Below are 70,861 nucleotides of genomic sequence, written 5' to 3'. Positions count from 1 at the left end.
CCGCCGGGTGGCGTTTGGCAAGAGAACGGCAACGGGCACATGGCCAGCGACCCGATTCTCCTCACGACAAACGCTAGGAGGTACAAGGCCTTCTTCTACTGCAACTCGGTTGCGTTCGTGGTCTCCTTGGTGGCCATCGTACTGGTCCAGACAGAGAAGCTGGTTGAGCACCACGTGCTGGAGGCAGCCATGATACTCGACCTGTTTGGCCTCATTGGCGCTTATGCTGCCGGGAGCTGCCGGGACGTGAGCACCTCCATTTATGCCATGGCCTTGGCAGGTGCTGTCCTGGTCTATGTGGTGATCCATGTCGTTTTCTTCACACTGGACCACAAGGACAAGGGAAACAACGACCAAGAAGATCGGTCGCTGGAGAAGAGGCGCAAACGGTTGCTCCTCTTCGCAATCTTGGCCGCGACCATAATCTATCAAGCTGGCCTCACCCCTCCTGGCGGCTTCTTGCTCCAGGACGACGAGCTCGGACACCACGCTGGCGACCCTGTCCTCTTGTACAACTACCCAGCCCGCTACAACGCCTTCTTCTACTGCAATTCGGTGAGCTTCATGCTGTCCATCGCCCTCATCATCCTCCTGGTGAACCCCAATCTGTACAGGCCAGCCATACGAAGCAATGCGCTATCTGTTTGTACGGCGGTGGGTTTGTTTTGTTTGATGGGAGCCTACGCCGCCGGAAGCACGCAACACCTCAAGACATCCATTTACATCTTCGTGTTGGTGGCTGTGGTCCTCGTCGTTGCAGTCGTACTGCTGCTAGTATTTTTTCTGCTGAAGAGAAATGACAGTGATTCAGAAAAAGGGCAACTCACCGATCAGAACAAAGAAGAAAGGAAGGATGTAGAAGAAAATAACGGAGATAAAGAAGAAAGGAAGGGGGAGATAGAAGAAAATAATGAGGATAAAGAAGAAAGGAAGAAGGAGGTAGAAGAAAAGAAGAAGGAAAGGAAGAAGCACGCGAGGCGCAAATACCTGATGCTACTAGGCATCCTGGTGGCGAGTGTAGCCTACCAGGCTGGTCTGAAACCGCCGGGCGGAGCGTGGCAAAGCAACAATGACGGGTACGAGGCAGGCAACCCGGTGATGCATGACAACAGGAGGCCCCGGTACCTTGCCTTCTTCTATAGCAACTCCATTTCCTTTATGTCTTCTATCGTTGTCATCATCATGTTGCTACCGCAATGGCTGCCAAAGGAGAAAGGAGAATGGGAGAAATGGTCGCTGAGGGTGATGAACTGGACGATCCGGCTTGATTTGTTTGCTGTCCTAGTGGCCTATGCAGCTGGCTCAAGCAGGGGGTGGAAAACGTCTGTTTATGTCGGCACGCTCATCATTGCTGTGCTGGGCTACTTTGCAATCCATATGATGCTGTCATGTATTGTTCGCGGCCGTGAGAAGACCCCAGGCACGTCTGCAGCGTAGCTCTACTATGTGAGGGCAATTGCTCATCTTAGCTGTGATTTATCTATTTCTTCCTGCCTCTAGATCTCTAATCAGCTTACCCTGCTCTAGCTAGCTCTGCTTCCCTCTTTTTAGATTCCCACTCTAGTTTTTTTTTTGCGGAAAGATTCCCACTCTAGTTGATGTAATCGGATGATTAACCTGCATCCAGTTGGAGCATGCTTACATTGTTTGTCGACTTCCTGACCCTATCTGCATTCTCTGTCTCATAAGAAGTTGAATGGACGCACATGAATTGCAACAACATTTGTATTCCGGAAACTGAAGCAGTTGTTACTACTAATGTCACTTGGTATGGTCTAAAGCATTGTGCAATCCTGATAATTAGTAATCACTGATCGAGAGGAAACACACCTTGAATCCAGGGGGGGTATCGGACGCCAGCGGCGCAATCTCCCTGGTGGGGCATTTCACCGAACACCCGCAGGGCGCCCGACCCCGAATGCAGGAGCGGGCAAGTGAGATGAGCAGGCCGCCGTCGTGAGTAGCGTGGTTACCATGGAGCATCAGAGCCTGGCGCCATTTTGGCTGGAGAGGATTCCTCGAGCGTGGCGTGGGTCGCCCCGCTCGGAAGCAGCTGCTCGAGGGGCGAATGCAGGTGCGGCTCGAATCCAGCTGGTTTAGCATCAGTCGCTCCTTGCGATCTTCTGCGCCATGGGCAGAAGAAGGCCGGGCGCAGTGCTGCGCTGCCCAGGTGCAGGTCGGGGCGGGCGGTCGCCGGCGATCCCCTGAGAGACGGAGCGGCGCCTTGGCTCCTGGCTCGCCTCCCGCGCTGCTGCGTCTCGTGCGGACAGTGGCATTCAGAAACAAACCGGTAGTAGTTCATCTTCTTTCACCATTAGTATAAATTATCCAAACTGGAGCAACAAACTGTTTTTTTTTTAAGATAAGAACGTAGTACAAGTACATAGTGTAGCAGATTTTGTGACATGGCTATGCATGCGGCTGTCGGGCAGATAGCATTGCTCTCCTATGATTTAGTATTATTAAACATGTCAAGCAAAAGCAAGCATGGATGTAGACTAAACTTCTTACTTTCTTGGTATTTTGAGATTTATGTTGACCATCAATGTAATGAAAATGAATATGTGAGCTGTGTGCTATAAGCCTAAAAGGTTATTCACAAAAAAAAAACCTAAAAAGGTTTCTCACTAGAAACATCTCTAAAATACGATTTATATGACTAATATTGTGTTGCTTAAATTGATAGTCAAAGTTAACCTCAAAACACGTGTGGTTCTTAGAAGCGAACTACAAGTACATTTTTTTTGCGGGAGAGAAACTTTCATTGATCAAGCAAAGTGATTGCAATCCGGGTCAACTATGCTAGCTATCTCCATAGGGCAGTTACGAAGCCGGCACGCAGTACGTTGTTGCGAGCGACCTTAGATTCAAGGGAATGACTCGCCACGTTCGCGACTAACGCTTCTTTCGTAAGCCAGAAGACGACTAATCTCACTAACACGATACATTTGGCAACTATTGGAAAGAGAAATATGTATTTAAAAAATGGAGTTATTGATAGAACAGATATTAGATGTGTCATTTCAGTCCCAGTATACAGTATGGTCTCGAATGAGTACTAGTAGTAGAATCTGAGAGATACTTATTCTCTCTTTTAGGTAAAATTTATAACAAATTAGCCAAGGAAGGACGACATAAGCTACAACAGATGGTGTGACTTAGGCTCTAAACTCCTGCATTCAATCCCCCCACAGATTATCATTTCCTCCGTTCTCCTGGAATGATGGTCCCTAACTTTGCGGGCTTGTAACAAAACATTCTTATCCTTCTTAATTAATATGTGCGGCAAATCTTTTGCCCGTTTCAAAAAAAAATCATTTCCTTCGTTCTCATAGCCGTTCTCGTTCCCTCTCTATAGTCAGGGAGTAGCTCGCCCGAAAGTGTCATTCTACACCTGAGCTTAAATACTTTCTTTGTCAAAGGAAATTTTAAAAACACAGAAGAAAGAAGAAAAATGATATTTTAATAACAATTGTTGCTTAGTTTTGTACCTATTCCGTGATTGAATGCCATTCATGGAGGTCTGGAAAAAAACCAATGCTTTAAAAAATAGTCGTTTGAAGCATCATTTTTTTTTGGCCTACAACATTACAAATGTGTTTTTTTTCACGAAAAGTTGCACACGGGTGAAACATTCATCAATGTTTGTCAAAAAAATAATTTTATTTTGAATTTTATTGCTACTCTTTAATAATTTACTGATCATCTCCGTATATGTACACCCAGGAGCCAAAAACACGGTATATGTTGCTCGCCGACAACCTCAACACTATAGGTTGGCCCAAACAAGCCGATTTGAGCAAGACACCGAGAGTGAATTTTCTGCCATCTCGTGCATGGATCCACCGTCTATAATTGCTTTGAGATCTGCCGTTCATATTTACTGATCATCTATGGAGTATGATACGGGCTTGGACATCAGGCGCCGCCGCCGTAGGATAGGTTTAGGGTCGGGTCTTTTTATTCCCTAAATGTTTGAAATGTAATGAAAATTAGCCGTGTTTGTATGAAATCCGTCATGTTTAGATAAAACCCGGCCTTGTTTGCATGAATTTCATCCGGTTTGTTTAAAAAGAGTTTGAAATATATGCGGCTATGGTTGGATCCGTGTCCGTGAATTGCCCCTCTGTCCGGTAACGGATGCAAGAGAAAATTTACAAGTTGCCTTTTAAGATGCGCCTAGTGCCGCATGAAAGTATGACAACATGGCCAAACCGTTTCTTTTTTAGATTGATCGACCGGTCGACGAAGATTGTTTGCATAGGATGCTCACCCGACGCAACCTCATGACGAATTGCACCGACGTACTCAACATGACCACACATCACGTCACAGCCGGCTCTGTCGGATGCAAATGGATTTTTGTTAGATATAAAACCTGCATTCAGCTGCGGCAGACTTGCTCGTTGACCGGAGGAAGACCTGCTCGTAGGGATGGTAATGGGGACAATCCCTTATGGGGATATCTACAACATCCTCATCCCCATCTATTCCCTATCATCTCATCTCCATTCCCGTTTACATGACTGGGGATAAAATTTCCCCATACCCATGCCCCATTGGGGAACGGGGCCTCATTAAGGTCTCCATCCCCATAAACATATACTCATATACATAATATGACACCTTATAATCAACATACATACATGGTGTTGTCCTTGTCCTACTAATGCCTATCTAGGCCGTATTAACTTCTTGGTCATGGTGGCAGCTGAGGTGAGGATGTGAGATAGGTTTAAGGTTTTTTTTGAGCTTTTTTTTTGTTTTCGCAAGTTTGTTTGTGAATATTTTAAGGTTGACTGCAGTGTCACAGTTACTAACCGGGTCCCCGATAGGTATTGGGTCTGGGGAATAGGATGTCCTCCCCACCCCCGTTGTACCCTATAGGGAATAAATTAGTTTGGTAAATATTCTCATGGGGATGTTTTTCGCCCATCACCACCCCCTAATAGATGAAATCCCCACGGGTTTGGCGGGTATGGGACCCTGTTGCCATCCTTACCTGCTCGTTGGCTTGTTGCTTCTTCCCTTCCTCGACGGCTCTGTCATACAGTACTTTTTATGATAGAGGCTCAGCAGCTTCTCCCGACGACTCGTGACGACCAAGTCTTTTTCATTTACTGTACTTCGCAGTATACAATCGCACCACTCTAGATTTTTCACCCGTCGCTGCCATGGCATCCGCCATTCTGCATCACAATGATTAAGAAGGGATCCAAAGAACACACGTACGGATCTATTGGGGCGTCGCATCACAGCTGCATGATGGTGGAGAGGTGATGAAAATTCTGAATTCACCGTGGTGAATCGATAACTTATGTCATTCATGTTAACGAAAAAGGCTTTTCCCGTTTTACATTATAAAGAAACCATCACTTATATTCAAGCCATCAATACAAACACACACTACATACACCCAAGACGAAATACAAGAATGCCGGACATCAAAACACAACCTCAACGACCACCAAGTACCTACAAGATGTGCAGAAAAGAACCCGCTTACAGCCGACGGAGACCACCACCAAGAGCAATCGTCCGGGAAGGTGTGTGACGAACCACGCCGGGCCGAGGACTCCAAGACGATGCCTCCAAAAGAGGTACAACAACGGATGTCGCCACCGTCCGATCCGAAGATCAAGTTTTCACCCAGAGCTAGACACAAGGAGAGGGAGCATCACGAGAGAGACTATAGGGAGGAATGCGACGTCCGCGGAAGCCGCCACCGTCGGCCAGTGTACGGACTGGGCAATTGATGTCCCCTGATGCTTCAACCCCTCTATCGCATCCCCGTTCCGCCAACCACCCGCAACCATGCCTGACTGCTCGCCCGTAACCGAGATGCGCAGTCCGCCCACGACTAACGCGCCTCCCACCGCCAGGAGCGCTGACTTGCCACCAGACCACTGCGAGAGCCACCAAAGAACACGACTTTGACCAGATCCACGCCCCCAACCGTCTTCGGAAACTGTCGTGGAATTGTCACGGCAGATGTCCTTAGTGTCAGGACTTAGTCGCGAGGCAAACACATCTATGTAGTAGCTTGAGAGGGGTTGAGCGGGACGAGAGACGCGATGTTTTACCCAGGTTCGGCCCCTCACGGTGGAGGTAAAAGCCTACATCCTGCTTCATTGATATTGATGATGAGGATCACTGTTACAAAAGTGCTCTATCTCGAGAGCTATTGTCTAAACCTAACTTGTCCAACTTGTGGAACTTGTCAATCTTGTCCCTTTTGGGGAGCCCTGCCCCTCCTTATATATCTTGGAGGGGCGGGTTACATGTAGAGTCCTATTAGGATTAGGACTAGTCTATCTCTAATACAAATCGGATACAAGTCTAGGTCTTAGCTCCTTTGTAAGATAAATGTTCCTCATGCCTTTCCTCTTAAACCGGCCCACCATTAACCTAAACCGGCCTGCTGGTCCTTGGGCCTTGTCATGCATCTGGAATACGCGCCGGGTCACCAATGAATCTTCAGGCTCGTGAATCGTCATACCAGTGAACCGCCAGACACGTAAACCGCCAGACACGTAAACCGCCAATCCTCTGGCGGTTTACCAATGAAACGCCTAGTCCGGCCGGGTTATACTCTCGTCCGGTTTACGCCGCGGGGTATATCCCCGACAGAAACGCCGGCGGACACCTTTCCTCAAGAAGGACCGCGAGCATACGACAACCGGGGGAAGGGGGAGGTGAAGGAGCAACACGTCACCAAGACCGGCACCCCTGTGTAGCGCGTAGTTGTCTCTTGTCTCATTCGTGTTCTTCATCCCTGCATGTACCTAGGATGATGGTAAACAAGTCACGAACAAGCCCGGTGTTGCCTCGTGTGCCAAGGGTGATGTTGAAGCACAGAGTCACATGGCGTTGCCGTGCTGGTTGAAGTGGAACTCGAGGCTTTCGAAGTGCATGGTTGAAAGCACAAATGCTCCCTAGGTGGTTTTGGTAATTAATGTCAACATATCTCTTATTGGACTAACATTTTTATCTAGTATGTTTCAGATAAGTTCAACAGTGAAGTGGCATAGACTAGAGGATGTGAAACCCCTTCAAGATACTAAGGACAAAGGATTGGCTCAAGCTCAAAGCTTAAGACTCTACATTTTCCATTTTAGTGATCCAAGATCACATTGACTCTATTAGAAAAGCCAATACTATCAAGGAGGGATGAGGTGTTGCTTAATGAGGTTTTTGCTCAAAATGCTTAGTGATATGCTCCAAAACCCTCAACTACTTTCTCACATCCACATATGACCTAAACCAAAAGTCAAACTCGACCCCCCCCCCCCGATTCTTTCTATCCGGTGCCACCGAGTTTCAAATGTCATAGCCACTGCCATAAACCCTAGGCAAATCGGTCTCACTAATAGGGATATCGGTCTCACCGAGATGGGATTGCAAACTCTCTGTTGCCTATTGCAATACTTTCGGTCTCACCGAAATGAGCGATCGGTCCCACCGAAACTGCAATGTAAACTCTCTGGTTCCCTTTTATAACATTTTGGTCTCACCGAAATGAGCAATCGGTCCCACCGAGTTTACCTGGCCAACTCTCTGGTTAGCTTATTACCAAAATCGGTCTCACCGAGTTTGTGTAATCGGTCTCACCGAGATTACGTTATGCCTTGACCCTAATCATATCGGTCCTACCAAATTGCATGTCGGTCCCACCGAAAACCCTAACGGTCACTAGCTTTGCTAAATCGGTCAAACCGAGTTTAACCATTCGGTCCCACCGAGTTTGGGAAGTTATGTGTAACGGTTAGATTTTGTGTGGAGGCTATATATACCCCTCCACCTCCTCTTCATTCGGGAGAGAGCCATCAGAACAAACCTACACTTCCAACTTACTTTTGCTGAGAGAGAACCACCTACACTTGTGTTGAGACCAAGATATTCCATTCCTACCATATGAATCTTGATCTCTAGCCTTCCCAAGTTGCTTTCCACTCAAATCTTCTTTCTACCAAATCCAAATCCTGTGAGAGAGAGTTGAGTGTTGGGGAGACTATCATTTGAAGCACAAGAGCAAGGACTTCATCATCAACACACCATTTGTTACTTCTTGGAGAGTGGTGTCTCCTAGATTGTCTAGGTGTCACTTGGGAGCCTCCGACAAGATTGTGGAGTTGAACCAAGGAGTTTGTAAGGGAAAGGAGATCGCCTGCTTCGTGAAGATCTACCGCTAGTGAGGCAAGTCCTTCATGGGCGATGGCCATGGTGGGATAGACAAGGTTGCTTCTTCGTGGATCCTTCGTGGGTGGATCCCTCCGTGGACTCGCGCAACCGTTACCCTTCGTGGGTTGAAGTCTCCATCAACGTGGATGTACGATAGCACCACCTATCAGAACCACGACAAAAACATCCGTGTCTCCAATTGCGTTTGAATCTCCAAACCCTTCTCTTTACATTCTCGCAAGGTGCATGCTTTACTTTCCGCTGCTCATACACTCTTTGCATGCTTGCTTGATATGTATTGTGTTTGTTAAAATTGTGCCAAAAATCCACTTCAACCTAAAGAATTCAAAAACTGCAAATTTTAGCACCTAGTGTCTAATCACCCCCCTCTAGACACCTCTTCTCGATCCTTTCAATTGGTATCAGAGCCTTGGTCTCCATTGCCTTGGTTTAAACACCATTGGAGGAAGATGGATGAGTCTACTTTGGGGAGTCTTAGACGTAGAGTGCCTATTCTTGATGGAGAATATTTTCATGAGTGGAAAAATGAAATGCTTGAGATTTTCAATGAATATCATTTGAACAAGTACATTGCTCGCCCTTGTGCACCTCATGTTTATCCTTTGCATCCTACCCTTGATGAGTCTATTGACATGATCCGCAACCTTAGAACTGTTAATCTTATTACTAGAGGCTTGCCTAGAAATTAACTTGATTGGATGTTTGCCTACTCTTAAGTGTGCCTACACCATATGGAAATTTCTTGAGGAACTCTTTCCAAATTATTCCTTGAAAGATCTAGATGAAATTCTCCATAAATCCATTGCCTTGATTAAGATGAATTCCAATGATCCCAATTTTGGTGACTGCTTATTTGAGCTCACTAATCTTACGAGTGCCAAAGGAGATGTTGGAATCATTAGCAATATCATTTCCAGACCTATTAGAATTCATAAAGATAACTATAGAAATGATCATTTATCTAATTAATTACCCTCTCTAGGAATTGATCAATCACAAGATGATGTTGAACATGGATACTCTGATGATGATGACAGTGACTATGATCTTAATGATGGAATGAGACACTTTAGTCTTATGGAAAATCTTCACGGCTACATGGTTGGAGGAAAGGAATGGGTTCTTGATAGTGGATGTACTGATCATATGACCGGAGGTAAAGATATGTTCCATGAGCTTGCTGAAAACAACGGCCCTCGAAAATATGTCACCTTTGGTGATAACTCAAAGGGTAAGGTAGTTGGCCTAGGTAAGGTGGCCATCTCACATGATAGCTCCATACAAAATGTCATGCTCGTTGAATCTCTTGGGTACAATTTACTTTCAGTATCTAGACTTGCTGATTTCGGTTTCAATATCCTATTCACTGAAGTAGATTGCCAAGTGTTTCGTAGAGACAATCGTAAAATGGTCTTTACCGGAATACGTAGAGGTGATCTTTATATTGTTGATTTCACTAAAAAGGCTCAACCTAGAACTTGCTTAATTGCTAAATCTTCTAAAGGTTGGTTATGGCATAGACGATTAGGTCATGTTGGTATGCGAAATCTTGACAAGCTTATTAAAGGTGATCATATCCTTGGAGTAAAAGATGTTATATTTGACAAGGATAGACTTTGTAGTGCTTGTCAGGCGGGGAAACAAGTTGGAGGAAGTCATCGCGCAAAGAACATCATGACCACGAGAAGACCACTAGAGCTACTTCACATGGATCTCTTTGGTCCAAATGCCTACAAGAGTCTCGGTGGTAACTCATTTGGACTAGTCATAGTTGATGATTTTTCAAGATTTACATGGGTGTTCTTTCTTGATGACAAATCGCAGGTCCAAAAGATCTCCAAAAACTTCGCTAGGAAGGCCCAAAATCAATTTGACGTGAAGATCAAGAAGGTTCAAAGCGACAACGGAACGAAGTTCAAGAACGCAAATGTGGATACCTTTCTTGACGAAGAAGGGATTTCACATGAGCTCTCGGCTACGTACACACCTCAACAAAATGGAGTCGTTGAGAGGAAGAATCGGACACTCATCGAAATGGCGAGAACGATGCTTGATGAGTACAAGACGCCAAAGCACTTTTGGGCGGAAGTGGTTGAGACAGCTTGTCATGCAACAAATCGCTTGTATCTTCGCAAGCTACTTGGCAAGACGGCATACGAGCTTCTCACCGGTAACAAACCACAAGTTGGATACTTTTGAGTATTCGGCTCAAAGTGCTACATTCTTGATAAACATCGTCGTTCTAAATTTGCTCCTAAGTCTCATGAAGGTTTCCTACTTGGTTATGGCTCAAATCTCACACATACCGTGTCTATAATAATTTCACCCGAAAGGTTGAAGAGACGGTGGATGTGAAGTTTGATGAATCTAACGGCTCGCAAGTAGAGAAATTGCCAATTGATGTAGGAGACAAAGACCCTTCGGAAGCAATCCAAGACTTGTCTATTGGGAAGATTCGTCCAACGGAGGTGAAGGAGAGTACCTCGTCCATCCAAGTGGAAGCTTCTACCTCACAACAAGGTGAACCAAGAGTTGATACGGAAGCATCCACAAGTGGAACACACCAAGATGAAGAAAACGAGGAAGTGCACCAAGATGAACGCCAACAACCTCCTTCTCCACCATGACAAGAGAACGACAATGAAGAAGGCCAAGAAGAAGAATAAGATGAAGAAGATGTTGAACCAAGATCCAAGCAAAAGCTTTCACGAGTTTGAGCAAGAATCGCCAAAGATCATCCCGTCGAGCAAATCTACAATGATATCCAAACCGGGAGAATCACTCGCTCTAAAACTCGTTTAGCTAACTTTTGTGAACATTATTCATTCATCTCTCGCATTGAACCTATGAAGGTTGAAGAAGCATTGGAAGATCCGGATTGGATAAACGCTATGCATGAAGGGCTACACAATTTTGAGAGAAATCAAGTGTGGACATTGGTTGAAAAGCCCGACAACAACCACAACATCATTGGTACCAAATGGGTGTTTCGCAACAAGCAAGATGAAGATGGTCAAGTCGTCCGCAACAAAGCACGACTAGTCGCCCAAGGCTACACTCAAGTCGAAGGTATGGACTATGGTGAGACATATGCCCCCATTGCTAGACTTGAGTCCATTCGCATCTTACTTGCCTATGCTAATCATCATGATATCACCTTGTACCAAATGGACATTAAAAGAGCTTTTCTAAATGGTGACATTGAGGAGGAAGTCTATGTTAAGCAACCTCCCGTATTTGTCAATCCTAAGAAACCTAATCATGCTTACAAACTTCACAAAGCTCTTTATGGTCTTAAACAAGATCCTAGAGCATGGTATAAATGCTTGACCAAGTTTCTTATTGAAAAAGGCTTTGAAATTGGAAAAATAGATCCCACTCTTTTTACTAAAAGAGTTAATGGAGAACTATTTGTGTGCCAAATTTATGTCGGTGATATTATATTTGGATCAACTAACCCTCATTTTAGTGAAAAGTTTGGAAAGCTAATGTCGGAGAAGTTTGAGATGTCGATGATGAGTGAACTCAAATTCTTTCTCGGTTTGCAAATCAAGTAAACTAAGGAAGGCACCTTTGTATCTCAAACAAAGTACACCAAGGACTTATTCAAGAAGTTCAATATGCAAGAATGCGAAGGTATGACTACACCCATGCCTACTAGTGGACATCTTGATTTAACCAAAGATGGTGAACCGGTTGATCAAAAGGTGTATCGCTCTATGATTGGTTCATTGTTATATCTATGTGCTTCACGTCCCGATATTATGCTAAGTGTGTGCATGTGTGCACGATATCAAGCTGCTCCTAAAGAATGTCATCTTAAGGCCGTGAAAAGGATAGTGAGATACTTCATCCATACACCAAATTTTGCCATTTGGTATCCAAAGAGGGCTTCCTTTGATCTTGTTGGCTACTCCGATTTGGATTATGCCGGTGACAAGGTTGATAGAAAGTCAACTTCGGGTACTTGTCAATTTCTTGGTAGATCTCTTGTCTCTTGGTCCTCCAAGAAACAAAACTCGGTATCCTTATCCACCGCCGAAGCGGAATACATTGCCGCTGGATCATGTTGTGCTCAATTACTTTGGATGACCCAAACTCTTAAAGATTATGGGATCAATGTGAAACATGTTCCATTGCTTTGTGACAATGAAAGTGCTATTAAGATTGCTCACAATCCTGTGCAACATTCTCGAACTAAGCATATTGAAGTTTGTCATCATTTCATTCGAGATCATGTTGCCAAAGGGGACATTAATCTTAAGCATGTTCGCACCGATAAGCAATTGGCGGATATATTTACCAAACCACTTGATGAGAAAGCGTTTTGCAGGTTAAGAGGTGAATTGAACATCATTGATGCTTCAAACTTGGAGTAGGAACTCCATTTAATACATGCAAGGCAGGAGCTTATGACTAATCCTTGATATTTCTCTTATGTTGACTATCTTATGTCTTGGATATATTTGCATCTTGCATGCTATCTAACCCGTGTAGGTACTTGGATGAACCGAAATCTATGAGATTGCAACTCACTCACATCTTGAGCAATTTCTATATCACCAAGTCGCTACACAATGGTGGATGAAGACAAGGAATCACGCAACCATTCAAACATATCCTTTGACAAATTCTATCATGATTGTCATTTTGGATACACAAGTGATCTTCCTTGCAAAAACTAACCCATGTAGGTAGATGAACTCAAATTTCAAGTGATGCTCCCAACTCTTGATGAGCTACATCAACCTTGAGCAACCCACACAAGTTCAACTACATGATGATGATCAACACCACCACCCAAGGTATGTTATTCCATCTTAGAGAAGCTTTACTCCAAGTCATGGGATAAAGCAACTCAACAAGATGTGAATACATCAAGATGCTTTGACGAAAAATGGTAACCCCGTTTTGAGCTTAAACGATGAGTATGACCAAAGGTCAAGTGATCTCACTTGACTCCTAAGTCAATATACTCTAACATAGGTGACTTTGTCACTGCCTGATTCTAGATGAAGTTCTCTTGTGTTCTTTTCTGTGCTCTTACATTTATCTCATGCATATTTGTTTCCCTCTTCAACTTCATCTAGATTCTTTTTAGTCTCTTCTCTTTTCTTTTCTTTTCTGCATCTTCTGCATTAAATTCCTTGCAAATTCTTGTGAGATCTTACTTGTCTAGTGAGCTGAGGTGACAAGTGTTTTCTCTGCGATGAACTCGGTCACACCGAGCTGTTTACTTCGGCCCAACCGAACCCTTTCGGTGCCACCGAAGCACCAAACTCGGTGCTACCGATTTCACTGCAAGAAAAACATCTTGCCACTTGTTTCTGAATTCCTTTTGATCCAGCTTCACTCAATGAATCTTGTCCTCGACCAGCATCCTACTCAAATTGCTACTTTGTTCTATGACTCAAGGACCAAACCCATCATGACAAAAAGCCAGAAGAACCCTTCTTGAAAATTGATGTCAAAGGGGGAGAGAGAGATCATCACATCAAAGCTTAATCATATCTATAGGGGGAGAGAGAATACTCTAGGAAAGAAAGAGACCCCAGATGCCCGGTGTTCAAGAGGAGAGAAGTCACATGTCTTCAAGAGGTGAAAGACATGTTCATATTTGCTCAATTGCATTAGCTCTGTTTATTTCCTTTGAGCTCTGTTTTTGCTCTGATTTTCTGTTCCCTATCTCCTCCCAATATCCCATGTTAGATTCAGGGGGAGTAAGACATCTAAGGGAAGGAAATCCTTGAATTTATTGCACATCTTTACCTTTGGGGACATGTCTATATCCAATGTGGTACTTAGTACTCATTCTACATGTCATCCCAGTCGTGGTACTCTTGTGGTTTCCCTTGGTTGCTCTGGCCAGTAGGTGTATCTGTGTTACCTAACCTTGTTTACGCAGGTTCATCCCATTCTAAGCCAACTCAAGACCACAAGGTAAGTATATGCATCACAGTCATGCGAATGAGAATTTCTTGCTGATGTACATACTGTTTGCAAGAAGGACTCATGAGCATGAAGGTACATTTCTCATATTTTCATCATTTGCTCTGATGCATATAGCCAAGATACAAGTAACACATTGCTTACTCTGTCATGTGTATGCATTCACATGCTCCTATATTCCATAATCACATGATTGCATACATGTAGGGGGAGCCTATGCAAGTTACATGTCTTTCCAAAGCTTTACTTACTACTCTTAATATCTTGATCTAAAGCTTTGATGTATGTTGTCATCAATTACCAAAAAGGGGGAGATTGAAAGCACAAATGCTCCCTAGGTGGTTTTGGTAATTAATGTCGACATATCTCTTGTTGGACTAACATTTTTATCTAGTACTCCCTCCGTTTTTATTTAGTTCGCATATTAGCTTTGGTGAAAGTCAAGCTTTACAAACTTTGACCAAGTTTATATACAAAAATATTAAGATATACAATAACAAATCAACAACATTAGATTTATTATTAAATGTACTTTCACATCGTATAGATTTATTATGATAAATGTCTATATTGTTTTCTATAAACTTGGTCAAACTTTACTAAGTTTGACTTCAGTCAACTCTAATATGCAGAGTAAATAAAAACGGAGGGAGTATGTTTCAGATAAGTTCAACAGTGAAGTGGCATGGACTAGAGGATGTGAAACCCCTTCAAGATGCTAAGGACAAAGGATTGGCTCAAGCTCAAAGCTTAAGACTCTACATTTTCCATTTTAGTGATCCAAGATCACATTGAGTCTATAGGAAAAGCTAATACTATCAAGGAGGGATGAGGTGTTGCTTAATGAGGTTCTTGCTCAAAATGCTTAGTGATATGCTCCAAACCCTCAACTACTTTCTCACATCCACATATGACCTAAACCAAAAGTCAAACTCGGCCCCACCGATTCTTTCTATCCGGCGCCACCGAGTTTCAAATGTCATAGCCACTGCCACAAACTCTAGGCAAATCGGTCTCACTGATAGGGATATCGGTCTCATCGAGATGGGATTGCAAACTCTCTGTTGCCTATTGCAATACTTTCGGTCTCACCGAAATGAGCGATCGGTCCCACCGAAACTGCAATGTAAACTCTCGGGTTCCCTTTTGTAACATTTCGGTCTCACCGAAATGAGCGATCGGTCCCACCGAGTTTACCTGACCAACTCTCTGGTTAGCTTATTACCAAAATCGGTCTCACCGAGTTTGTGTAATCGGTCTCACCAAGATTACGTTATGCCCTAACCCTAATCATATCGGTCCTACCGAGTTGCATGTCGGTCCCACCGAAAACCCTAACGGTCACTAGCTTTGCTAAATCGGTCAGACCGAGTTTAACCATTCGGTCCCACCGAGTTTGGGAAGTTATGTGTAATGGTTAGATTTTGTGTGGAGGCTATATATACCCCTCCACCTCCTCTTCATTCGGGAGAGAGCCATCAGAACAAACCTACACTTCCAACTTACTTTTGCTGAGAGAGAACCACCTACACTTGTGTTGAGACCAAGATATTCCATTCCTACCATATGAATCTTGATCTCTAGCCTTCCCAAGTTGCTTTCCACTCAAATCTTCTTTCTACCAAATCCAAATCCTGTGAGAGAGAGTTGAGTGTTGGGAAGACTATCATTTGAAGCACAAGAGCAAGGACTTCATCATCAACACACCATGTGTTACTTCTTGGAGAGTGGTGTCTCCTAGATTGGCTAGGTGTCACTTGGGAGTCCCCGACAAGATTGTGGAGTTGAACCAAGGAGTTTGTAAGGGCAAGGAGATCGCCTACTTCGTGAAGATCTATCGCTAGTGAGGCAAGTCCTTCGTGGGCGATGGCCATGGTGGGATAGACAAGGTTGCTTCTTCGTGGACCCTTCGTGGGTGGAGCCCTCCGTGGACTCGCGCAACCGTTACCCTTCGTGGGTTGAAGTCTTCATCAACGTGGATGTACGATAGCACCACCTATCGGAACCACGACAAAAACATCCGTGTCTCCAATTACGTTTGAATCTTCCAAACCCTTCTCTTTACATTCTTGCAAGTTGCATGCTTTACTTTCCACTGCTCATACACTCTTTGCATGCTTGCTTGATATGTATTGTGTTTGTTAAACTTGTGCCAAAAATCCACTTCAGCCTAAAGAATTCAAAAACTGCAATTTTTAGCACCTAGTGTCTAATCACCCCCCTCTAGACACCTCTTCTCGATCCTTTCAATGGTCCTAGAGTCGAGTTGCCGCCAAGCCCCCTAGGCTCGGAGGTCAGTGCAATACCGGGCTTCTCAGCTAATGGGCCACACCCGGTGTATTGTCTAGTCACCCTTCGCCTTCATCCTCCACAATTATTTTGTGCAAGATTACACGACATGTCATGAGCTGCCAAAGTGTCTCTAGTTCTCACATCAATGCAGCTCCACAAACAGTACCACAACGAACTTGGAGCACTCCGAACACCCTCTCCACATCCTTCCTAGCACATTCTTGACATTGTGCAAAGAGACATTGTGTTCCTACCATGAGGATTAGATATAGTCTTCACAAACACCACCCATTGAGGATAGATACCATTTGCAAGGTACTACCCCCATGTTGTGGTTGTGCCTGTTGATGATGTAGTTGCATGCCGGAGCCTCCCCGTCACAAAGTCTCTTGAACAAAGGAGATCGGTGGAGCACATTGATGTCATTGTTAGAACCAGACATGTCAAAGAAAACATGCAAAATCCACAAGTCCTTAGATGTCACTTCTAAGTATGATGTGGCCTCTTTGGTGTGACCTTGATACCGCCCACGCAAACCTTTGAGGTAATTTCTGGCAGTACATGCAATCAACTGAATGGAGCATACATGGGAAACCACTTGATACCCCGGCTGCCCATAAATTTTTGGTGTCCTCGGCAGTTGGTTCTCATAGGTACTTTGGTCCAAACACCTTCACCACGGCGTGTGCAAATTACACAGTAGTGTCCAGACAGGTGGTCTCCCATACGGATTTTAGTATCAATGGCACATGCGGCCTTACTATAAGCAAGCACCCTCAGAGCAGACATGCATTTTTGCAGAGAAGAGAAGGAAAGTTGCCCACAACAATCCGTCCTAAGCTTGAATTAGTCATTAGCCTCCTCGACGACATTAACTAAGCACAAGAACAAGTCTTTGCCCATCTGAAAGCAGCGTGAAAAGAAACCTTCATGGTATGTTAGGTCCGATGTAAAGTAGTCCGTGTATAGAAGTAGCGATCCTATCCCATGGAACAACTCTCGTGCCCATATTAAGCCCATGAAGTTCAGCACATTCTCCTCTTGCTTCTCGAATTCTTCCTGGATGCTCATCGTCATCATTTCAACATCTTCGTTGTCTGAATCTGACGAATTGATGAACTCTCTTTATATGAATTCATCAAGGTCCATGATTTCATAATCAACGACAAACCCATCCGTGGCCTACAAATGACCAAAAGAATAAAAAACTACTCGTACACTTCATCAAACATGTAAGTATGATGTGTGTGTCCAGAAAAGTTGCACGAAGCAGGGCGGCGTTCGGTGGCAGCACCGTAGGTGGCGTTGTGGGTTGGGGCCTCCGAAGATGGCCATGTGGGTTGGGGACCACAATGGAATAACAATGATGGTAGAGCTATGGTGGCGGTGCGGACGAGGCAGAAAATAGGAGATGAAGAGGGAAGATAGGGCGTGTCTTCAAGAGATTTGGCACAGACCCTTGCCGTCAGTCCAATGAGAAGGCCGCGTCCCGGGAGTCCTCATATATGACCCGCATATAGATCGAGTATGGGGGTGCCGGTTAGCCCGGCGGCTAAGTTTTCCCAGTCCGCTTGGGTGGAAAAAAAGTGCCCGGGCCGTGCAAGGGGTGAGTGGGGTTATAAGGGCTCCGGCTATAAATGCTCTTAGAAATCCGGCTAAAGGAATTTAGAAAAAGACGCTGCTAACTGGACTGTGAAAGTCCAGTGAAAATTATGTGATCCAAGTAACAAAAAAACCTCTACCAATACCCCTTCTGTAAATAAATATAAAATGTTTTACATATTTCAATATGGACAATATACCGCACTAAAATGTGTCTATATATATTCAAATTAAAAAAAGTTAGAACATTTTATAGTACTCCTCTGTAAACAAATATAAAAGCGTTTAGATCACTAAAGTAGTGACCTAAACGCTTTTATATTTCTTTATGGAAGGAGTATTTATTTACATACAGTACATGCCAAGTGACCACCCTCCCCCCTCCCCAAACAAACAAAAAGAAAAACACTGACACCAAGCTGTAGTACTAAAAACAAAGGGAATCTGACCAGGCCGAAAAAACGCATGTCCAACGATAATCTACACGAAGATATCCAAAAACGCAAACGCGTGCTCATCACGATGTTTCCAATCGACTTCATCCTAAAAAGCTAGGCTTTATTTGACCGGAGAAGACTTGGTTGTTCTGCTTCACTTTCTCGGAGGAGCCTGACGCCCGTCCGCCCGCATGTGGGAATTGCTATGCAGGGCGCAGAGACTGGGCACCTTCGTCCCGCCGAGTCAATCGTTCTATAATCACGACGAAACCATCTCCCTCTTCTATAATTCACACAAGAGGAAGGGAATCACAGCCGTGGAGAGCAGGTGCAGCCGTCAGTCAGTGCCAATGGATCAGCCCGTGCAGCCATGGGAGTACAGCCTGCGGAAGTACCTCCTGCTGCTGGCCACCCTGGTGGTCACCGTCACGTACGGCGCCGGCTTCAACACGCCGGGGGGCGTCTGGCAGGTCACCCACGACGGCCAACTCGCCGGCGACCCCATCATCCGCCAAACCAACTACCACCGCTACCTCGCCTTCTTCTACTGCAACGCCACAGCCTTCGCCGCGTCGCTCGTGGTCATCGTCCTCATCCTCGTCCTCGCCATCCGCCACGACAGGAAGGGGAAGGACAGCCGCTGGGTCGTCGTGCCCCTGCGGCTGGTCATGGTGCTGGACCTGCTCAGCCTCATGGGCGCCTACGGCGCCGGCACCTGCCGGGACAAGATTTCAACCGTCTACTCAGTGGTGCTGGTGGCCATCGTCTTCCTCTACATCCTCGTTCTCAAGTCGATGGACTGCTGGGACAAGAACTCCGACCCCGGCGCCGGCTCCGGCCGCGGGATGCCCGTCACCAATGGCAACACCGGCTCCGGCTCTGGCAGCGCAACGCCCATTCCCAATCCTGACTTTGGCACCGGCACGATTTCCACCTCCATCGCCGGCTCCGACGGCGGGATGCCAATCTCCAACGGCAACACCAGCTCTGGCGGCGTGATGTGCACTCCTGATCCCGACCACGACGCCGGCACGATTCCAGCCCCCATCCTCGGCTCTGACCCCACGGTCGGAGAAGACAAGGAGCGGCCCCGCCACCACAAGGCCCACAAAAAGCTGAAAGCCGAAGAACGGCTCCGCAGGGTCCTGATGCTCCTGGCTACGTTTGCGGTGAGCATCACGTATGTCGCCGGGCTGAGCACGCCGGGCGGCTTCTGGGACAGCACCAAGGGCAGCCACCACCCGGGCGATGCGGTTCTCAAGGACAACCATGGCCCGCGCCTGACGGTGTTCCTGCTCTGCAACACCACGGCGTTCGTGGCGTCCCTGCTCATCACCATGCTGCTCATCATCGACGTCAAGAAGCTCCGCAAGAAGAAGACGGCTCGGTCTCGCATGCTCTACGGGTGCATCGTCGTTGCCCTGGTCGGTCTCGTTGCGGCATACATCGCCGGCAGCTGCAGGGAGATAGATACCACCGCCTACGTGTTCAGCCTAGTTGGCGCCGTTCTGGCAATGGCACACATCATCCTACTCTATGGTATCTACACTTCTTCTCGTTCCAGTCCAGTGCAACAAACTGGAAAAGTTCAGCAGACTGTTGATAATGTCAGGTAAGGATCACATACGTATCCTCTTCTTCCTTTCCTGTGTTTGTAGCTGAACTCTCTGTTTCTTTCTCTGCTACGCCGCAATTGAAGTCTGTTTTCTCTGTTTACAGTTTCACTGTTTTCTCGGCAAAGTAAACTAAACTCTGTTTCTTCTTCTCAGCAGTGGTAGGAAGGCTCTGGACAAGGCTCGCTCTCTTGTTCTACTGCTCGCTACTCTTGCCGCCGCCATCACCTACACAGCGGGGTTGGACCCGCCGGGTGGCCTTTGGCAGGACAATGGCAACGGGCACATGGCCGGTGACCCAATCCTTCTCACGACCAATGCCAGGCGATACAAGGCCTTCTTCTACTGCAACTCGGTTGCCTTTGTGACCTCCTTGGTAGCCATTGTCCTAGTCCAGACGGATATTCTGGTCAGGCACCACGTGCTGGAGGCAGCCATGATACTCGATCTGTTTGGCCTCATCGGCGCCTATGCCGCCGGGAGCTGCCGGGACGTGAACACCTCCATTTATGCCATAGCTTTGGCAGGCGCCGTCCTGGTCTATGTGGTGATCCATATTGTCTTCTTCACGCTGGACCACGAGGACAAAAAGGACGACCACCAGGCAAATCAGTTGTTGGAGAGGAGGCGCAAACGGTTGCTCCTCTTTGCGATCTTGGCCGCGACCATTACCTACCAAGCCGGCCTCACCCCTCCTGGCGGCTTCCTGCTCCAGGATGACAAGCTCGGACACCACGCTGGCGACCCAGTCCTCTTGTTCAACTACCCACTCCGTTACAAGGTCTTCTTCTACTGCAACTCGGTGAGCTTCATGTTGTCCATCTCCCTCACCATCCTCCTTGTGAACCACAATCTGTACAGGCCAGCCATACGAAGCAATGCGCTATTTGTTTGTACGGTCGTGGGCTTGTTGTGTTTGATGGTGGCCTACGCCGCTGGAAGCACCCAACACCTCAAGACATCCATCTACATCTTTCTGTTGGTCGGTGCGGCCCTTCTCGTTGCAGCCGGACTCCTGCTGGTATTTTTGCTGAAGAAAAATGACAGCGGTTCAGCAGCGCAACACACTAAACAGAACCAACAAATGAAGGAGGTAGAAGTGAGGAATGGGGATAAAGAGGAAAGAGATGAGGCAGAAGAAAAGAATGGGGATAAAGAACTAAGGAAGAAGGAGGTAGAAGAAAATAAAGAAGAAAGGAAGAAGCACGAGAGGCGCAAGTACCTGATGCTGCTAGGCATCCTGGTGGCAAGCGTAGCCTACCAGGCTGGCCTGAAACCGCCCGGCGGAGCGTGGCAGAGCAGTGAGAATGGGTACGAGGCGGGCGTCCCGGTGATGCATGATAACAGGAGACCCCGGTACCTCATTTTCTTCTACAGCAACTCCTTTTCCTTCATGGCTTCCATTGTTGTCATCATGATGTTGCTAACGCACTGGCTGCCAAACAAGAAGAAAGAAGAATGGGAAAAATGGTCGCTGAGGGTGATGAACTGGACGATCCTACTGGATTTGTTCACTCTCCTGCTGTCCTATGCAGCCGGCTCCAACAGGCAGTGGAAGACGTCGGTTTATGTCGTCGCACTCATCTTTGTTGTGCTGGTCTACTTTGCAATCCATATGACGCTGTCATGTACTGTTTGTCGCCCTAAGAGCCCCCAAAGCAGCTCTGAAGTGTAGCTCTACTATGTGAGGGCGTCTGAGATGCCATCTATCTATTTCTCCGTCTCTAGATTTCTAGTCATCTTAATTAACTCTGTTCAATCTCTCTGCTCCAGCTAGTTCTCTCTGTTTTTAGATTCCTGGTCTAGTTGATGTAATCTGATAAACCTGTATCCCGATTGGAGGTTGGAGCAAGCTGAACATTGTTTGTCGATTCACGGGGAAAGTGTGTGTACCTTAACGTACCCAATGATTACGCATTAATCATTATAAGTGAAATTTCCTGATCCTATATGCAATCTCGATCTCACAAAAACTTGAATGAGAAGTGCATGAATTGCAGTTCCATTGTATTCAGGAAGCTGAAGCATTTGTTGCTACTCAAACATGCCAGTATGTCACTGCGTGCGGTCTGAAGTAATGATTGTGTAATTCTAATAGGATCCACTGGTCTTGTCGAGAGGAAACATACCTTGAATCCGTGACCCGACCACAGCGGCGCAGTCTCCCCTGTGGGGCAATTCGCCGAACAGCTGCAGGCCGCCCGGTCTCCTCATGCAGATGCGGGCAACCGGACTGAGCTGGCCGCCGTCGTGCGTTGCGTGGTCGCCATGGATCAATGCGTACGCTAGCATCAGAGGCTGGCGCCATTCTGGATGGAGAGGGATTCCTCGAGCATGGGTCGCCTCGATCAGGAGCAGTTGCTGGGGCCGACGAGTGGATGGTGCACGAGTGCAGGCGCTGAGTTCAGAAAAGCGCGCGAATCCAGCTCTGAACCAGCCCCGCTCGGCCGCTCTGTCCCTGCGATCTTCCACGCCAAGGAGACACAGCCGCGCTGCCCGGGTCAGGTCGGGACGGGCCGTCGCCGGCGATCGCCGGGGAAAAGGAACAGCGCCAAGGCCCTGGCTCCTGCGCGGCTGTGTGTCTCGTGTGGACGAGCGGTCGGATGGGTCAAGCGAGCAGACTCGGTCGGCCGAAATCACTATTCTGACCCTTTCATCGACCCTTTCAACAAACTTTGTCACAAAGTAAACTCGACATAAAAGTGTTTCACGATCTGACATTTTTAACAACATCATAGCTCACGGTGTTTCTGGCCAAAATGGAAACGCCGAGCTAGCTAGCGTTTTTGTCCAAAGAAAAAACGCCAAAGTGGTTCGCATTGCGGATCAGGTAAGAAATGCCATAGAACTTGCGTTTCTTCGCTGGCACCCAGCCCACTCGCTGCCCCATCGGGGTCTTTCTCCTCTTTCTCCTCAGCCGCCATAGATGCCAGGCTAGAAACGCCAAGGTTGGCGATGTTTGCGGCCTTCTTAGAAACGTCAAGGTAAAAAACTGCTCCGTAACCAGGGCTTGACCGCCAAGCCATATGACGTTTCTTACCTGGTCAAAAACGTCACAAACTTCGGCGTTTGTTACCTGGTGAGAAACGCTAATTACCTCGGCGTTTCTTCTTTGGTCAGAAACACCGGCTAGCTCGGCGTTTTTATGTTGGGCAGAAACACCACGGGCTATGGCGTTGCTAAAAGGATCAGATCGTGAAATACTTTCATGTCGAGTTTATTTTGTGACAAAGTTCGTTCAAAGGGTCAGAATAGTGAAAAAGGCCGACTCGGTCTAGCTTCACCGGATCGATACGATGCGGGTGATAACATGCGGATGCGGCCCGAACTGTTAGGTTTTCTATAAATAGTAAAGAAGAATGCCTGCAAAAAACAAAAAAAATTGGCATGGAAAAAAACGTTGTTTTGCTCATGGAGAATCGCTAAGGGCGAAGATATGGATAGATGTGAAAGAGCCACTCATGAGGTGGGTGCAACTGGAGAAAGCACGGTCGAGGGAGAATTTTTTTTATGATATACAGTATGAGAACCTGCCGTATTTTTGCTTTTCATGTGGGAGGTTGGGTCATGCGGATCTGTTCTGCCGGATCCGGCAGAGAGAGATTGCCACGGGAGGCTGCCGTTTAATGAGATGTTGAGATGGCCAGGGAGTAGGAAGAGCTGGGGGAGTGCACCCCAGTGGAGCAAGGAGGCGGACTATGCATGGAAGAAGTACTGCTGCAGGTGTTGAGCAAGAAGTTGAGGCTGGTACTGAGGTTACATCTCCAGCAAAACCGAGCCAAGGGGTGGTGAAGAATGCTGTCTATCAGTTTAATGCTCGTGGAGCTTTGAATGGGAGAGGCAATAGATACAATCGGGGGCGAGGTACACTGAATCATCAAGTATACAGAAGGGTTAATATGGATGGTGATGGGACTGGGAAAAGTGCTAGTAATCAGCTGATGTTACTGGACCAGGAAACTCTGAATAAAAAAAGGATTATGGAAGAGGAGCAGTCAGAGAACTCATCTGAGAGTAGAGATTCGAAGAAGAAGAAGGCTTTAGAGGAGCTGAATCTGGCGGAGACTGCGGAGCAGTCCCGCCCGAAGCAATGAATTGCCTAATTTGGAACTGTCGCGGGCTTGGGAACCCGGAGACAGTTCGAGAACTTCACAATATTGTGAGGCTGGAAGCGCCCGCCTTGGTCTTTGTGTGTGAGACGAAGATTGAGGGAGAGAGATTGTTAGCCCTAAAGTCCCGGTTGGGATTTAGTGGATGTGTGCCCGTAAGCAGCAATGGCTTAAGTGGAGGACTAGCCTTGTTCTGGTCCAAGGAAGTTGATGTTACTTTGAATAATGTGTCCGACCAACACATTGATGTGAAAGTGCAAAACGTGGGGAGTGATATGAAGATGTGGAGATTTACAGGCTTTTATGCCAAAGCAAAGAGAAGCGAGACATCGCAAAGTTGGGATATTTTGAGAATGTTGAGAGCCCAGTGTGATTTGCCATGGTTATGCGGAGGTGATTTTAATGAGGTGTTGCATGGTTCCGAGTATTTTGGTGCAAACGAACGGGCAGAGTGGCAGATGGAGGGCTTCCGTGAAGTGGTGGATCAGTGTGAGTTCCAAGACTTGGGTTATCATGGAGTCCTGTTCACATGGGATAATAGGCAGGATGGAGCTTCCAATGTAAAGGTGAGGTTGGATAGATTCCTAGCTAATCCAGCTTACACCCAGATGTACCTGGCGAATGTAGGTAAACACATTCCTTCGCCGCGATCAGACCATTGTTTTATCTCTCTAAGATCGCGGCGTGTGGATCAGGTGGAAGGAAGAGGGCCTAGACGTTTTACGTATGAAGAGGCATGGCAGCGGGAGGAGTCGTATGAGGCGGTGGTGTTGGATGGCTGGAAGAAAGGAGCGGGTGCAGATGGCTTCATGGCTCTGAATGATGCGTTGAATCACATGCAGCACCAACTTACTGATTGGAAAAACAAAAAGTTTGGAGATGTTCAGCGCAAGATTAAAAAGGTCCGTAAAGAATTTGAGAAGGAGAAGGCTAACTCGTTGTACAGAGGGTCATCTCCCAGGGAACGAGATTTGGCTAGGCAGCTCAATGAATTGTTACACCGTGAAGAGGTAATGGCGAGACAAAGGTCGAGAGCGGACTGGTTACGTGCGGGGGACAGGAATACCGGATATTTTCAGGTGCGTGCGTCTGCTCGGAGGACTCAGAATAGAATATCAGCTTTGGAGAATGCTGATGGTATCCTATGTGAGAGTAAAGAGGATGTGGTAGCCGAAGTGCAAGGGTTCTACACCAGATTGTACACGGCGCAAGAACATGTTGATGTGGATGCGGTCTTGCATCACGTACCAGTAAAAATTACAGGCCCCATGAATGAACAGCTGGCAAGACCCTTCCAGGAAGCCGAGATTGAGGCGGCCTTGTTTGTGATGAAGCCGTCAAAAGCTCCTGGAGTGGACGGTTTTAATGCAGGTTTTTATCAGCGGCACTGGCCTCTAATCAAGGATGATGTTACAGATGCTGTGCTCAACTTTCTAAATGGTGGCCATCTTCCTGATGTCATCAACAAGACGGTAATTGTGTTGATTCCGAAAATTAAAAATCCCAGGAACATTACCCAATATAGGCCCATTTCACTTTGTAATGTGATTTATAAGATTTGTTCAAAGGTGTTGGCTAACCGTTTGCGTGAAGTGTAGGATGAAATTATAGCTGAGGAGCAGAGTGCATTTGTGCCGAGGAGATTGATTACAGATAACGTGTTCACAGCGTATGAATGCATTCACTCTATGCGAAGGAAAAAAGGAAAGCAAGGATGGTGTGCAGTGAAATTAGACATGATGAAAGCGTACGATAGAGTCGACTGGACATATCTTCAAGGGATCATGTTGCAGTTGGGCTTTGCAGAGGAGTGGGTATCTTTGGTCATGAGATGTGTGACATCGGTAAGCTTTCAGGTTAAAGTTAATGGAGAGCTGTTACCTTCTTTTAGTCCCAGTTGTGGTATTCGGCAGGGGGACCCAATATCCCCGTATTTATTTCTTCTTTGTGGAGAAGGTCTATCTTGCATGTTGAAAAATTATGATGGTGGATGGGTTGATAGAGGAATCAGGGTGGGCTTCACAGCCCCGTGGATTTCTCGTCTATTGTTTGCTGATGATTGTTTAGTGTTCATGAAAGCAGATACTAGGAGTGCCATGAGATTAAATGAGATATTGCGGGCATATAGTGTGGGCTCAGGTCAGTGCGCAAACAAGCAAAAGAGTTCAGTTTTCTTTAGCCCAAACACAGGGGCATCAGTAAGAAGAGGAGTCCGGAATATAATGCAAATTTATCGGGAAGCTCTTTCAGAAAAATACTTGGGCCTCCCGACCGCGGTGGGTAGAATTACAGAACAGTTGTTTGAACATATTGTGGAGCGGGCGAGGTCGCATGTACAAGGGTGGTGCGAAAGATTACTATCCATAGCAGCAAAGGAGGTACTTCTTAAATCCGCGATTCAGGCTTTACCGGCCTATTTTATGAGCTGTTTCAAGCTCACTAAAGGTCTGTGCAAGAAATTGATGACAATAATGTCCAAGTATTGGTGGGCGGGATCACTGGATAAGAGAGGTTTTCATTGGCAATCTTGGGAAGGCTTGTCGATCTCCAAGTTTAGGGGAGGCATGGGTTTTCGAGATCTACAAGTCTTTAATGACGCCATGTTGGGTAAGCAGGCATGGAGATTGCTTGACAAGCCTGAGAGCTTGTGGGCGAGGGTCCTGAGAGGAAGGTACTATCCCGATGGCAACTTTCTGCAAGCAAGCTGTCCTAAAGGTGCATCTGCTACTTGGCGTGCTATTATTCAAGGTAGAAAGGTGCTGCAGGAGGGCTTAATTCGGAGAATTGGAGACGGGTGCACGACTGAAATATGGCATGATAGATGGATATCAGGCACTACTTCGATGAAGCCTATATGTAAGGTCAGTGATGAACCTGTGCAGTTAGTTGCTGATCTAATTGAGGATGGCTCAGTCGGTTGGGATGAGGAGCTTATTAGGAAATTGTTCATCGCCCATGACGCTGAAGCTATAATCAAAATGCCTAGGCCACGAGTGCAAATTGATGACTATTGGGCATGGGAATGGGAGCAGTCTGGTGTGTACTCAGTCCGGTCGGCCTACAGGGCTTTGATGGAACAGAAAATCTCAAATCAACCTGTCCCTGGGAGTCCTGACCATGGTGAAAAACTTGGAAGGAGTTGTGGAAACTGAGAGTTCAACCAAAAATCCGTGTGTTTTGGTGGCGAGTACTGAAAAACTTCTTACCAGCTCATGGTGAGTTGCAGCGGCGTCACATACGTGAGGATGCATACTGTCTGATGTGTGGATGTGATGAGGAGTCGTTATTCCATGCTTTGACTAAGTGTGATCATGCAAGTCGGTTTTGGGCGGCAGCGGAGGAATTTTTTGGTATAAAACTTCCAAGGCTGCACCCTGCGACCTGGGCGCGTGACATTATTGATCCATGTTTCATACAACGGGATCAAGCTGTAATCGTGGTGTCCGTGATGTGGGCTATTTGGTCTAGCCGCAACAAATACACGCACGAGGAAATTAAATTTCAGCCAATGCGGTCTATGGAGTTGATTAAGGAGCTCATAATGGCAATTAACATCCCTGAGCAGAGGAGATCTAGAATGATGGCGAAACACACATAGAAGCCGCCGGAGGAGGGATGGATAAAGCTAAACACTGATGGAGCGACTGATGCTGTTAATGGCTGTACGGGCACAGGAGCAGTGGTTAGAGACCACCGGGGACAGTTCCAGATGGGACAGTGCCACAAATATCAGGTGATGTACGAGCCGTATGTATTGGAGATGACAGCCTGCCGAGACACACTGTTGTTTGCGCTGGAGAAGGGATGGTCTCATGTGGTTATCGAGACCGACTGCCAGGCTGTGTTGATGGCATGGAAGCAACAAGATGACCGATCAATTGTAGGGAATCTGGGAAAGGAGATGCGGACCTATCTCCAAAACTTTCAGGGATTCGACTTGAGATGGACGGGTAGAGAAGCAAATGTAGCAGCTCATCTTTGTGCTAAGAAGGCTCTAGCTCTAGAGTCAGATTACCTATCTCTTGATGTAGCCCCTGATTTTCTGATTGATGCTTTGCAATCAGATGTAACCCGCCTTAATGATGAATAAATGCCTGTATGTCGGTTCTAAAAAAAACCCTTAAACAAACTTTGTCACAAAGTGAACTCGACATGAAAGTATTTTACGATCTGACTTTTTTAGCAACGTCATAGCCCGCGGCGTTTCTACCCAAAATGGAAACGCCGAGCTAGCTAGCGTTCCTATCCAAAAAATAAATGTCGAGGTAGCTCGCGTTGCGGACCAGGTAAGAAACGCCATAAGGCTTGGTGTTTCTTCGCTGACACCCAACCTACTCGCTGCCCCATCAGGGTCTTTCTCCTCAGCCGCCAGAGATGCCAGGCTAGAAACGCCAAGGTCAGCAACGTTTCCGGCCTTCTTAGAAACGCCAAGGTAAAAAACTGCTCCGTAATCAGGGCCTGAACGCCAAGCCATATGGCGTTCCTTACCTGGTCAAAAATGTCACAAACTTCGGCGTTTGTTACCTGGTGAGAAACGCTAGTTATCTCGGCGTTTCTTCTTTGGTCAGAAACATCGGCTAGCTCGGCGTTTTTATGTTGGGCAGAAACGCCACGGGCTATGGCGTTGCTAAAAGGATCAGATCGTGAAATACTTTCACGTCGAGTTTATTTTGTGACAAAGTTCGTTCAAAGGGTCAGAATAGTGAAAAAGGCCGACTCGGTCTAGCTTCACCGGATCGATACGATGCGGGTGATAACATGCGGATGCGGCCCGAACTGTTAGGTTTTCTATAAATAGTAAAGAAGAATGCCCGCAAAAAACAAAAAAATTGGCATGGAAAAAAACGTTGTTTTTGTCGTCAAGTAATCATATATGTATATTATACTGAAATACTCCCTTAGTCCCATAATATAAGAACGTTTTTGACACTACACTAGTATTTTGGGGCGGAGGGAGTAGTTGATCCCACTACTTATATTTTTTTTAACACGGTACAAATGAAGACGCACTTTCACCTTTTTTTTGCAGGTAAGCTTATATTACTCAAGTAACAACCCTACAATCCTGCTTACATAAATCGATGACCTCTGGGGTTCTGATCCCAACCAGACAACAATTATCTTCTCAGTTCTAGCAAAACTAGCTAAATGATCACTAACTAAATTTTTGACAATGGTTAATATGGGAATTATGAGTCATACTAAGAGACTTCAAGTACTTTATTTTCACCACCAATGACGCATAGATTGACATGTCAATGTCCTTTTCCCGCAACATGTTCACCTATGAGCACCTTCGATAGCAACCGCCTCGGCCCCGGCGTGCTATGACTCTCGGTATTCATCTTCATGCCCACTAGGTGTTCGACAAAAGCCTCCAAGGTAAAAGAAACGTCTTTCTCCATTTTTTGCGATAGGTGTTGTGTGGATGAGTTCGTACCCATCATCCTCTCTATGGGATGACTCCTCTCTTGAAGAGGAATGTGAGTGAGAGGAGGGAGGACATTGCCATCATCATTACCGTGCACATGGAGAAGAGCAAGTGGCCAAAGCATGGCAGTCCCGTTGTCGACCGTTAGGTCATTCGTAGGAGAAGGCAAGATGGCCACCACAAGTTGATGCTAGACTATTTTTGTCCAAATCCGGTGTATCCAGAGTGATACTTTTGACGTCAATTTCAGGATGTCCATAGATTTGTTCCTCTGCATTGCCAACTATGTGAAGGAGCATGATTGATTCTTCATGCAAAGAAGGATTTGTACTAGAGATCTTAGTCACAACACCAATCAGAAGGTGACTTCAGCGTTGCACATGATGGCATCTTGTATTCCTGCCGATTTGATTGATGATCTCTTGGCAATGGGACAGAGCACTTCCATCAAGTGTGTGCAGAAAATTGCAACGATAGTTGTTGAAGTGTTTGAGCCAGAGCATTTGATAGCACCCAATGCTTAGGAGACTCAGCGGCATCAATGTGCTAATGGATGGCCACTTGGCAGTGGGAGAGAGCACTTACATAAAGTGTTTGGAGAAATTTGCAAAGATCTTTTGGCATGCCTGTTTTGGGATGCATGCCTGAATCTTGCAACGGCATCAATGTGCTCCACCGATCACCATTCTTTGCATGGTTAGCCAATGGGGAAGGACCAGCGGTGGAGTTTCATGCAAACGGCGGCACATACAACATGTGCTACTACCTAGCAGATGGGATTTACCTGAAGTGGGCAATATTTTGTGAAGCCAATTTCAAGCTCCCAAGGTAAGAAAGCACTTCACTCTCATAATGCTCAAGCAGCTGCTAGAAAGGACGTGGGGAATGCATTTGGGATTTTGAAAGCCCAATTTACCATTGTGCGAGGATCAAATAGGTTTTGGGATCAAGAAATCCTTTGGCACATCATGATTGTCGTCGTGATCTTGCATAACATGATCATTGAGAGTAAGTGTGGTCAAGATTTGGATTACTCCTTCCACGAATTCATGGCAAAGGTGACGCGTCCAGTTAGAAGAGAAGGCCGCATCTGACGCTTTCTTCAAGTTCACTATTCGAGAGGCGGATACTCAGAAAGGTATTCAAAGAGATCTCACAGAGTAGTGGTGGAAGTGAAATGGGCAACAAGACCACTAGTTTACCTCTATGTTTCATATCATTTGTGATGAACTTTGTGTTACGCGTGATGAACAAGTCTATTGAATTTGAGCTTATGGATTCATGAAGTATGTAATGATTTAGTATTGTTTGTGTTTTATTTGCTTCCAACTTATTTGACATGAGTTTGAATTAGTGTATCATGTCTTGTTCTAATATGTATGCAATTATGGAAGAAAAAGAGAAGGAGGGGGAAAAATTAGGCCCCGCTTTTACCTCATCTATGAAAGCAACAACAATCATGGTGCCCAGAGGTGGAGCCAGGATTTCTTGAAGGCTAGGGCTAAACCTAAGCGGTTATAAATATCAAAAATACCACTAGCTTGAAAAAAAAGCCAAATAGCACACATACCAATAAGAACACATTATACCATTATCCCAAAGTGCGCGGCGTAATAGCCCTTTGCATTTCCCCCATTTTCTTTCATACGGGATCTAGGCTGGTTGGACGTTGCTTGAACAAAAAAGAATTAATTGTCCGGGTCCTCTTCCTCCCTGTTAACAAATAACAATGACTTGATTAAATTAATACAATTTAACATCATCAATTTATTGATTTCAGATGATGAGAAGGAATTAATGGGCAAAAATAGATGATACGAAAAACTTATACCATCAGCTGATGGAGCAGCCGTTTGTGGTGATAAACTGATGGAGCAGAATAGGAGGCCTTGACGAGCTACTCCAGCGAGACTACAGATTGAGATTCGGAGTACCAGCCGTCTAGGAGCGCGTCTGGTGGAGTCGAGCAATCGAGGAGAGTTGGCGGTGGCGGTGGCGGTGGCGGTGGCGTGAGATTTTTTTAATCCGATCTAGCGAGACGAGGGAAAGTGGCAGAGGCTCAAAGCAAATCGTGCGTGATGGCGATCTGGTCGAAGGCGCTAGCAATTCCTTTGAGCCATCATGCTAAGAGCATCTTCAGCCGCGCCCCTAACAAGGCCTCCCAGGCGACTTTTCGGTCGCCGGCGTCAAAAAATCGGCCCAGTCGTGCCCTCAAGGGTCCAATTTTCGCCGGCTCGGGCCGAAATTGGCGCCGGCGGACCCATCCCGACCCCAACATGCTGGGGGGGGGGGGGGGGGGGGCGCTCGGGGGCGCCGGGCGAATCTTTTTTGCGCGAAAGAGCCGCGGGCCCTCCTTGCCAGCGACTCGTCTCGCTTCGTTGTCCTCGTCACTTCGTTTCTCGCGACGAATCAATACCAAAGCTGCCGCGTGCTGCCGCGCCGGTCAGCCTCCGCCATTGTTGCCTCACGGGCGGCGCAGTGAAAATGAGACGACGCGCGCCCCCTCGCATGCCACGCGTAACGCGGCGCCTCGGCCTACATAAAGCCGACCCCCAGCGCGCCGGTGGCACGCACAAAGTCTCCACCGCCGACGCCACCTTTCTCCCCCTTCCTCCCTCTCCTCTCGCCGTCTCCGGCTCAAAGAATGGCTGAACGCTTCCCAGACGACGACGCGGTGGCGAACGGCTTCGGCCGCCGCCACCTTCACGAGGACGAAACTCGGCTCCTCTTCGAGGCCGAGTACCCGGTCCCGCCGGACATGCGAGTACCCGGGGCGTGGAGAATCAGCGCCGGCGGGGTTCCGGTGCCACCACCGCCCACTGGGGCGGCGCGGCATGCGGAGATCGCGCGTATCCGCGCCTCCCTGCCGCGGGCGGCGAGGGAGGGGCCACGCTACGTCCCCGACAACCCGCTCTGGGAGCCATTCTTCCGCTGCTGCCACGCCGAGCAGCTCGAGGCCACCAACGGCGTCGTTCCCTCCGGCGGGCTCAACTACGAGGGGTGGCGCCGATGGTGGGGCGTGCCCGGCCGCACGCTGGAGGTCGTCCTCGAGTACATCGAGGGCGGCAACACGCCGAGGCTGGAGTACCCCGCACCCCCGTCCTTCTCTCGCCGTCGTGGGAGCTCGTGGACACCGAGGTGCATGGACCCCAGGGCGTCCTCCTCCTCGTCAGGTCGGTCGACCGGCTCTCCCTGCCTCTGCCCCGTCAAGCCGGAGCCCCAGGACACGCCTGTCAGCCGGCACACCCGCAGCTCCGGCGTCCGCATCGATGACTCCACCCCCGCCTCTGGCCGCCTCATCCTCGTCGCTCCCAAGCCGGAGCCCGGCCTCCCCGCGGAGTACGAGGAGATAGCCCGGCGCGGCATCTCCGACGAGGACGCCATGCAGTGGGTGTGAGATGACTACCTCCGCGACGAGATGGTCCGGCAGTGCCAGGCCCTGGAGGAGATAGCCACCCGCAAACGTGAGTGCAGGACGAGCACGGTGTCGTGATCCTCGACAGCGACGACGACGAGGACGCCCCCGGACTGTCCAACCCGCCGCGCCAACCGCGGGAGGGTTGCAGCAGGGACGGCGGCCGCGGCGGAGGCGAAGACGACGGCGGCGGCGACTACACGCGGTTCTACCGCCTGCTCGGCATGTAGAACTGCAAGGGCGGCGGGCGGCGAGGAAAAGCGAGGGAGACGGCGGGGAGCAACCTAGTAGCTTTTTTTTTTCCTTTTTGTAAAATATTTTAAATATGAACGAACTCACCGAAGTTTGGTTGAATTTGTGCCGTGTTTGTGCCGTAATTTATATTTTCAAAAAAACATGGGCGCCGTGACTTACACACCCCCAGCGCCTGGTTATCGCTGGTGCGCCCCCAGGAGGCGATTTTTAGCGTCTCCTGGGGGGCCAACGGCTGGAGATGCTCTAACTGGACTGGACCTCGGTTGGGATACTTGGATGGCACATGGGCTAAGGCACGTCCAGTTGGGTTTGCATGCCTGGGGCTCGGCCTATACTACCCTACAAACTTGGAAATTTCTGCTGGATGTATAGACTAAGAGTTGGGCCACGTCTAGGAAGCGGCTGTTCTGCTCGCGAGCACAGGTGAGCACTTTATCATGACCAGTCGATAGCGCATTGGGATGTGCGTCGCTGAATTACTGAGCGAGCGCGTCGAGCGGCATTAAATCGCGAGGGGATGGAATACGGCGTACTGTCGCCGTGTACACCGCATCGGGACGGAGCCCGCGGATGGTGCCGTGACTGCCTTTCCCCTGAGCCGTGGCTCGGGACGTCAGTTGGTTACCTGATCCGTGGCTCAGGAAAGCGAATCTCCGTCAGTAGGCGCGGGCCTGGCCAGTAAATGGCTACGGAGGCAAACAACGCCGCTGTCTCCCACCTCTCGCCAGTCTTTCTTGTGTCCGCCATTGACGCCGGCAGAGATCTGCGGAAGAAGGAGTGCACGGCGGCGAGTATCGTCGATGGAGTTCCTGATGCAACCAATTAGGAGGTAAGGCAAAAATCCCTCACCCCCCGTACTCTTGTCCCGCCCCCAATCAGTTGTCCATAGTGATTATGATTGTTCATTGTGTAAGTGGTCCTGATCCATAATGGATTTGTTGGACTGCAGGTCCGCGGTGATGGAGGAGGTAAATGACAACTAGTTGCCAATGGAGCCGGTGCACTACCCAGCGGTTGCGACAGTGACGGAGGAGCTGTCCCCCATGGCCACTATAAGCGTTGACGGGCAGATCTGTGCGGTGGATGGGGCAGCTGCGGCTGAGCGGGATGATGAACCGCAGGCGTCTGAGCAATCCATTGGCCAAGTTGATCCGAAAACACCAGGCTGGACTCGTAGGTAACCTCTGACTGTACAATTTCTTGCACTGGGGACTGTTCTGTTCTTCTCTGCTGTATGATGCATTTATTCCCACTACAAATATATTATGAAGACAAGCATTTCACGATTATATTAATTTTTTCCTTTATTTATAGTGCTGACTGTTTGCATCGTACAACTACTGAATCGACGAAGAAAAGAGCGAACCATTAGTCTCCCTTGCCATGGGAAGATGCCTCTGTGTTTTCATACCAGCCGGCGATTCACAATCTGCAACCTACAAATTAGAAAATATGACCGGCGCAGTAGTGATGCTCTGTTTTGCAAAAACTAAATTATGATGCATGGTATGCACACCTAATCTGGTATGAAATAACTGGTATACCATAACTTATAAACATGGGGGCAAACAGAAAATGTAGGCTGGACTAAAAGTTAGTTGGTTAGACAGCGTCAAAATATTAGTGATCAGGCATGTAGATAATTTTCAGTTGCATATTTTGGGGATTATGAAAGACTGATATAGGAATTGTATGGATAACAATTAGGATTGGTGTGTATGTTACCCCTGACACCATAGCTGTAGCAGGGGATGTACTGGGACAATATAAAGGATAGCGGTCTTGGGGCGTTGATGAGGCATTGTATATAAAAAGAGTGTGATGAACCGGAAGAACATAATTTATATGGCAAGATTCCAGAAAATGCAGTTTTGAGTTAAACATCCATCATGACACTAGTAGAAAACGGAGCTTTAAAACCGGTTCGTAAGGGCCTTTAGTGCCGGTTCCATAACCGGCACTAATTGGTGGGCACTAAAGGCCCCCCCCTTTAGTACCGGTTCGGCACGAACCGACGCTAAAGTGCCACCACGTGGCGTGAGCTCGCGCCCTGGTATGGGGGACCTTTAGTACCGGTTGGTGTTACCAACCGGTACTAAAGGTTTTTTTTGAAAATTTTGGAATTTTTTTGTTTTATTTTTATTTTTAATTTTTATGAATTATTTGGTGATTTAGTCTCTAATCGCCTCTCTTAACTGCTCAAGTGTGGATCACTCATTCCAAATCATCTAACTTCCCGATCGGTCACCCATCCCTCTCACTACTCCAGCCCGAGCACGCTTAACTTTCGGGTTCTATTCTCCTTCGTTTCCAAGTCTGCACTTGTTGTTTTCCTGACAATAGTAAGATGCCAATCCTATTAACCCTCAGGAGTTTAGCTTGAGCATGAAGTCACACATTTCACTGTTTGAGTTTGAAACTATTATTCTAAAAAACAGTAATTATTTAGTAACACTAATATTTCTTGAATAAGTTTGACCATAGTTTGACCACAGTTTGACCATAGTTTGACCAGATTTCACCAAAATTCAAAAAATTGAAATAATTATTTAGTAACACTAATATTCTTGAATAATTATGTAGTAACATTAATACTTCTTGAATAAGTAGTTTGACCAGATTTAACAAAAAAAATTTAAAAAACTGAAATTTGACCATATCTTTTTTTCCTTTTGGAATTTAAGGATTCTAAAAAATTGCAAATAGGCTGTAGGCGGTCTCCATCGGATGCGAATTTTCATGCTGAATTTTTTGATATATTATACGTTTTTTCCGACATCGTATGCAAAAGTTATAGCTGTTTTACATTTTCCCTATACTTTTTGCAAAACATGTCCAAATTTAAGTTTTCAAATTTTCCTAACTAGTAGATGTAGTAATATAACTACCTCTCGAAGGATTTTATTTTTTGAAGTTTTTATCATTTTCTTTTGATTTTTTCAGAACTGAAATGGCGACACACGGGGGGGGGGGTAGAGTTTGAAAATTACCCTATAGTGCCGGTTTGTGTCACAAACCGGTACTATAGGTCAGACCCCTTTAGTACCGGTTCGTGGCACAAACCGGTACTAAAGGTTAGCCCTTTAGTACCGGTTTGTGCCACGAACCGGTACTAAAGGTGATCGTGGGGCCCCAGCCTGACGCCAGCCTGCCATCACCCCTTTAGTACCGGTTCATGGCACGAACCGGTACTAAAGGTTCAACACGAACCGGCATTAATGCATAGTCGTTCGAACCGGCACTAATGGTACCATTAGTGCCGGCTCAAATTCAAACCGGCACTAATGTGCTTCACGTTTGACCCTTTTTCTACTAGTGTGATGCTGATGTGAATAATCCTTGAAATGCAGGGTTAGAATTGGAGCTGCTGCTCCTGGCAGGGCTCCTTGCCCTGGGCGAACCAATGCCCTTGAGAAAGCAATTCAGGGGTTTGGTGACAAGCCTAGAAGCATTGTGGTTGTGCCAGAACTGGGCACAAGCTTTGATACACTTGGGGAGGCCTATGACTTCTACAATCTCTACTCGTGGGAGAAGGGGTTTGGAATAAGATATGGGAAGAGTAGGCTGAATGTGGAGAGAACAAAGTGCATGCAGGAAATTGTTTGCGGGTGTGCGGTATGCATTTCTATAATTATATGGATTACTTTCATACATGTGTTGTTGTTCTGTGGTTCGTGTAACCTGACACGTCTATGATTGCATTACTGTTTTATGCAGGGTAAACCGGGTGTGGAAAACACAAGATCATGCCGTTGTGAATGTCCGGCATTAATAAGACTACTTCGCACAAAGGACAATGGTTGGTACATAGCTGAGCACCGTGAGCAGCACAACCATTCGCTATCTCCTACATATGGGCAGACAATACACTGGCCTTCACACAAGCATATCGATGCTTATAGCAGAGACTTGGTCGAGCAGTTGCGACAAAACAATGTTAACCTAGCCAAAGTACACAGCATAATTGGAAGCTTCTTTGGTTCAATGGAAAGGGTGCCTTTCACAAAAAGAGCTCTGAAGAATTTGTGTGGTAAAATAAATAGAGAACAGTCGGAGGATGATGTGAGGAAGACCATGGAGGTGTTTGCAGAGCTGGGCTCAAGAGATCCTCACTTCACCTATCGTGTGCAAGCAGATGAGGATGGTCGGATAGCAACTCTTATGTGGGCAAATGGGAGCAGCAGGTTGCAGTACACATTCTTTGGAGATGTCGTAACCTTTGATACAACATACAGAACAAACCTGTACAACATGCCATTTGGTCTGTTTGTGGGTGTGAATAATCATTTCCAGAGCATCATCCTGGCCGGTGTTCTTGTCCGTGATGAAAAGGTGGAGACATTTGAGTGGGTTTTCACAGAATTCATTAGGATGATGGGTGGGACTGCACCGAGGACAATTCTAACAGGTGTGATGCCTAGTTGTAAAGGAACTATCTGTGCTAACAATGTCCGTAGTTGTTTCGAAATCATTGTTGTCTAACAGCGATGTGTGATGTTTTGCAGATCAATGCCGGGCTATGGAGGTCGCCATTAAAAATGTGATGCCGCAGACGGCACAGGTGCAAGTGGCATGTGCTGAAGAAGGCAAAAGAATCACTTGGATCGATGTACTCGAAGAAGAGCGAGTTTAGGGCAGAATTTCACAAGGTAGTAAATCACATGCTTACAATCGATGAATTCGAGGAAGCTTGGAAGATCTTGGTGGAGAAATATAATTTGAGACACATGACTACATGAGGCAGTTGTATGACATAAGACACAAGTGGGCGAAGCCTTATTTTAAAGGAGTTTTTTGTGCTAAGATGAGCAGCACCCAGCGCAGTGAAAGTGCAAACCACATGTTGAAGAACTACGTACCGCCTGGTTGTCCCATGCATATGTTTGTGAAGAAATACATGAGACCACAATTTGACAGGGAAGCTGAGGAGAACTACGAGGAGAAGCGGACACGGATAGTAAGTCATATTTTGTAATGGCAACTTGCTGTGTGGTAGTAACATGATCACTGATTTTGATGCATCTATGTTTCAGGGTAGACCGCTGTACAGAGCAAACTTAGCTATAGAGAGGCATGCTGGTAAGATATACACGCGAGCTATGTTCGAGCAGTTTGGACATATTCTTTATGAGTGCGGCGCATACCAAGTGGAGGAGCTGGAGAAAGGAAAATTGTATCTTGCCATTCATACCGATGCTGCTAGGAGGGAGAAGTGGTGTAGGGTGTCATATAAGGTAGCTGTTCTTGAAGGAGGTGATGAATATGACTGTGAGTGTGGGCAATTTGCACACATGGGACTGCTTTGCAGCCATGTTGTGAAGGTATGGTAACTGCTGAAAATTAAGCAACTCTTATTATAGATATGCGTACAATGCGTGCAATCTGCTGTGTACTAAGACATGAAAACCGACCATTGCAGGTGCTGGATTTCATCCGTGTTACAGAGATACCGCAAAAGCACATTGTGAAGCGATGGACCAGGGACGCACGGGACATACTGCCAGCTCACCTTACTCAATATCAAAGAGATAATGCTCACAACAATCCTTTCAGCTTCAGGCATTTCAATATGTGTATGCATGCCATGGAGTTGGTTCGAATGGGCGATGCAAGCGTGGAAGCATATGACAAATTCATGACTCTCATCAAGGATTGCCTGGTCCAAATGGAACCATTCTCGGAAATAAGGGATGGGCTCGGACTGGAGGACAGGATTGGTCAGCATGGAGATGGTGCTAATGCAATGGCAAATGGTGATGAGCTTGCTGCCCATACGACAGTAGTTGCGGCAAGTGGAGGTGCAGGCTTCAGAAATGTGAATGATGATGCTACTTCTGCAAATGAGAGTGGGAATAGACCCAGTGGCTTGTTGGCGCCAAAGAAAAGGAAAGAGATGGGGCGCCCGACAACTAGCCGTGAGAAGGCACCGTACGAGGGGCTCAGCAAGCGGACCAGGTTCTATAGCATATGTCGGCAGCAAGGGCACAAGAGGACTACTTGCCCGGACCGGGGTGATGCACCAAAGCCTGTTCGGAAACCAGCAAGGTGCAAAAATTGTGGAGTTGAAGGTCACTGGCAAAACAACTGCAATAAAGTCGGTGGTCTGCGGGTTATAGGCGTGTGAGCGCTTGGAAAGAACTACTTAGACTAAAAATCTGTAGTACTGAATGTGTGGTTCAGTAATTATGTGTGTAGAACTTATGAAGTTTCATGCTTGCTGAGTGTATGCAGCTCCTATGCATGTGAAAAAGCAGTTATGTGGAATCTAAAAAATCAAGTACTGTTGAACTGGTCTGCATCTAATCGTATAGGGGGTTTGCATAAATTAAGTATTTTTGTGAATTCTTGTACAACCTGCTGATGCATTTGTGCGGTTATGAGTATTGTCTCGGTGTGCATATATATGATTTATTTGTCAGTATGCTGACGCATAAATGGAAATTGGATGAATGGGAAACGTGAAATGAGAGAAAATGAAATTGTGAATATTGAAGATAATCAAATTCCATATAAGTGGTCGTTGTATTTTTCTGCCTGGGCTGCAAAAAAAGTTGTCAGCAATTAAGAGTGAGCACACTCTGTGGTCATGGAAAAAAAGAAATTCATCAGATTTTGGTAAGCTTGCCCCCTGTTGTGGACACGTTTCAGTGTGCATTTTTTACAGGTGTATGCCTCTCGGTGGTGTGGCGCCCATCGCTCTACTGACCCATTTTGAATTTCAAACCCCAAGTGCGGGAAAGAGAGGAGCTACAGACAGATAAGTAGTGAGGCAGAGGGCAGTGCGTAAGCCATTCCTCTGTTTTAGTATACCAAGTCCTTCCATTAGAGGGCAGCTCTTTCCATGGCTCCTAACCTACAATCGTTCTCGGTGTCTGGCCTTACGAAATCTGATCCTACTCACAAGGGCGCTGGTGTAATCCCAGAGGTTAGTCTCTTCTTAACCGACTCTCAACTTAACATGAGGGAGATCATTCTAAGTGTGTAACCTACTGTCAGGTGTCTGATGCATCTGAAAGATCAGTAAACCAGCCCGTAGGAGCAGGAGTAGCGGCGAGTTCATCATCTGGAGTTTCAGCAGTCGTTGAGCAGGTATGACGAAGTGCTGGGGGAGGAGGGGGTTGCATCCAGTTAGCAGTCCATATCTGTAGTTATCTCTGAATTTGCTTTATCTGGTGATTACCCTGCAGGAGACGCCGCCTGCAAGTGATGTCTGGGTGGGCGGGCATATCGTGATGCAGGAGGAAGTTGAGATGCAGGCGATGCAGGATGTGGAAGAAGGCTATGGAGAACATGACCCAGAAGACCAACCTCTGGGGATGGATGAGCTTGCAGAGGTTAAAGACGGCGAACACTCTTCGGCTGGCGCCCACGGCGAGTCGGATGAAGATGCAGAGGAAGACAGCAGCAGCTCATCTGCCAAGCGTGCTAAACATGGTTAGGGGGAGCATGTTGATGGCAACGTCGGTAATGATGCCATTACTGGCGTGGTTAAGAATCGTGTGTAGTAAAAAATTATGTCGCTCTTTTGCAAGCTAGAAATGATATGAATGGTGTGTGCGTTCTTAATATCACTGTCGCAGTGGGACGACAAGTAAAATTAGGAAAAGTCACTATCATATTTTTGCCCACGAGTGTTCATAGCAGAGCTAACAAATATTGGTTGTTTAGGTGAGAGGCATTCAACTAACACCCCCAAAAGTATGAAATGCACCACATAGAAGGTGAATAATAAATAAAAATAATACGAGGATGGTCGATTTACTGAAGAAAAATTGTAGCAGAACCGGAAAAATAATCTAGGGGGAAGTAGGCATGCATTAGGAAATACATAGAAAAACACAAGAGCAATAACTAGACCCCCCCCCACCTTGGTCATTCGGATCAATGTGGTGAGAACAACAGACAATATATCTGGCGCCGATCACGCCTCTAGCGTCATCACACTGCAAATGACCACCCCCCACTCCCCGTCCCGCACCATTCACGTCATTCCGCTCGCAGTAGGCATCCACCTCGGCCAATTCGGGCAACCTCGAACCGGTCGGGCACCTACGTCATAGTACCCACAGGGTGCGCGCATAGCGGGCTGGGGAAGGGGGTGGGGGCGTGGGTGCCATTTAGCCGGGGGGTGCTGTCTTTCGTCAGAAGATGAGGCAGGCCTAGTCGAAACCGTCACATGTAAACCACTACTTTCCACCGGCCACCACCCCGCAATGCCAATGATCTCCGTGCAGCGATGCAGACTGCTGAGGGTCAGATTCCTCCCCTCCGACCGCAACCATCAAGCGCACCCGCCCGCCCGTGTCTGTCACTCGTAGGCAGCACGCGAATGTGCCGAAAGCAGAACCCCTGCAAAAACTTGGTCATGCTCGTGTTTCTCTCGATTTTTGGGGGACAGGATAGTCCTTGGCGCCATTGCCACCAGACAGGCATTGATCGACGGCGTCGGCCTGACTCGGTGAATTAGGGTTTATCAAAGGTTTTGCTGCCGGGCGCCACACTGGAGTTGTTTCTGAATTGTTTGATTGGTTCTTACGCGAGTACGTGCACTAATTGACCTATGATGCATGGGTCGTTGCGTATGTGGCGATATAAAAATTGGTTAATTTTATTCACGTAGGCCAATGATTCCCAAGTGTGCGCATGCATGCATGTGTGCATGCAAGCAAAATGGTGTTTACTGTGCATGCATGCATAGGTTAAACTGGAGATCCCAGTGGCGATGAAATAATAAACAAAACAAGGGCGGGGAAGCACACCTGCATGTGTGCGGACCCGCATGCATGCAAAAAAGCGATTAGAACATCCCAGGCATGGATTAACTATAGATACGATGATTGGTACTGTTGGGGAGTAGTGCGAACTCAGCTCCTGGTGGACTGGCAACAAGCATGCAACCCCTTGCATGGCGGGCGGGGGAGTCCACTTATTAAATGAAGCAGCATGAGTCTAGGGAGCTGACCAAAAAACATCCCCTGTTGTTGTCCTGTTGCACACCTTCAGATTGGACCCGCGAAGATAAACTTTCTTCTAAAAGGGTATGACCAGCGAAAGTGCGACCAGGGGCCATGCCGGTCCCAAAGAAGTATCCACATGGAGATATGTGGTGTTGGTCCTGGCGAAGATTTGTTACTGAAAGGTACTCACATGCAAAAAGGTGCAGATGTACCCATGGGTAAGAACACAGGTGGTTAAGTTATCAAATGGTACGGGGGGCAGATTGTGAAGCTCATGTGTGGGTGAGCACGGGATATTTTTAGTGTTGTGTAACAGCAGTAAAAAAATTATCTGTTCAGAGGACTCGTCAGCTGCCGGTGTGAGGGATAGCAAAAAGGGCGGCAATTTTCCCGCCGCGTTAGCACGAAAGATGTACAATATTTCTAGAGGGTTCTGGCTACAAGCACATTATAAAATTATTTGGTGGACGGTGGGTGTCTACAGGTACAGACATATCACAGGTAGGCCGCTGCAGTGGCTTGTATTCTCACCAGTCTCTTCCTCGGTCTGCTCGTCAAGCACTTGTGCACAGTGCAGCCGCTTCTCTCTCTACCCCCATTTAGGAGCTCAGACGGCTGTAAGCAGAGAATTGGGAAAAAATCTAGATCCAAGATTGCGTCGGACCGCCGCCCTGTCCTTCTGGTAAGCAATCAATCTACTAAATGCATCTCCTTTTTGCAATGCCTGGCTCTTTTGTTGCTGATTAGGTTTTCTTCTTTGGCTTTTGGTTTTATTTGGTTGCAGCTGGGGTGAAAGATGGAGGAGCCACCGGAGCGAGGAAAGAGGGGAAGAACTGCCGACGAGGGGAGCTCGAGGCCAAGAAAAAAGAACCATCGGTGGGGGTCAACTGCTTTGGTGGTGTCGAACCAGCCGAGAGTAGCGGCCAATCCGCCGCCGCGAGAGCTCGCGTATAGATGCATGTTTACTACTGGTCCCTTTCTTGGTGTGAGCACTTTGTTCTATTCAGCGGCTGAGCTCACTGGGATGGGCGGCTTGCTGACAAATAGATATGTGGGAGGAGTAGATCGGATCCAGTACGCAGGGCTCCTTGCTGACTTGGATACTAGTAACATGTCCCTACGTCTCCCAGATGGTCAGATCAGGTTCATTACTGACGATGATGCAGTTAGGATCCTAGGGGTAGTTGGTCATGGTAGGATTGTCCAGTTTGGTACTCCTGCCAGCAAATCTGCCCTGGTGAAAAAAATTAGAGGATTCTTGGGTCTGAGGGGGAGAGGTGGCATAAAGGTGTCCGATTTAGAAGAGGTGATTAGTAGAATAAACCCTTGTTGCATGGACGAGAACGAGACAATCACTTTCTTGGTAGCATCTGCACTGCTAGGAGCTGCTACCTTGCTAGCGCCAAGGTAATCTGTGGCTGCACTCCCAGAGGAATTCCTCCCATTAGTCGAGGATCTGTGGCAGATCGGTCAGTACAACATGGCCAGATACTCGATTGACGTGCTAAGAATGTGCGCCAATAGGTTCCATGCACAGGTGGCCTCTGGAGCTGAGGTCGCCATCTTGGGTGGTCATGTGCTTTCCCTTGGGGTGAGGCCTTGTTCTTTTGTTGCAATCATTTGACGCTGTACTTTATTCTCCCAACCATGTCAAAAAAGTTGCTACTCATTTTGCATGGTGTTTTGCTGTTTGCAAATATTTCAGCTGGATTGGATAGACTTCAGTGCTGCAAACCTTAGGTCGAATCTACTGCCAAGGATTTCTGCATATACATTTCCCATGGTAAAGAAATTGGTCCGGCTGCTGAGAGATAACCCAGGGTTTTACCGAGTAAGTAGCCAATCCATTTTGTGACTGACAGCAGGATGAATTCTTGTGTGATGTACTAACCCATTTGATGTGTGCATTTCCTTGTGTAGACTAGGCCTGAAGGTTACATGGAGTCACATCACTAGGAATGGCATCCTCTAATGGCAGATAATTCACACAATGTGAGTGCCTTTGCTTCATAAAACATATTAATTTTCAATTTTAGTTCATCGCTAAGCTTGCTACGATGTTGATGGCAGCTATTCTGGAGGCCACCAGCTGTTAATCGCCGGACTGATGCAGCTAACCCATGCCATGGTATGAGCATGGAAACTAGGGAGATCGAGGAACAGCCCGTCGAGGTGATGCATCAGCAACAGGATGGGGTGGGCGATCTGTAGCCTGAACACACAGCCCAGCTACAGCTCGTTGGTGTGGTTGATCAGCAGCCTGAGTGCATGGGACAACAGCAACTCGACAATGTAGGTGAGCAACAGCTTCAGAACACAGTGCAGCCAGAAGCAGAAATCATGGATCAGACAGGTGAGTGCCCGAACTAAAAATCGGCGCGTCCGTGAACAAAGCATGCCATGAAGTTCATTGCTAACGTGTGCCTTGTGAATTGTACAGATGTCGTGGGCACTGATGAACAAGAGACTGTGAAGGTGGAACCAGTGGGAACTCTATCAGTACCGCAAGCCAATCGTAAGTACCTCATCTGCAATCATGATAATATACGTGTTGAAACCATAGGATTGAACTTTGTTAACTTTTGCGGGAAAAATTTTCTAGGTGTGACTGAGAGAAGGGGAACAGAGCCTGAGCGAGGAGTTTACATAGATGAGACAGGGCAAGAGGCGATACGTCGCAGGCCAATAATCCGAATTCCTGAAAGTGATAAAGGGAAGGGCCCATCAGAGGAGAGTGAACTGGAGGAGTCAGATAGTGATGACGACAATCCAACCAGGCTTGCTAAGATATCGAGGAACTACAGAAGAGTGTTGAGGCAGCATGAGAGAGTACAGATAATGAATGGTACTGACTTAAACAGATGAACCGTCTAAACCAAGATTTTTTAGGTGGTTTGTATGCTATCTAACTAAGTCGTGAATTGATCATGCAGGGAACCGCTGGCTTGGGCTGCCCCCAGTTATAAGTGTTCAAGGTGCGTGCCCGTTGTCGTTAATACTTTGAGCTTGATAGATTGCCTGTTGTCCTCCTCTGGAAATCTTGTTGAAGCTAACACTGAGGAAAATCTGTGTGCATTGACAGGGGCGGATGGGGTGAATGCCCAGCTTCCAGCAGTGGACCCTGAAGATTTAGAACTAGATGAGCCTATCATCGTTCCTCAGCTCAGGCATGAAGAAATTCCAGTAGTAGGTAAGGTTTCGTATAAAAACACAAACAAAATACATACAACATATGCATGTAGCAGATAATGAGTAAATTGCATTTAATCACTCTGGACGTTAGGTTTCACACCCACAGGAGCTATGTCTTTCGAAGCATTCATAGATCTGGTCACACCAGACAGTGGTGGAGCCTCGCCAATGACGCCGTTCTGGATGCTTCAGTCAACACCAGATTCAGCTTCTTATGTATGGCACAGAGAATTCATTCCAGATAGTGCATCCATGTCATTGTTAGTGGCAAGATTTGTGGAGGCAACAACGGCAATTCAAGGTGGCATATGTTTCCCTAGATTGATTTGCATTCCCATATTTCATCAGGTTGACAAACAGTTGTAATTTTATATTTTGCAGCTGAGGGAGTCAGTGGGGCTCACTACCCTGCTAGCACAGACCCTGATCATAGGACTGCAAGTCGTGTGGCAGGAAACACTGCTGTGGATCATGAAGACAATTGTGGGAGCCCTGCATCTGAAGAAAGTGAAGGTTACGATCAAATGTTAGACAGACACCATGAAAGCCTGATACAGAGCCCTATCACTCCCAGGGCAAAGGAGACAAATGATTTATTATTTGCTTCGTCTGTTCAGAATTTGTACGATGCAAACGGTGAGCAATATGAATAAAGGAAGAAATAAATAGAATCGTGAAATGGTTGTCTTGATAATATATTGTAGTGGGAATAAATGAATCATATGTGTAAAAAGGGAATTTTAGCAAGGGATAAGAAATAGTTGAGCTATAAACATGTATGAAAATGTATGAACTGACAATTTGCAAATGGTGCAGAGATGGAGGTGGGTATCATCGATTTGGTGACAAGTGTGTTTGCGACTCACATGGTTCGAGTACGGGTGGAGCCTCCAGCAGAGCCAGGTCAGTACTCACATGGTTCGAGTACGGTGCTATATACGGGTAAACGTATCCAGAAATATTTGTACGTGGAATTTGACAGTGGTGATGGGGTAATGTAGATGCCAACGGTAGGGATGAAGCAGTTGATCACAGGGGGGCTAACACATGTCTAAAGTTTGAAACAGAAATCAACAGTAAGTTAACACAATTCCAATGAATTAGATGGCACCTGTGAGTATAATAGTGGTACTGACATATACATATTTTTTTGTGAAATTCCACCTTGTTAGATGTCCGACTTGTCAGTTCGACACCAGAAAGCGGTATTGAGGCAAGGCAGAACACAGAAGATTGCACTGTTGTAGCCTTAGGGCGTGACACTGGAGGTATAGTTTGCTAGATTTCTGAAGTTGTGATAAAGAGCCTTCCAATGCTTTGTCTTTTGCTGACTAATTAGAGCTTATAATGTGGTTACAAATGCGCAAGCAGGCAACTGCGCCATGGAAACTATCGAGGCAGAAATAGGTATATTTTGGAAAAGCAGTGATACAATTTTGTTGTTACATGATTTTTGCGTATAACTACTAACAACAATCATGTCGGCGTGATGATAAAATCTTGTTCCAGATGAGCTGACGAGGGCAACGCCAAGCAATGGTGATATGGTGCCAGATTGTCTCAAGTTCCAGGCTGAGATCAACGGTGCATAATGCTATCCCACATAGATGTAAAACCATTGTGTTGTTTTGTTAAGTGCTGCTCGTAACAAAAGCAAACATTTAGTGATGGAAACACCAGGTGTGCTGTGCATGAGCTCTACTCCGGAACAGCCAGTAATTCGGTTTGTGCCTCCAGCAAGGCAACGACAGAAAAGATGTGTGCACCGTGGGAGCAAGAAGTGTCGCAATAGGAAACGGAAAACACCTTCCGGGAGTGGGTCATCTTCATCGGATAGCTCTGACAGTGATGCGGGTGCGATGCAAGACGACCAACAAGGAGGAGCCGCAGAGCAAAGCATTCCCCCAGATGGATTACACGGTAAATCAAAATGTGGATCCTATAAGTGAGTAGCGTAGTGTACATCCTGAAAGTTAAAGTCTAACATGATTGATTGTTCCAAAAAAACATGTGAGGTACATATGCGTCCCAATGATACAGCCAGGGGCGTAGGCTTTGGAGTTGGGGTCATCACTCGTCAAGAAATAGGGGACTATGTGTTCCCTGGAATAACAAGTAAGATATCATGACTGACATTAGCAGCATGGATTTGCGTGACCTGACCGGCTGATCATGTAATACAGTTACTGCATCTGGCGGATCATCAGCAGCAACTAATCGCGTGGTGGGGTCTGCATCGGCAGGGGGCGAGCAGCATCTCCATCAAGGTATAGGTTACAAAATTATGCATTCAAAACTGACGTTGACAACCTAGAAGCATAACATCTTTGTCGGACGGGTGTTTCTCCTGATGCAACCAGCAATCAGGGCGCTGAGCCTAGTCTGGGAGGCTCGGGACCTGTAAGGGTGCAAGTCAGTATGGTTAGGACATTTGTGAAGAATGAAATGGGAGAGAAATTCCCGGGGAAAGCTGGACTGAAGCATGAAGAGCCGACAGCAAAGAATGTGGTGTACTTCGACAAAATGCTGACATGCACGAGACAGGAGCTCGACAAGTAAGTTCGAAAGCAGAGACATTATAAGAAGGTGCATCCGCCCATCCCGACATGGATTACTTGTACTTACCACTTACTGAACTCATTTTGCAGGAAATGGTTCAAACACCTTGCCCCGTACCTAGTTGTGATGTGTGGTGATGATTTTTGGAAAGAATTTGGGCCGAATGGAAGGCTAACAGTTACTGGTTGGGTTTGCTTGAGCCGAATGATCACTTACAAGGAAGGGCTCATGTATGGTTCATGGCAGATCAGGTGGCGCCATGTGTTTGATGTGTGCTTTGTGGTGAGTAGTTGGCATGATTTTTGCGCTTGTGCCTCTTGAGTAACATGTATGACCCGCTAACTGGAAAAAATGTGGTTGCAGCTTGCCTTGATGTACAACTCATACAGTCTAGATTTCGAATTCATGAATACAATGATGAGCTTTGAGGCGCTTGGATATAGGCTTCAGTGGACCAAGAAGGTTAGCGATTAATCATCCTGATATTGTACTATATTATATTTGGTTTGCCCTGAATCGAAGCGCTGACTACGGTGATCATTTTCAGCTGATGCTGCCAGTGCCATACCACAATTCATGGTCTCTCTATGTTGTTGATGTCGACGAGAAGACGCTACTTGTTATGGACCCGTGCGAGACCTCAAATGGAGAGGACGCCATGAAACTGAAGCACGAAGATAATGCAAACCACATCATCGAGGGACTCCGTCGATGCATCCATGAAAACATTGCAGGCTGGTATGTGCCAGCTCAAGGGTGGAGGGTGAACTACAATGTAAGGATGCACCCCAACAGCGAAATGTGCGTGCCCTTCTCTGATAATTGCAAAACTACTTAGCAGATGTTAAAACAAGATTTTGAACTGATTCGACTAAAATTTGTGCAGCCATGACAGCCACCTGCATGTGGTGAACTACATCAGGGAGTTCATGGGCCTGTACATCTACAATCCTCTCACACCGGTACGTGCAGTGTTCATGATGCTCCATGGCTGTAAGAGGCACTATTTTGAAATGAGTTGTAAGAGGAATCATGAACAACTAGTGATGCTGACGTAGATTACTGCTGCCAAATTTCAGAATCCCTACACTACTTCCGGGAGATGATTGCTTACGAGGTCATTTCAATGAGGGGAAACAAAGCAGAGCTACATGATTTTATGCTGGAGGTGGTGCCATTCTGAAGAGAGGAAACAAAGAAGATTGCAAGACGTCTGGATTCACCAGCTCCATCAAGTAGTAAACGCTGGACAGGGAACATTAGCTACCATCCCAAAGTACTTCAACTGGTGTGGTAGTGGTTCCATCACTTTTGGGTTTGCTGCAAAAGTTTGCGAGACTAGTCCATGAAGCGGCGCGACATGGTGGAAATGTTAGCTGCCATCCCCACGGTGTGGTAGTGGTTCCCCCTGCGGTTCGAATTAAAGCCCTAACTGATTATGGGCGCATGAAATAGACATGTTTAAGTTTGGTATCAGGCTGAATTAAGAACCCTATATGTAGAACTTTCGTTTGCTGGGAGCAATGTTTGTTCGGTTTATTTGGTGGATGCATGGTTTGTTACCTAAAAAATGCATGCGTTGGTGAGTTCAGTTGACATAGACCATGTATCGCCTGAAAAAATTGGTATGCAAAGATCGTGTCATCTTGTGAAGGATGGGCTGATAGATTTTGTAATAACCTATCCTCACAGAATGATAGATTGAGACCACGGATGATATACTGCCTGCATGTATCGTGAATTTGGGAGGTGTTTGTTGCAACGGCATATCACTGAATATTTGGAAGGGTTCATCCAATGTTGATTTGGGGATGAATTAATGTTCACTTTGTACGTGCCTGGAAGCTTTGGACGGGAACAAGGCTTGTTTCAAAAATTAATTGTCAATCCTTGTTACCAAGCCAGGCTCATTCGGCTAGAAATGGTAAATTGGTTCATATATTGATATATGTGTGCGAACACGGTTCCAAGGTACACATAATACAACAGCTAGGGCCACGAATTCGGCAGCTATTCATTGCCACAACATGAGACCGAATGGTTGGTGTGATATATCTGTTGTTGATTTGGAAATGAATTTATTTTAATTTAGTGGGATTACATGACTTTACTACTGAATGAACACAATGCCCATGTTCTTTGTTGACCCTTGGAAACAAACCAGGCTCGCACGGCAGGGCAGATAAATGGAAGTTGAAATTTGCAAACGAACAAGGAAGGCCAAATAATGATAGTTGGTCCGATGATTGATATACGACTGAACATAGATCCAGGGTACACACATCTGACATGATAGATATATGATAGGTGCCAAATGCTGGGGGATTTGAATTGAAGCTTACATATATGCTCGCAGGTCCGGCATACAGAACCCATGCTACGAACATAACTTTGTAATCTACTGGATAAACCATGCAACAAGACTAAAGCCGGCAACGCATTCAGCATAACTCCCTACTAGTCAAATGCAGAATCTGAAGGAGCTAGGACCTTCCAGAACGCATCATGGGCGAGGGAAGAGAAGTTTCCCTGGAGCTTGAGGCATTCATGCAGGGCATCCCGTTTCGTTTTGGACACAGTATACTGTGCATTGGCGAATGGTTTGCACTAGTAAGCTAGCAGATATAATGTGCAAAACATGGGACACATAGATTGGAAATGTGTGTACCTTGGTGAGTGGCATTTTCAGCTTGTGAGCATCAAAGTGCCTTGCCACATGGAGGACACACCCGCCTGTGTTGGCACTGCATCACATTTGAAGGGTTACGGGAGGGGCGGGGGGCGAATAAGAAATCAGTCTTCAGTATGGACCGTAAAAATATTGCATGGTATAAAAAAAGGTTGAGCTTGTATTACCGGGAGAAAATGCAGTCGGTCATGGAAGGGAACTTGAGAGTCCAATTATCCTTGCTAGTTGGCCATCCAGCGTAGAATTCATTCAGGCAAGTGAACAATGCATCATGCAGCTTCCATGCTATAATCTCGTCGCGTTGCCTCGTGGGTGGGCAGGCGAACTTGTTGTGGTACAGTGGGTCAATCACCCAGATGACCCTAGTCAGCATGTTGAAGAAAACAGCCATCCAGCCCTCTGGCCGTGGAACAGGTGTGTAAAACTGTAAGCAGAAAACAATGATGTCAGATTTGATGAGTCAGGGCATTTGGGTGTAGGCATGATAGCTGGGCTGTATTACATACCAGCTCCAGAAGTGAGATCATACTTAAGCGAATCAGCAACAAGCTGGTTCTAGATCGACATGGTGTGGAGGAAATCGTACTCTGCCAGGACAAGCGTCTGCCACAAAATGCACAAGCATGGTTTCCCGGAATGAAAAAATGGTCTCATGACATACCATTGTAGTTGAGATAATTAAAATGGATATATGTCTTAGACTTGCATCCTTACCTGGAAATCTGGCTCGATAGGGTGACGCCAGGTAAGATATGGGCATTCTGCATCATATTGCTGGTCGATCTGAGAATATCGACGAAGGATTACAGACATCAACTCGTGATCAATTAGGGTCTCCCCCTAGTTGTTCTTTCATTGCAACTCCAGTGACGCGTGCAAACCTCGGCATCTCATGAACCAGGAAATTCCTGATAAAGGCAACATAATTAGTACATGGTGTTGGCGTAATAAAAATCGTGTATGATCTAGCAGGAGGTATTTTGCGTGCACACTGACCTCGATAGTTCTTGCACGGATGACGATGCAAAAAACTGAAGGATAAGTTCAGATATATCATTGCAGGGGGGTGGCGGGACGACACCCCTGCCCCAAGGATCAGTTTGGAACCCAGGGTGCTGAACATACTTGCGGCTAGGTAGCTCTTCCCGTCGCTCACTGAAAACTGTAGTACTACCATCATTGGGCAGATCGATGAATAGTTCACTGATTGCTCACAAGGTGAACTGGGCAAAACGAACAATCGACATGTTGATATCCGCGGGAGATTCCCCTTCAGAGCAGTGGCGCTTGCGCAGGGGATCAGGTGTATCCCCGCAACGAGTTCTCTTCGAGGTAGAGCTATCACCTGCATTCATTGCGGGGCAGTCCGGTGTGAGATGCGGGAAGATGTGACTGAAAATACACACAGGGGAACCATGAAGACAGACTGACCTTCACATGCAGACATGTCCAGCCTGACACCATGTATGTTGGGGCGAGCAGGTGTCGTGGCGGTCATAGCTGAAAAAGGTGGTGCATTAAAGATTAACTATGGGAAACCTGCTAAGCTTATTACTTGATGAAAAGTACAAAAAGTCTTGCCTTGTGGTTCTGGGATAGCTCTTGATGGACAATCAGAAAAGCCTCTAATGGAACAACATATGCACCTCTTGGAAAGTGCATTGAAAAGTTTATCTGCAAATTTAAACATGTCCAATTGAGCGTTTGCACGAGCTATATTTATGTGACGTTGTACCCGGGCATTCTGTTCATTGAGCAGTACAGTGATCTCATCCGATGCCTGCAGAAAATGGGAGTAGATTGTGATGAGTTATGCATGCTTTTGGTCTGCAAAAAACATTGAATAGGATGTGCCTACATGCGAGCAAATGCTGTTACCGTACCAAGTTGGGATAGCGTGTGCGGAGGTAGTGTGTGAAATCAATGGGCCCAAGCGTGCGAATTGGTGTATGTACATCTAATACATTGTGCGTGGGTGTCACTGTTGCATTGTCATTTCGAGAGAACTGATGTGCGCCACATGCAGCGGATGCACTGTTACCACCACTGTTGGTGCCTGCAAGAAGGGTGTTGGGTTGGTCCTGAGGATACTTCTGCCAGGCATAGCAAACATCTTCTGCCGCACGTAGCTGCATTAGATAAGAGTGAGATTAATGTGAAAAAATGGTTGCATCATACAAAGATACAGTGTGATTAATCCAGAGAGCAATGAAACCTTGTTGTTTGAATGTGATGTGGGGTTCTTCCCAATGTCAGTGGACATTGTGATCATGTTCCTAATGCTGTCCTGATCAAATTCACTTATACGGGGGAGCACATTATGCTTCTTATTGAAAATGCCTAAGTCAATACTATCCAGGAAGAACACCTGATAAAAAAATCAGAGCAGAAAAAGTTAGACCCCATCAAGCAGGACAACAGATATTACATGTAAAACACATGCTGACCTGAAGAAAAAGGTGACAACCAACAAGGTTAGTGCCTGGATTGTTTGAAAGCATGTCCTTCTTGAGACGTCTAACAGCTTCTAGCAAGCACTGAAGCACGTAGTCACACCAATTGAACTGTGATATTGTTTCGGTGTTTGCAAGGGCACCCCAAAAATCAATGGTGGAATAATCATGCTTTGTGGTTGGCGCAAGCACGTGTCCCATGACAAAAATGACGAAAGCAATTTGAAAACAATCCTTCTCAAGCTTGCTAGATGTCTCTGATACATCTCGTAGTAGGAACTCCTCCGCAGCTCGCAGGCTATGAACACCTTTTTTGTCCATCCCGAGAGTCTTCTTGATGAATTGAATTGCATCAGGCATTATGTGACCATCACGCCCCCGGATAGAGCGGTGACCGCAAGGTATCCCAAATACTTTGTGCACATCCTCCGGCCAGAACTTCAGCTTCTTTGACTCAGACAATATAATTGCGCGCTGAGATACACTAACCTTGCTCATTGTCCATGCACTGAATTTGAGATTAAGCTTCTGCGGCATGGGCAACTTCAACATTCCACCAAACCCGATTTCTTGTACCAATCACCTCTTGTACTCATCAAACGTTTGAATGACTTCAACTGCATGTTTCACAGAGATCCGAGATGTTGGCACAGGTGGGGGGACTGGTTGCTGGTCCTCTATCTGAACTTCAGACCCATCAGAGATTGCCCTACCATCTTCTCCGCCACCGGCTGCGCCACCAAGGCTGCTACCAACATCAGACATCTGGCCTGCATAAAAATGCAAACCCGATGCGTGAGCTTTCGGTGTGACAAACTATATCAAGACTCTGAAAGGTGGGCGCTACTAATTGGCATCTGAGAAATACAGCAAATTTACTATGAAAATGTGGAACTTGTAAGCTCCATTGCATGTCCCCCTATGATTCCCCAGTAAACCTAGGCAGATCTCGGTGGTCCGTGCGATGCTCAGTGGTGTCTGCATCCATGGGTGCGCAAATCAGCTAAATTTGACCGTCGGACTAAGGGGACTGGCAGGGGACTAAGCAGTAGAACGGATGCAATAATGTCAGGGATCAGCTAGGGGGCATGAAGAACTTACCTTGTGGGGATGAGCAGATGCAGATCTGCACTCCTTGCCGCGATGCACCCGCGGCGCCGAGCCTCCTGTTGACGAACGGCGACCGGCCGAGGTCTGTGGGAGTGAGACGAGAGAGACGCAGTGGTCTGAGCGGATAAGACGAAGAAGAGGAGGTTGGGAGAGGCAGCGGCATGTTGGTACTGCTCGGGGTTTGGGAGCTCGACCGGAATAATAAAAGATAATAAAAACCTAGTGATGACGCGTGTACAGGCGATGCCGATGGTGCATGAAAACGACCGGAAAAAAACAAACAAAAAAGTTGCTGCCGCATACTGGTTGACTGCTGGTGATTCCATCAGTCCGTGAGTGAACAGGGCAAGCCATTCTCTATACTGTCACGTGAGACATCAAAACTTTAAGTAACCATAGAAGCCTTCATTAACATTAACAGGCACAAAATGAGATCCATTACAGCTTCCCATTACAGCAAACGAGTCACAGACCATTACGTTTTATCAATACTACTAAGACGGCAGTACACGACTTAACTAATACAAATACACGGCCATGGTATATTGACTGGTCAAACCATCATGCTAGCGATAAAACAAGCCAACAGACAAGGTGAACAACAAAGAGGATCGTAGCTTCTAGCGATCTAGGAGGCCGAGGAAGAGGACCGGCATCCCAATCCCGAACAGAGTTGCGATCAGGTTCGCCGCCACCAAAACAACAGCAAGCCGCGCCATCTCCATGCAGCAACGGGGGTGATTGGCGAACCGCGCCGGCGCCGGATGATTGTTATCCATCTGGAACGCCTCGCTCTGAGCCTCGGCAAGCCCAGCTGTGCCCGCTCCAACTGCCTGCTGGGAACGAATCCTGTTTCAGAGCTGCATTCCCTGACGACTAGGGGAGGCAGAAGCGTTGTGCTGCACTCCGAAATGGCGATTCAGATCAGGACGGTAGGTCCTGTTGGATCTGATGTATTCGCAAAGACCAACCTGCCCAAAAAAAGTCCAGATCTTTGGCCCATGAGTACAAGGCGACGAGAAAAAATGACCATAAATTAATCTGCTATAAGAAGCTCTCACATTTTTCTTGGCGCACTTGTAGGCGTTCTCACCGCCCCGCGCAATCCAGGTGATCAGCTGGCCGCCGCAGTCAGGGCATGGAATGAGCGGCAGAATCTCATCGTCGTATCCAGTCGACGCGGAGGCAGACATCGGACCAGTCTACGGGAAGAGAATAGATTGAAGGAGGGGACAGCGGAGGAAGGCAGCGAGATTATCAGGCTTGAATCAAGACGAGCGGTAATATGTGTTGGGGAACGTAGTAATTTCAAAAAAATTCCTACGCACACGCAAGATCATGGTGATGCATAGCAACGAGAGGGGAGAGTATGATCTACGTACCCTTGTAGATCGACAACGGAAGCGTTTGGTTGATGTAGTCGTATGTCTCCACGGCCCGACCGATCAAGCACCGAAACTACGGTACCTTCGAGTTCTAGCACACGTTCAGCTCGATGACGATCCCCGGACTCCGATCCAGCAAAGTGTCGGGGAAGAGTTCCGTCAGCACGATGGCGTGGTGACGATCTTGATGCACTACCGTCGCAGGGCTTCGCCTAAGCACCGCTACAATATTATCGAGGACTATGGTGGAAGGGGGCACCGCACACGGCTAAGAGTATGATCACGTGGATCAACTTGTGTGTCTTGGGGTGCCCCTGCCTCCGTATATAAAGGTTCAAGAGGGGGAGGCAGGCCGGCCATCATAGGGCGCGCCAGGAGGAGTCCTACTCCCTCCGGGAGTAGGACTTCTCCCCCAATCCTAGTTGGAATAGGATTCGCGAGGTGGGAAAAGAGAGAGAGAGAAGGAAGGGGGCGCCGGCCCCCTCTCTCCTTGTCCTATTCGGACTAGGGGGGAGGGGAGCGCGGCCCAACCCTGGCCGCCTCTCCTCTTCTTCCACTAAGGCCCATTAAGGCCCATGTACCTCCCGGGGGGTTCCGGTAACCTCCCGGTACTCCGGTAAAATCCCGATTTCACCCGGAACACTTCCGATATCCAAATATAGGCTTCCAATATATCAATCTTTATGTCTCGAACATTTTGAGACTCCTCGTCATGTCCGTGATCACATCCGGGACTCCGAACAAACTTCGGTACATCAAAATGCATAAACTCATAATATAACTGTCATCGTAACCTTAAGCGTGCGGACCCTATGGGTTCGAGAATAATGTAGACATGACCGAGACACGTCTCCGGTCAATAACCAATAGCGGAACCTGGATGCTCATATTGGCTCCTACATATTCTACGAAGATCTTTATCGGTCAGACCGCATAACAACATACGTTGTTCCCTTTGTCATCGGTATGTTACTTGCCCGAGATTCGATCGTCGGTATTCCAATACCTAGTTCAATCTCGTTACCGGCAAGTCTCTTTACTCGTTCTGTAATACATCATCCCGCAACTAACTCATTAGTTGCAATGCTTGCAAGGCTTAAGTGATGTGCATTACCGAGAGGGCCCAGAGATACCTCTCCGACAATCGGAGTGACAAATCCTAATCTCGAAATACGCCAACCCAACATGTACCTTTGGAGACACCTGTAGAGCTCCTTTATAATCACCCAGTTACGTTGTGATGTTTGGTAGCACACAAAGTGTTCCTCTGGTAAACGAGAGTTGCATAATCTCATAGTCATAGGAACATGTATAAGTCATGAAGAAAGCAATAGCAACATACTAAACGATCGGGTGCTAAGCTAATGGAATGGGTCATGTCAATCAGATCATTCACTTAATGATGTGATCCCGTTAATCAAATAACAACTCCTTGTTCATGGTTAGGAAACATAACCATCTTTGATTAACGAGCTAGTCAAGTAGAGGCATACTAGTGACACTTTGTTTGTCTATGTATTCACACATGTATTATGTTTTCGGTTAATACAATTCTAGCATGAATAATAAACATTTATCATGATTTAAGGAAATAAATAATAACTTTATTATTGCCTCTAGGGCATATTTCCTTCAATATGGTCACACCCGCCGCTAGTCCAGAATCTGCGCCCTTCCGGCCCAGTCTGTTAGTGGGCATCTGATCCATAGCCCAGGTACCTAACGCCGTAACAAGCCGGCAATGATAGACGTGGGCCTTTACAACTGTTCACCACAAGGAATACGGGAATAATACCTGGGCCAATACAGAGTGGGTTGTGGATCACGAGGATTGCCGGTGGCTGGGATACCGATACCACCTGTGCTTGAGCACAGAAGATCACTTTCGGCCACGTCTGGGGCTATAGCCCCAGTTGTCCCAGGGCCATTTTTGCCCTTATGCCCCAAAGCCTTCTCTCTCCTGCCCTGAAATACTTTTTCCATCATCCGTTTGAGATGCTCTAAGAAAAGGAAGCACACTTATTGTGACATAGGAGTGGCGTTACAGCGGCATGGCCAGCAACGGGAAGCCAACCACAGAGCCAGCCAAAAACATGCAATCTCGCAACGAGAAGAATTGGCTTATGGAAGGGAAAAGGGATGGAGCCTCATCACCAAGGATCCAGGGAACTCATGAAGGTGGCAGCCAAGATGTTTAATCGAGCCCTAGCTAGGCTAGGATCACTCAAGGCATGGTGATGAGAATGTTAAATCCTCTATGGAGAATAAGAAACGTGTGTCATTTCTCTGTTGAATTTTAGATGTTGCAACTACAAAACCTTGATGTTTATCTTCATTACTTTTTTTTTTACTTTTTTCATATAGTTGTGGTAAAAATTGAATGAATCGATCCAACCAACTTTATTCCATCGACGATCATAGAATATATACAAGGGGAACGGGGTTGACGAAGAGATGTGTCTATTCGTGCGAACGTGGTGAGTGTCGAGACAGTTGCCATACGGCCAATCACATGAGGCACTTTAAAAGGAAGGATTATCCTTTAGTTACAAGAATAAATAAATCCTAACACTCCCTAATCATTGCTTGTCCTTGTGGCCGATCATCCTTGGAATAATCTTCTTGAAAAACCATGTGGAAAAAATTAAGGAGGAATATACAATATGCCATGAAAAACTTCTACAATCGCAGTGTGAAAATGGCATATGCGTTCACGCTTGTACTAATATATATTGCCTCATAAAAAACCTTTCGTGAGAAATTAGTAGGAAAAACTCACAAAAGAAAAGACTGCAATACTGAAAATTTGTTGATCTTAGCAGGTTATTGGTGACCCCTCCCCCCTCCCCCTTGCGGAATTAACTTGGTAATGGATTGGTGAATAAATTAGCGAGATTATCACATGAATTTATTTGCAAAATATTATTTCACCATTCATTTTGCACTTCAAGGAACATCACTGACCTTTGTTGATCATAGCACTCCTTCAAGGAGTTTCAGAGTGATAGAGGACTCCCCCCCCCCATCATGTACTCTTCTTTCAGAGCAAGATCAACATGGTGTCGAATGAAGTGCAAAGCACCATACTTTGCCATATTTGTGATAGCAGGAGCTTCCTGAGAAGTTGTGCTTACAGTTGATCATATTCCTGGCAGCCAAGTTAATCTTGATGTCTATTGCCCAGATTAGATAGCTTTTGCCATCAATGACAAGATCAGCAAATTTCATCTTGGATATGTAAAACATACCTTGCATGAAGATATCACACACACTAATTTACTCATGTAAATTAATTACGTGTAAAATAAGATACTTGATTCAAATATAAAGGTGTTTTTAATCCAAGCATCATGAAAATATTTACTTAGTTGCCAGATAAGGGAGGCGACGGGGCGATTTTGTCCCATCAATTAACCGCCGCCAATCTTAATCCAAGCGTCAGCCGTAGCCACCTCCTGGACATCAGCCGTCGTCACCTCAATGACAAGAGATAGAGAGCCCCGGCGCGCCATCCTCCTCCTCTAAATAAGAATCAACACGGAACCTCGTCTCGTACAACACTCCATTGAGTGCTCGTTCGCAAGTCCAAGATCTGTCGGGCTCGATTCCCCTGGTCGGCGAGTGGCACCAGCCCTCGCCAGAACGATGAAGCGGCCGCGACATGGCGACTATGATGTGGAGGATGGGACAGCATCATTCCACTGCTACCATAGCGCATGCCCTTAGATTGATTGACCGGTCAAGGAAGATTGTCTACATAGGATGCTCACTCGAGGCTAAATTTCGTGTTTTGACCCTTTTCTGAAACTTAATCCAAATCTGACCCTAATCTAAAAATTTTCGGGATCTGACCCTTTTGCTACCGCCAGGGTCCATGGCGGTAGGGTGTAACAGCCTACCGTCAAGGTCCCTGGCGGTAGGGTTGCATGCCCCTACCGTAAATTCCTCGTAAGTATTGAACACAGTGCGTGCTCGTGCCTACCGCCGAGCACCTTGGCGGTAGGGTTGTGCTGGCGGTAGGGTTGTTTCCTACAGCCAAGGTCCCTGGCGGTAGGCTATTACACCCTACCGCCATGGACCCCGATGGTAGTAAAAGGGTCAGATCTCGAAATTTTTTTGAACTAGAGTTAGATCTCGATTAGGTTTCAGAAAAAGGTTAAAGCACAAAATTTTGGAGGTAATAGCACTGCAGGTCCCTAAACTTGTCATAGAGGTGATAGTTTGGTCCTCAAACTTGAAAAAGCTGATTGTCTGGTCCTTGAACTTGTCATGGAAGTGCAAATTTGGTCCTGAACGAATCACAGCTCGCCAAATGGAGCCAGCTGGGCTAGGCCGGTCAGGGCCGCGTATTTTGCAGTTTGCCCCCTGCCTTTAGCCCTAATCAACCCGCACTACCCACCTGAATCAACATGCTCTTCATCCTGCGGCTGTGCCCATTCCCCCATCCCCTTTTCTTGTTCCAGTCAATGAAACAAGGACGCAGCTCCGTATTTCCATACCTACACCCCATAATACTAGGACAACCCCGTACGCAAACAACCTGCGAGGAAAACACCTCAGAAAATAGCGCCAACCACACTAAAAAAAATACGACTGCACGAACAAATTTCAGAACTCATGGTTGGCCGTCGGATCTCTTTCAGCAATTTTCAAGTTGGAAATAATAAACGTTGCTATCCATAGTGACCTGCAAGTGTTTGATTGATTCTTATCCAATATTTTGAAATAGTACATGAAGACATATACATGAGAAATTGAGAATCCAAATTTGCAAGCGTTGAGATTACATCAACGAGTTGCAAGCCCGTTATGCAATCTATTTTAAACATAGTAATTTCCGAACAATGGGAGAGTAGCTTCAGCTTTGCAAACCAGTTTTGCAACTTGCATTGAGATTGCTTCAGCCTTAGGCCAACTCCATCGCGCGACCCTATCCTGTTCGGCCCCATCCGTTTGGGGTAAAACGGATAAACGAAGCGGCTCAGCGCGCGGGAGCAAACGGACTTTTGTCCGTTTTGTGTTCGCTTTCGACCCATCCGCGGCCCAAACTTGCGCCGCTTTGAGGGTGAAACGGACACCACGTGGACGCGTGGGTCGTCTGCGCGTGTCCTTCCCTGGCCCGCCCGTCGGTGGCACAGGGCGGGCCTTTTTCTATCCGCCCCCCTCCCTCCCTCCGGCCGCACCCCCTCTACTCTTCCCCACTCTTCCCCCTCACTGCCGCTGCCGCTGCCATTGCAGCCGTGCAGTTCGAACGCGAGCTCGCCCAGCCCCTTCGCCGCCGAGTTACCCAACCACGGCCACTTGGTTTGCGCACCCGCCAGCCGGATTTGGGGCGGATCCGGTCGGTCTTGAGCTCGGCCGGCTGTGGGAGGCCGGGCACCTCGCCGGAAAGCCCTGGCAGGGCCGCAAGGCCACATGCAGGCAGTGGCTCCTCCTCTAGCCGCTCGGATCTGCACCGTCGGTGGTCCGCCGGCAGATACATGAATGGCGGTCGGCCGGGCTCGGTGCTTGCCCAAAAGCTCGCCGGCGCACCGTTGCCACTCATTAAGTGCGACCACTGCCCAAGGATGGTCGTGCGCCGCGTGTCTACAACGCCGGAACATACCGGATGGGTGTTCATCAAGTGCTTAAACGATGGGGTATGCGCTTTTTTTAGCTTCGCTTTGTGCTCTAGATTTGACTAGTTGTGCTAACTTCAAATTTTGTTGTGTAGAATGGATGCAAGTTTTGGTATTGGGAAGAAGAGTACATCAATATATTGATAGAGTGAAATTTAGTACATGTTCGTGCACTTTTAGCTAGCATAGAGGCTTTAATAAATGAGACAAGTGCACTTGTTGCTAGATCAGAGACTAGACACGAGACTAGGTCTGAGGAAGCAACATCTACTTCTGGCTTGAAGAAGAAAGAAGGATGCCAGATTGAGCCTCCTCCACAGATCAACAATGAGTGCATCGAGAAGGCCCTAACCCAACTCAAGGGAGCAGTTATGAAAATTGGGTATCTTCTAAAATGTATTCTTGTGGTTCTTGTTTTCTTTAGTCTTGCTTTACTAGTCAAAATGCGATGATGTATTTTTCATGTATCAAAAATGAATGATGAAAAAAAATTAAGGACTTGCAAAGAAAAATGTACGCAGGGTACGGCCGGGATGCGTCCGTGCGCTGGACGCACGGCTACCACATCCCAGGACAGGCCCGGACACAACCCCATCGCCCTACCCAAACGGACAGAATCCAGACAAAACGGACGTCCGTTTAGAATCGCGCGATGGAGTTGGCCTTACAAGAAGATGCCGTAGTGTCTGCAACTCTGCATGTGCCTGCCAATGTGCCTGCCAAGCAGCACAGACAGCCGGAGGCACGGCGACGGGCATCCGCTGATCCTGCTAATTATCGTGACACCTCCTTGGTCCGATCTCTAAATCTCAAAACAAAACCAAATCAGCCTAACCCAGCCATCCAAAAGACCAAAACGCAAGGGGACGCTGAAATTACCCACATCGGTGTCTGATGTCCGGGTCGACAGCGTAGAACTACGATGGCTACGCCTCGGAAAGGTCGATGCCGATGTAGAGCAGCAACGCAAGCACGACCTGCTGCAGCGCCATCACAGTTCTACGCCGACGACCCAGAATATGTACAGGGGGGATTGGCCAGCACGACCTTTCTGCTTTAGATTAGTCATTTGTTCTTTATTTTTGCGAGGGAGATTAGTCATTCGTTCGATGCAATTAGCCTCCTGACTGCAAATTGTCTTGGGCCTGAAATTTAGGATCTTTCCATGTCCTTCAAATTGCAAATTCGTTGATTGATCTGGCAAAGTTTCCCATTGTTTCTACTTGTATCTATGGTGAGGTTTGTTTCTGTGTTCCCTTTATGTTGGCACACAAACCAGGGAGATTGGCCGAAGTTTCCCCACAGATTTAGTCACAAGTATTAAGGAGGGAGAGGGAAAATACAGGCATACAGGGGTTGTTGCCCTTTTTTCTGGCAGGAAAAGAGGCGTGGGCTAGAAATTTTCTGCAACCGTTGGATGAGAAAAGGTGGAAGAGGAGCACGGATGGGAGCAGGCAAGCCGCGTCCGATGCGGAGAACGCAGGCCTGGCATGGTTACTACTTTGCCAAAAAAAATACTGACGTGATCATGGGCGTCGTGGCACCAACCAAAACAAGCTGAAAATAGTAGGATTTTTGCGAGAAGGGAGGAAATGATGTGGAAATACTCTCATCATATCGCAACGAGCAAGAAAATAAAAAGAGGACAAGAAAGACAGCGACAATTTGAACTACAGATGAAATCAGGCGTGAGGGACCATGGAGAACATATCTCAATATAAAAATACACATGAAGGGTATCTAGACTAGACTTTAGGGTGGGGAGTTGACATGAGTGATAAGCTATATCAAAAACAAAGAACAAAAAAAGGTGGGAAGAAGAATAAGCATCAAGAATAATAAGAGGGGGTCAAGAATAATACTCCTTCTATTTCAAAATATAGTGCGCCCGCGCTTCCTGAGGTTCAATTTTGACCATAAATTTAACCAACGAGACCAACTGCGGCGGGAGAAAAAATTATACATAATTGAAAACTTCTTTCGAATACGAATTCACTGATATAATTTTTGCTCCCGCCGCAATCTGTCTTGATAGTTAAATTTACGGTCAAAGTTGAAGCACGGGGATAGAGGAAGCACTACATTGTGGAATGGAGGGAGTAATAGTTAATTCAGGTGGGTAGTGCGGGTTGATTAGGGCTAAAGGCAGGGGGCGAACTGCAAAATACTTGGCGCTGACAGGCCCAGCCCAGCTGGCTCCACTTGGCGAGCTATGATTCGCCCAGGACCAAATTTGCACTTCCATGACAAGTTCAAGGACCAAATAACCAGCTTTTTCAAGTTTGAGGAACAAACCATCACCTCCATGACAAGTTCAGGGACCTGCAGTGCTATTACCTCAAAATTTTACTCTCACCCAACGCCATTTCATGACGAATTCCGCTGACGTACTCAACATGACCACACGTCACGTCACAGCCGGCTCTGTCGGATGCAAATGGATTTTTGCTAGATATAAAAACCTGCATTCAACTACGGCGCCCATAGTTGACCGGAGAAAGACTTGCTCGTTGACCGGAGGAAGACTTGCTCGTTGGCTTGTTGCTTCTTCCCTTCCTCGACGACTCTGTGAGACTTTTATGATAGAACATGCAGGGCCGAGGCTCGGCAGCTTGTCCCGACGACTCGCGCCGAGCCAAGTCGTTTTCATATACTGTAGTATACAATCGCACCACTCTAGATTTTTCACCAGTCGCTGTCATGGCATTCGCCATTCTGCATCACAATGATTAAGAAAAAAAAAAGACCTGGTTTGTGTATGCTCCCTCCGTTCCAAAATATAGCGCGTCTGCATTTTCAAAGTTTAATTTTGATCATAAATCTAACCAACGAGACCGACTGCTGTAGGAGCGAAAATTATACCAATGAATTCATATTCAAAAAAGCTTCAATTATATAATTTTTGCTCCCACCACAGTCGAAGTACCTATAATAAGGAGAAAGGAGATGAGGATCCAAAGAACACACCTACGGAGAAAATATCCAAGTAACACTGTACCTAGGAAGGCTGTCGTAGTAAAAACAACAGAAGAGAATCATGACCAGGCCGAACAGCATCTGTCCAACGATGATCTACACGAAGACATCCAAAAACGCAAACGCGTACTCTGGTCACCACGATGTTTCCGATCGGCTTCATCTCAAAAAGCTAGGCAAGAATAGCTTAGTTTATTTGACCAGAGAAGACTTTGGTTCCTTACTTCACTTTCTCCGATGACCGCTGACGTCCGTCCGTCCGCAGAGGCTCAGGCTAGGCACCTTCGTCCCGACGACGCCCACGCGCCGAGTCAAGTCGTCGTTATATAATCACCACGAAACCATTCGCCGGTCGGTAGTCTGCATCACAATAATCAGAGTAAGAACAGGAAGCGAACCACGGCCGTTGAGTGAGAGAATGGAGTGTGGTGGCGTCTCCGCCGTGCAGGTGCAGCCGGCAGCGCCCATGGATCAGCCCGGCCAGCCGGCAAAGCCGCCGGTGCAGCCATGGGAGTACAGCCTGCGGAAGTACCTCCTGCTGCTGGCCGCTCTGGTGGTCACCGTCACCTACGCCGCGGGATTCAGCCCGCCGGGAGGCGTCTGGCAGACCGCCCAAGACGGCCAGCCCGCCGGCGACCCCATCATCCGCGGAACCCACTACCGCCGCTACCTCGCCTTTTTCTACTGCAACGCCACCGCCTTCGCCGCGTCCCTCGTGGTCATCGTCCTCATCCTCGTCCTTGCTGCCCGCCACGACAAGAAGGGGAAGGACAGCCGCTGGGTCGTTGTGCCCCTGCGGCTGGTCATGGTGCTGGACCTGCTCAGCCTCATGGGCGCGTACGGCGCCGGCACCTGCCAGGACAAGATCTCCATCGTCTACTCCGCGGTGCTGGTGGCCGCCATCTTCCTCTACGTCGCCATTCTCAAGATAATGGACTGGTGGTACCCAGACAACAAATCCGGCTCCGACTGCGGCGGCACAATGTCCGCCACCCCCAACAGCAACTCCAACTCCGGCGGCGTGATGTCCAGTCCTAATCCTGACTCTGACGCCGGCACGATTGCCTCCCCCGTCCGTGACTCTGACCCGAATGTCAGAGAAGGAGAGGACCGCAAACGCGAGGCCCTGAAGAAGCTGAAAGCCGACGAACGGCTCCGCAAGGTCCTGATGCTCCTGGCGACGTTTGCGGTGAGCATCACGTACGTCGCCGGGCTGAGCACGCCGGGCGGCTTCTGGGACAGCACCGGGACCAGCTACGGCCCGGGCGATGCAATCCTCAAGGACCGCCACTGCCCGCGCCTGACGGCGTTCCTGCTCTGCAACACCACGGCGTTCGTGGCGTCCCTGGTCATCATCATGCTGCTCATCATCGACGGCAAGAAGCTCCGCGAGAAGACCGCTCGGTCGCTCGTGCTCTATGGGTTCATCGTCGTCGCGCTAGTCAGCCTTGTCGGCGCTTACACCGCTGGCAGCTGCAGGGATACCAAAACCACCATCTACGTGGTCTCCCTGGCCGGCGGCATTCTGGCAATGGCATACATCCTACTCTATGCTTTCTACACTTTAAAGTCTTCTCGTTCCAGTCCAACGCAACAAACGGATGCACTTCAGCGGACTGATGATAATATCAGGTACTGTTTGCAGTTACTCTGCAACTGAACTGAACTCTGCTTCTTCATTCTATGCAACTGAACTAAACTGAACTCTGTTTCTTCGCGACTGAACTGAACTCTGTTTTTTCTTTGGCCGCAGTGGTAGAAAGGGTCTGGACAAGGCTCGCTCTCTTGTTCTACTGCTCGCCACTCTTGCTGCCACCATCACCTACACAGCGGGGTTGGACCCACCAGGTGGCGTTTGGCAGGACAACGGCCACGGGCATATGGCCGGCGACCCGATTCTAATCACAACCAACATTGGGAGGTACAGGGCCTTCTACTACTGCAACTCGGTTGCGTTCGTGGCCTCCTTGCTGGTCATCGTCCTTGTCCAGACAGAGAGGCTGATCAAGCACCACGTGCTGGAGGCAGCCATGATACTCGACCTGTTTGGCCTCATCGGCGCATATGCCGCCGGGAGCTGTCGGGACGTGAATTCCTCCATTTATGTCATGGCTTTGGCAGGTGCTGCCCTGATCTATGTGGTGATCCATATTGTCTTCTTCACGCTGGAGCTGGACCACAAGGACAAGAAAGACGACGATCAAGAAGATGAGTTGCTGGAGAAGAGGCGCAAACGGTTGCTCCTGTTCGCGATCTTGGCTGCAACCATCACCTATCAAGCCGGCCTCACCCCTCCTGGCGGGTTTCTTCTCCAGGACGACACGCTCGGGCACCACGCCGGTGACCCGATCCTCTTGCACAACTACCCAGTCCGCTACCATGCCTTCTTCTACTGCAACTCAGTGAGCTTCATGCTGTCCATCGCCCTCATCATCCTCCTGGTGAACCCGAATCTGTACAGGCCAGCCATACAAAGCAATGCACTATCCGTTTGCACGGCCGTGGGCTTGTTTTGTTTGATGGGGGCCTACGCCGCCGGAAGCACGCAACACCGCAAGACATCCATCTACATCTTCGTGTTGGTGGCTGTGGTCCTGCTCGTTGCAGCCGGACTGCTGCTGGTATTTTTGCTGAAGAGAAAGCTCAGCAATGCGGTAGTTGCGCCACCCAGAGAACAGAACGAAGAAGAAAGGAAGAAGGAGGTAGAAGAAAAGAATGAGGATGAAGAAGAAGCGAAGAAGCATGCGAGGCGCAAGTACCTGATGCTGCTAGGCATCTTGGTGGCGAGCGTAGCCTACCAGGCCGGCCTGGAACCGCCCGGCGGGGCGTGGCAGAACAACGACAACGGGTACGAGGCGGGCAACCCGGTGATGAACGACAACAGGAGGCCCCGGTATCTCACCTTCTTCTACAGCAACTCCATTTCCTTTGTGGCTTCCATCGTTGTCATCATCATGTTGCTACCGCAATGGCTGCCAAAGAAGAAAGAAGGAGAATGGGAGAAATGGTCGCTGAGGGTGATGAACTGGATGATCCGACTGGACCTGTTTGCTCTCCTAGTGGCCTATGCAGCCGGCTCCAACAGGGGGTTGAAGACATCCCTTTATGTCGTCGCACTCATCTTTGCTGTGCTGGGCTACTTTGCAATCCATACGGTGCTGGCATGTACTGTTTGTCGCCGCGAGAGGCGCCAAAGCAGCTCTGTAGTGTAGTTCTACCATGTAGTGTAGCTCTACTATGGCCCTCGTCTGAGCTCTGTAGTGTAGATCTCTAATCAGCACGCCCTACTCTAGCTAGCTCTGCCCCCTTGCTCAAGGACTTCATCGAAAAGCTTCTCTGTTTTTAGATTCCTAGTCTAGTTGATGTAATCGGATAATCGGATTAACCTGAATCCCAATTGGAGCATGCTAACATTGTTTGTCGACTCACTGGGCCGGTCTGTCTACATCTTAATCCAATTAATATGCATGGTAGGTGACATTTTCCTGACCCTATCTGCACTTTATATCTCATAAGAACTTGAATGGGGAGTGCATGAACTGCAATTGCATTTGTATTCAGGAAAGTGAACCATTTGTTGCAACAGAAACATGCTTTATAAGTCAGGTCAAGAGGAAACATAACCTTAATCCGTGACCAAACTCTAACGGCGCAATCTCCCTGGTGTGGCAATTCACCGAACACTTGCAGGGCACCCGGCCCTGTATGCAGGTGCAGGGCTGAGCAGGCCGCCGTCGTGAGTAGCGTGGTTACCGTGAAGCATCAGAGCCGGGCGCCATTTTGGCTGGAGAGGATTCCTCGAGCGTGGGTCGCCTCGATCGGAAGCAGTTGCGGGAGCCGACGAGTGGATGGTGCGCGAATGCAGGCGCTGAGTTCAGAAAAGCGCGCGAATCCAGCTCCGAACCCGCCCCGCTCGGCCGCTCTGTCGCTGCGATCTTCCACGCCAAGGACACACAGCCGCGCTGCCCGGGTGGAGGTCGGGATGGGCCGTCGCCGGCGATCGCCGGGAAAGGAACAGCGCCTAAGGCCTCCTGCGCGGCTTTGTCTCCTCTGGCCGAGCGCGAGCGGTAGGATGGGCCGAGCGAGCAGACTCGGGTTGGCTTAACAGGATCGATACGGTGCGGGTATACGCGGCCGGTTGGTTTTCTGCCGTCAAATCACCGTCCCATTTTTTTTTTGACATGGTACTCATATTAGTGCGGGTACTAATATTACTATATTATATACTCTCTCGGTCCCATTTCTTTTGACATGGTACAATCGAAGTTAGCTCACATACAAGCATACACTCATCTCTGTAAACGTATGCACACACATCTTATCCATATGAGCACCTCCAATAACTAAGCCGTTATAACATTTTGAAATTTTACGAAGTCACTATATGCGTCTCGCAGTCGCCAGGAACATCTCCTCCCATTGAACGAACATCATTGAAAGCCTGAAATAAATCTAAAAATAATGCTAGCACCAATATCAAATTTAATACTTGAACCGTGATGAGCTGGAAATAGCATTGTCCTCCTAACTCAATCACATATTGGTTCACCTCTCTGTCTCATATTAATTTACTATCAAATCTAGACACATTTCAATAGTAGCTAGATATACCCATTTCAGCATCAATTAATATGGGATGGAGGGAGTATTTTTCTGACAGATGAAGACGCTCAAACATACACACATACACTTGCTCATGAACGCGCGCATGCACGCCTTATCTCTTTGAGCACCTTCGAGAGATTGAGCTGCCATAACATCTCGAGATTGGTGAAGTCGTCACAGACGCCTTGGTAGTCCCCCCCCCCCCCCTCTGAAAAATTGAGGAGAAATATATAACATGCCATGAAAAACTCCTACAAACCCAATGTGAAAATAAGGAGAAAATGCCATGAAAAACTCCTACAAACCCAATGTAATAAAAATGATAAAATGACATGCAGTTCATGCTTGTATTGATATTGCCTCATGAAAAACCTTACATGAGAAATTATTAGCGAACTCTCACAAAAAAGAGTGCAATACTGAAAATCTAATGATCTTAACAGGTTATAGCCTAGGAGCCCCCCCTCCCCCCCCCCCCCACACAAACACACCTCGAATTTTGCAAGTCACGAAGTCACCTCACACCAGTTCAATTTACATATTTATGAAACTAAGAACCTGGTAAGGGATTGATAAATAAATCGGCAAGATTATCACATGACTTTGTTTGCAAAATATTTATTTTCCCATTCTTTTTGAGCTTTAGGCAACATTACCGACCTTTGTTGATCATAACGCTCATTTAAGGAGTTTCAGAGTGATACATGGCTTTCCCCCATCATGTACACTCTCGGAGCACGATCAAGGTGGCGTCAAATGAATTGCAAAGCAGCAAAACAGCATACATTGCCATATCTGTGATAGCATGAGCTCTCTGAGCAGTTGTGGTATAGTGCTGATCAGATTCTTGGCAGCAAGTTAATTTTGACATCTATGGCCCCGATTAGATAGTTTCTGCCATCAATGGCAAGCTCAACAAATTTCTTCTTGGATATGTCAGCCATACGCTGCATGAAGATATCATGCATATTAATTTACTGTCATGTAAATTGATTATGTGTAAAATAAGATGCTTGATTCAAATATAAAAGTGTAGGAAATCATACACATCCCAAAATATGTCTTTCTACAAAAAGAGAATCACCATAACATGGTGTAAATATTTGTTTTGTAGAACACATAAATGTACAAAAGCTCAAAAAAGTAGAAGCTAGGCAGGAAAGAAATATGGAAAAAATGGCAATAGGCCAAAACTTGGCAGCCTACTAACGTGGCTCATGCCTCCTTTCTCTCTCTTTATGATTCTTTTTTGCTACTCGTATAGAGCATCAGCAAGTGCCCAACCGCCCTTTTGGCCGAACATGGCTGGCTTTTCACAAGTCGAACTGCACCATCAGGTGAGGGAGACGACAGGATGGTTTCTGCCCCCATCGATTAACCGTCCCCAATCCTGGTCCAAGCGGCGGCAATGACCACCTCTGGGACATCCGTCGTCGTCACCTCTCATCGTCCTCTAAAGAAGAATCACCATGGAGCCTCGTCTCGTGTGAGACTCCATTGAGTGTCCATTCGCGAGTCCAAGACCCGCTGGGTTCGACTCCCCCGATCGGCGAGCGACATCAGCCCTTGCCAGCACAATGAAGCGGTCGCGACATGGCGACTGCAATGTGGCGGCAAAGCTAGTTCTCCGTTGTTGAAGTCATCCCCGGTACTAGGCTACCTAGTTTTAGACTATTGCTATTTTCGTATTTCTTTTCGGATTATATTCTAGGTTTTTCAGTTTTTATACATATGCGTTTGTGTGTAATTTCTAGCATATCACTGTGTGATGTCTGCACATGTTATATCAACATATGCATAGATGCAATTTTAGTTGCTACATGTTGATTATGCTTGAAAACATGATATGACTACTTTAAAAAAATTACACGCAACTTATGGATTGCATTTATCACAATGTATAACTTTGTTCACAAGCGCGAGGTCTACATCACCATGTAGTGATTATATCTTCAAAATGTTTAAAGTTGACACAAGGTTGTGCGAAGTAACATAAAAGTAAGGTCTACACT

The 70,861-nt window shown here is 47.2% G+C and overlaps 5 protein-coding genes and 1 pseudogene across 6 annotated transcripts in view; 5 read left to right on the top strand and 1 right to left on the bottom strand.

The window, feature by feature from the left end:
* Window positions 1–1,654, top strand: part of LOC125515179 (uncharacterized) — a 2,985-nt gene extending 1,331 nt beyond the window's left edge. The window contains exon 2 of the mRNA XM_048680618.2: window positions 1–1,654. This exon is cut by the window's left edge and continues 88 nt beyond it. Coding sequence (XP_048536575.2) covers window positions 1–1,437 — 1,437 coding nt within the window. The 3' untranslated portion in view covers window positions 1,438–1,654.
* A 16,822-nt stretch (window positions 1,655–18,476) lies between these two features.
* Window positions 18,477–21,978, top strand: LOC125515178 (uncharacterized). Of its 2 annotated transcripts, none has more exons than XM_048680616.2 (2): window positions 18,477–20,094; window positions 20,252–21,978. In XM_048680616.2, the coding sequence occupies exons 1-2, from the start codon at window positions 18,674–18,676 to the stop codon at window positions 21,768–21,770; spliced, it is 2,940 nt and encodes a 979-aa protein (XP_048536573.2). In that variant the 5' UTR covers window positions 18,477–18,673; the 3' UTR covers window positions 21,771–21,978. The 2 variants fall into 2 exon arrangements, with proteins under 2 accessions (XP_048536573.2, XP_048536574.2); XM_048680617.2 differs by having other exon boundaries at window positions 18,478–20,094; window positions 20,255–21,978.
* A 12,316-nt stretch (window positions 21,979–34,294) lies between these two features.
* On the top strand, window positions 34,295–39,429 carry LOC147966437 (uncharacterized). The gene is made up of 6 exons (XM_087530831.1): window positions 34,295–34,482; window positions 36,656–36,920; window positions 37,023–37,087; window positions 38,160–38,262; window positions 38,339–38,626; window positions 38,725–39,429. The coding sequence occupies exons 1-6, from the start codon at window positions 34,295–34,297 to the stop codon at window positions 39,427–39,429; spliced, it is 1,614 nt and encodes a 537-aa protein (XP_087386957.1).
* An 8,956-nt stretch (window positions 39,430–48,385) lies between these two features.
* Window positions 48,386–49,196, top strand: LOC147966436 (uncharacterized). The gene is made up of 4 exons (XM_087528902.1): window positions 48,386–48,475; window positions 48,561–48,814; window positions 48,900–48,979; window positions 49,093–49,196. The coding sequence occupies exons 1-4, from the start codon at window positions 48,386–48,388 to the stop codon at window positions 49,194–49,196; spliced, it is 528 nt and encodes a 175-aa protein (XP_087385028.1).
* A 1,669-nt stretch (window positions 49,197–50,865) lies between these two features.
* Window positions 50,866–53,815, bottom strand: LOC147966435 (uncharacterized; annotated as a pseudogene).
* Window positions 53,816–64,587: 10,772 nt separating this feature from the next.
* LOC125515176 (uncharacterized) lies at window positions 64,588–67,672 on the top strand. The gene is made up of 2 exons (XM_048680615.2): window positions 64,588–65,876; window positions 65,998–67,672. Exons 1-2 carry the CDS (start codon window positions 64,663–64,665, stop codon window positions 67,454–67,456), a joined length of 2,673 nt encoding a protein of 890 aa, XP_048536572.2. The 5' UTR covers window positions 64,588–64,662; the 3' UTR covers window positions 67,457–67,672.
* The last annotated feature ends 3,189 nt before the right edge of the window (window positions 67,673–70,861 follow it).

Source organism: Triticum urartu, chromosome 6A (genome assembly GCF_056163025.1).
Source record: "Triticum urartu cultivar PI428250 chromosome 6A, HENAU_Tu73, whole genome shotgun sequence".
NCBI classification, from domain to species: Eukaryota; Viridiplantae; Streptophyta; class Magnoliopsida; order Poales; family Poaceae; genus Triticum; species Triticum urartu.
The sequence above is the reverse complement of the archived record's forward strand: the minus strand, read 5'-3'. Positions and strand labels throughout refer to the sequence as shown.

What these genes read in the sequence shown, in the direction of transcription:
- LOC125515178 (XM_048680616.2), top strand. Translation starts at nt 18,674, where the DNA reads ATGTGGGAATTGCTATGCAGGGCGCAGAGACTGGGCACCTTCGTCCCG. An exon ending in CAGACTGTTGATAATGTCAG is followed by an intron (nt 20,095 to 20,251) that starts GTAAGGATCACA and finishes TCTTCTTCTCAG; the next exon opens with CAGTGGTAGGAAGGCTCTGG.
- LOC125515176 (XM_048680615.2), top strand. Translation starts at nt 64,663, where the DNA reads ATGGAGTGTGGTGGCGTCTCCGCCGTGCAGGTGCAGCCGGCAGCGCCC. An exon ending in CGGACTGATGATAATATCAG is followed by an intron (nt 65,877 to 65,997) that starts GTACTGTTTGCA and finishes CTTTGGCCGCAG; the next exon opens with TGGTAGAAAGGGTCTGGACA.
- LOC147966437 (XM_087530831.1), top strand. Translation starts at nt 34,295, where the DNA reads ATGGAGCCGGTGCACTACCCAGCGGTTGCGACAGTGACGGAGGAGCTG. An exon ending in AAATTGTTTGCGGGTGTGCG is followed by an intron (nt 36,921 to 37,022) that starts GTATGCATTTCT and finishes TGTTTTATGCAG; the next exon opens with GGTAAACCGGGTGTGGAAAA. An exon ending in TTTGCAGCCATGTTGTGAAG is followed by an intron (nt 38,627 to 38,724) that starts GTATGGTAACTG and finishes CGACCATTGCAG; the next exon opens with GTGCTGGATTTCATCCGTGT.
- LOC147966436 (XM_087528902.1), top strand. Translation starts at nt 48,386, where the DNA reads ATGTACAACTCATACAGTCTAGATTTCGAATTCATGAATACAATGATG. An exon ending in GGCTTCAGTGGACCAAGAAG is followed by an intron (nt 48,476 to 48,560) that starts GTTAGCGATTAA and finishes GATCATTTTCAG; the next exon opens with CTGATGCTGCCAGTGCCATA. An exon ending in CAATCCTCTCACACCGGTAC is followed by an intron (nt 48,980 to 49,092) that starts GTGCAGTGTTCA and finishes GCCAAATTTCAG; the next exon opens with AATCCCTACACTACTTCCGG.